Genomic DNA, 72,089 nt, shown 5'->3' with positions numbered 1-72,089 from the left:
GTTAATGATAATGTGTGATATACTTGGAATTTGCTGAGAGAGTAGACGTTAAACCATCTCATTTTACACACACACACACACACACACACACAGTTAAGTATGTGATGGATGTGTTATTTAATCTATAGTCAAATCATCCCATTGTTTACTTTAAATAGATAAAATTTTATTTGTCAATTATAGCTCAATAAAACTGAAAAATAAAGAAAACTCTATCTGAGTAACATTACCATCCAAAGCAACAAGAGAACACAGGAGACCAGAGATTTTATAAAGTCATAAACCAATAAATGACCATGGGGCTTCAGAGTAAAAGAAAAATGATCTTTATAGATACTTTTGAATAGCAAAGATTGGGATACATTTTGTCACCAAATAAAAGCTTTTTAGCTAGTTGATATCTTTGGAATATCTTACATAACAGAAAGAGTCAATTAAAATTATTATTACTGAAATATCTCTTGGTTAGCCAATTGAAGACACACTGAATCTAAAAATTTTCACCATATACACCCTGCCAACAAAATAACAACAACAACAAAAAATTATTCTAACTTCCAAGTTAGCTTACCATTTCTTCTTCTTGGTTTTCTGCTTCCATCCACAAGTTTTAGTTAAGTTCTCAATAAGTTAATAATCTTAGTACATTTACTCCTCTATAGAAATGCAGCCACTAAAAGAAAAATTTTTGTTTGCTTTATTTTTGTTTTTGGTGGTTTGGAAACATCTATGAGATATATATAGGGATTCAGTTACTAGATTCAGTCACTAGTCACTAGTCATTAGATGGTAAGCTAATACATCGAAGCTAACTCCAAGTTCCATTAAAAATATATCTAACTTTGAAGAACGTGGTATATTAGGATGGAAGAGTTGCTTCTATGACTAATTTAAAATTCTCTTTACTTGCTTCCCAAAGAATATTTTAAAGTCCTAACTATTTATATAACATTTCTTTGGTTAGTGCTTCCCATGGTAGTTCTTCAAGGGATGTCTAATTAAAGTCTTAATGATCATAAACTGAAAGAAATCCTTACAATGGAAAATTCAAATTAAACAGAGTAACACTCTTGCCTTAAGATGTGAGCTAATATAGGGGTGCCTGGATGGCTCAGTCCGTTGAGCATCTGGCTTTGGCTCAGGTCAGGATCTCGCGGTTTGTGAGTTTGAGACCCACGTCAGGCTCTGTGCTGACAGCTCAGAGCCCGGAGCCTAGAGCCTGTTTCAGATTCTGCATCTCCCTCTCTCTGCCCCTTTCCCACTCATGCTCTGTCTCTCTTTGTCTCTCAAAAATGAATAAACATTTTTTAAAAATTAAAAAAAAAAAGACGCGCTAACAACTGAGATGTTTTTCTCTGTTTCTTAGGTTTGAATTGTTGCCACTCTTAGTTGTTTTCATTGATGTAGTCATTAATTTATCTAACTGTTTTTGAAGGAAAAATAACACTGTGGCAAAGTCATTGAACCCAGCTGATAGACCATTCCATACTGTGAATGCATATCTCCTCAAGTACCTGAACAAATATTGTATGAAGTAGAATTGAAAATAATTTTCTCATTTGTAGTTTTCCACTGTCTTTTCTTATTGGGCATTTTAACATTAATTTCGTGCTTCCCTTTTCTTTGCCCAGGACTTCTCTGTCTGTCTCTCTCTGTCTCTCATAAAATAATCACAATTACCATTTATACATTGACAGAACCGAATTCACTTAAATATCTACCTGTTATTATATTGTATCCATCTGAGTCCTTAAGCCTTTTTTTTTCTGGTAGGATCAATTGTCATACTTAAGGTATTTTCTCTGCATATTGTTGGAAATAAAATTTTAAGTCTACCTTTAACCCATTGTTATAATTCGCTCTACTTAATTGTTACTCTACAGTTTAAATCAAAGATTTTTATCTGATATTTCTAAATTTCCTTTCATCACCTAAATTATGTACAAAATTTGGGGTTGTGGTCACATAGTATGGGCCCATCACTTTCATGGGGTTTTAAAAGTTTTTAGTTGGTTGACCTTTTATCAATATCTTATATAACAGGCAGGGACAACTAACAAAATTATAAACTGAAATGGCCTTTGATTAGCCAAATGATCACATACTGAATCTAGAAATTTTCATCATACACACTTACCCAAAAAAAAACCCCACAAATTATTTTTCTAACATACACATTGGCTCTGTTTCCTCCTATTGATGTTTTCCCTTTAAAAAGTGGAAAACCACAGGTTAGTATGCAGCAAATATTGCTATCAATGATAGTGAGTTCTTAAGAAATTACTGAGGATATGGATAATGAAGAAAATAAATAAAAGGAAACAGAAATATTTACTTAATTTTGCTGAGAACTTTTTAATGATTTATATACTACCATAAAAGTTCATTTTGGGGGTCCATGTATGAGCTATTAACGGTTGCCACATTTTAAAAATATATGACAATCTCATGGACGATGTTATTTCTTCCATTGGAACTCAAACCATTAAATCCATTATCCATTTTTGTTTCCTTGTCAATGCAATCGGTCTCTTTGCTTTGCCCCTATTAATGCCACATTGAAAAATTGAATCTGTTCCTTAAGTTAGTCTCTAACCTCTTTTATTATTTGAAAGAGAGTTTAGTGCTTGGGAACTTGCTCAGGGAAATAGAATTCCCTTCCTAAAATTTTCCACAGCACAAACATCAGTATTGCAAGCATGTTCACCAGTGAGCCCCTGGCCTGCTTTTGAAGAATTGCTGAACAAAATGACTGAGGTCAATATGGGGCCTCTCAGAGGCTCAACTAACTCATATGTTACAGGTGACAATGATCCCCTCAGACTAAGAGAAAAGCCACTGCTTTCCAAAGTCCATTGTATGTGGGGGGTATAGTAATGGCAGGGGGCAGGCGGAGATTGTTTGTCTGGTTTATGTGCTTTCTGGACCTAAAGAGAAAAAGCAAATTCAATGCCAGTTTCAGATACCTTAAAAGCACATTCCTTTTCTAGTCCAAGCTCAATTCTGGGTTTTTGTATTATTTTATGACTTGACAAAATTATTGATGATTATTAAATATACTTTATATATATTGGATTAGCTAGAATAATTTGAGTGCTCAGCATTGAACATGTACTGTGCATGAGGTCATCTAAAACCCAAATCAAGGGTTTTTTTTCTCAGATGTATGGGGAAAAAGATAAGACTAGCAAATTTCAGCCATCTGAGCTGCCCTGAATTCTGATACCTGCCTTCTGGCCTCCTCAACTCAGTGAGACCACTTCCGTCTGCTTCAGAGTCCTCTCCCTACATCATGGTCTACAGGGGTTGGCTGATTTCTCCACGCAAAGAGCCGAGGTAATTGTAGGAATTACATGACGTTTTTTCTTTCTAAGGCATCACAAGCCAGCACTTTCAGCTCTTCAGTGTCTAAAACAGCAGTTGCATTTACTTTGTCCAATTGTCTCTCTTTTTATTTTATTTATTTATTTTTTATTTTTTTACAGTTAGGAGAACAAATCCATTCTCAATGACTTCCTCAGGACATGGAACAGAAATCCCTACATCCATTTTTGAATTATAAACTCTTCAATTGCTGAGTAGCCCACATATAAAAAAAAAAGTGCACAAATCGTAAACACATAGACTAATTTCAATAAAAGAAACATCCATGTATATAACACTCAGATTAAAAATAAAACATCACCAATAGCCCAAAGCCTTCTGCATGTCCCTTTTCAACCACAATAACCACTCTTCTGACTTCTAATAGCATTTACTCGACATTATGTTTTTGTGATTAACTGTGTTGTTGCATGTGGTTCACTTATCTTATTGTTGCAGAGTATTGTGGTCTGTTCCATATACATACCACAATTGGGCAATCTCTAGTTCGAAGCTATTACTGGTGGTGCTATTACCATTCTTGAAGAGCTTGTTTTAAGAACATATGCACATACCCTGTTAGGTATCTACCTAGAAATTAAATTGTTGGGACATAAGGCATTTGTTCATTTAACAGAAGTATATACGGAAAAATAATTGTCTCTCTCCTCTTTTTCATTCTTTTCCTTCCCCTCTTACTTCTCTTTTGAGTGGTACTGCATTGATATATAGTAGTATGGGAATAAGTGAAGTCTTAACACTTTTGGGTCTTCCAATCTTCACGCTGGTGTCTCTTTCTTTTCTACTTTTTCTCACAAATATGTTTAGTACTGATTATATAGGTCTTGCATATTTTTTTTATTTTTTTCTTAATTAAACTTTGGTAGTCCTGTAAATGAAATGTTTGTTTTATTTCCCAACTGTTACTTGATATTATACAGGAATTTTTTTGTTTATTTTTATACTGATATCTGATGACATTTATTTTTAGTTCTAGTAATTTCAGCAATTTCTATGTATGCAATCAAGACATCTGTAAATAATGACTGTCTTCTTTCTTTGAGTCTTTATGTCGTTTTTTTCTCTTTCTTACTTTAATGCATTGGATTTAACTTCCAGTACAATTTTGAATATAAGTGGCAAGAGTGGATATTTTTGACTAGATCCTCAAGAGGAAAACAATGGGTATTTTATTATAGTTTTCAGATTTGAGGAAGTTCCACTCTATTTTTCTGAGAGTTTTGAAATTAATTTTACCAGTTTTTCTCTGTATCTCTTGAGATTATCAGATGAGTTTCCTCCTTTATTCTGTTAATGTGCTGAATTACATTTATTAAATGGTAAAACAACCATTCCTTCCTGGAATAAACTGCTCTTCATCATGATATATTACCTTTTGATATATTGCGGGAGTTTATTTGATATCATTTTGTCAAGGGTTTTTGCATCCGTGTTCATGAAAACTATATGTCTGTCAGCTTTTTTTTTTTTCTTTCTTTCTTTTTTTTTTTTTTTTACTTAAATGGTCCTTTTCAAAATTAGGTCTCAGGATTATTCTGCCTTCATAAGGAAGCTGGGAAGCATTTTGTTATTATTCATTTTCTTAAAGTTTTGCACAAAGTCAGTCATATTTCTACTTTAAATGCTTAACAGAATTTGCCACTGAAGCCACCTGGGCCTGGGAGAAGTCTTCACATTAAGAATTCAATCGTTTTGATAAATATATGGTTACTTAAATCTTATAGTTCTTATGACTATTACATATATTTTTAAAAGAAACATTCATTTCTTATAAATTTTTTATATTACCATAAAATGTTAATGCTTTTTGCATATTTTAATGTATGAAGAACTTATATTGATAACTATTTGTTCTTTCCTTATGTTGGTAATTGGTGTTTTCTTTTTTTTGTTGTTGATTATTCTCTAGGGGTTTATCAATTTCATAAATTTTTTCAAGAATAACTTTTTACATATATTATTTTTCTTGAATATTTGTCTCCTCTTATTTCATTTATTTTTCTTCTTCCAATATTTGTTATTTTTTCTAATAATTTTGGGTTTAATTTATCTTATGTTTCTAGCTTCTTAAAGAGCAAGTGTACATCTTTGATGTTTTTCAACATTTGTTTTATAAAACAAGTATGAAAACTATACATTTTCTTCTAAGCACTGTTTTAGCTACATTCCACAAGTTTGGACATGTTAAGCTTTATCAAATTTCAGCAGAAATGTTTTCTAATTTTCCTTGTGATTTCTTCTTTGACCCAAGGGTTACAGAAGCATGCTGCTTAACTTTAAATATTTGTGACTTCCTAGATATGCTAATTTTATTGGTTTCTAATTTAATTTTGTTGGAGTCAGAAATCATATTCTATATGATTTCAGAAATTTGAAAATTATCAAGACATATTTATGGTACCACATATTTTTTATCTTTGTGAATGGTCCATCTGGTTTGGAAGAGTACCTAATCTGGTTATTAGGTGTAATACATCTCAATTAAATAAAATTGGATCATAATTTTGTTTACATCTTCTATATCCTCACTCATTTTTGTCTATTTCTCATTTTGTCTCTATAAATTACTAAAAGATGAGTCTAAAACTTCTCTAACTTTGGCTGTGAATTTGTCCATTTCCCTCTTTGGTTATCAATTTATTTCTAGTTTTTAGCTCTATTATTACATAATGCAGAGTTATGATCATTACATTCTTAATGAATTGAGTCTGTTAATATTACAAAATGTCCCTTATATTAACATAGTCAATAATTTTGTTATTGAATTGTTTAAGAATATTTCCATCTTTGGGGCCCCTGGGTGACTCAGTTGTTTGAGTACCCCATTCTTGATTTTAGCTCAGATCATGATCTCACAGTTTGTGAGATTGAGCCCCACATCCAGCTCAGCACTGACAGCGTGGCATCTGCTTAAGATTCTTGCTCTTTCTCTCTCTGTCTCTGTCTCCCTCTTTGCCCGTCCCCTGCTCTCTCTCTCTCTCAAAATAAGCAAACATTTTTTAAGAAAGAATATTTCTGCCCTTTATTTTTAGTACATCTGTGGCTTTATATTTAAAATATAAACAACATATAGCTGAATCTTGCTCTATATCCAGTCTGAGTATCTCTGACTTTAAATGTTTAGTTAATTTATATTTAAGGCTATTATTGATGGGTTTGTGTTTAAGTTTACTGTCTTGTATTTGTTTCTTTATTTATCCCTATGTTCTTTTCCCCTCTTTTTCTCATTTCTGCTTTACTATAAGTCAATTTAGCATTTTTAAGGATTCCATTTTCATCTCTATCATTTTACTTATAGGTCTTTGTAGCACTTTCTTTTGGTTGCTCTAGAGATAAAAAGTACTGGCTGTGTACAATTCCTCTGAAGCTGAATGCCTGTCTTTCAGTTAGTTAATGCAACAAATATTTGTCCATGTAAGCTACCTTCTCTGTAACTCTACTAGAACAATGATGACTAAATTAGACATGGTTTGTTGCCTCATATAGCTTACATTCTAAATGGGAGAGGGGGGAAAGCAGGGAAGACAAATGAACAAATAATAAAATAATTGTTCATGGAGATACATTTTTGAAAGCACTCATTATTCTGATGATAGGGAAGATAACTCAGAGGACAGAGTCAAGGAGAATCTCTCTGAAGAGGTGACATAGGGGCACCTGGGTGGCTGAGGTGGTTGAGTGTCTGACTATTGATTTCGACTCAGGTCATGATCACAGTTTGTGAGATGGAGTTCTGTGTAGGGCTCTGTGCTGACAGTGTGGAGCCTGCTTGGAATTCTCTCTCTCCCTCTCTCTCTGCTCCCCCACTTGCTCTCTCTAGCTCTCTCTCAAAATGAATAAATAAATATTTTTAAAAATTGAAGAGGTGACTCAGAGCTGACACAGGAACTATTAATAATATGTTAACCATGTGAAGAGTATTCTGAATAAAGAAAACAGCATGGTCCAAAGCCCTAAATATCACTAATCAAGTGTCCAAGTTTATAATTTGTTGAGGTGTTTTTCTGTGCCAAAAACGACTCTTTCTAAGCTATTTTAAACAAACCAAAATATCTTCACTTGCATGAGTTACAATTACATTTATTAAAATGTAACTGTAAAAAATATAACTGTAACTAATTGTCTTCCTTTTTATACTTATTGCTACTGAAATTTCGTGACTTTTTAGCTGCTCAAATGCACAAGTTGAAGAACTAATTTTGCAATTTTTCAGGTGGTTTCCTAGGGGAGGCTGTTCTTTGTATCTGACCTTATCTGGGAGTCAGGAGACAGACTGTCTTGGCCCCAGAGTGAATTGCTGTGAATACTTGGCCAGATCTCAAAATCCACTCTGAGCTTTCTGTAATTATGGAAAATTCTCAGCCTATAGGAATTAACTTAGAGTGATTCTCATTTATAGCTCGCTTGCAATTGCACCTGTGTAATTATTTATGGCACATAGGGCACCAAGAGCACAGACTATGTCACTCAGACTGTCTGGATCTTAAAGATTGCCACATAAAATTTGAACTCTTGGGGTGTGTACTTGGGGTCATTCTGGCTACCTGGTTCAGGTGCACCATTAATTCCTGGATGAGAATCAACCACTTCCTTGCGTGTCTATCATTTCCTTTTCAGCCAGGAGATTCTTATATAATAGAAATATGTATTAAAGTAGGTATCATGTATCCCTTTTAAATTATTGTTTATAAAGTCAAAAAGCATTTTGTTATACAATATACAAGCAATTGTTCAATAATTATGTTTCAACTCGTGTTTATAAAATGTTGGTCAGTAAGTTCTTGGCTAGTTTATGTAATTCCTTATTGCAATGCTTTACCACAATGTGAAAATAGCATTGTCATATTAGAGTACCATATAAAAAAAGGAATATGCGATATGTTTAAGAACTCCTTGTATATATTCAAGCTATGATAAATACTAGATTACGTGGATCACTTTTAACCTGAGAATTTATTTAACTGGTTAAAAAAATGGATTTATTGGAGCTCCTGAGTGGCTCAGCTAGTTAAGTGTCCTTCTCATGATTTTGGTTCAGGTCATGATCTCATGGTTCACGTGCTGATGGAGTGGAGCTTGCTTGAGACTTTCTCTCTCTCCCTCTCTCTCTTCCTCTCTCTCTGCCCCTCCCCAACTCTTGCACACACTCTCTTTCTCTAAATAAATAAATAAATTAGTATTTTTTAAAAAGGATTTATTCAGTTAAGCTCTTGAAATTCACATTACAGCATTATTAAGATGATTTATCATAAATAGTATGAAAAATAACTTCATTATTTTCCAAGACGATATTTTTAAAGTGAAATTTCTCCAAAATATGTTCTAAGAAACTATGGGAAGGGATATGTAGATGCTAAAATATACTTAAGAAAATATTTAATACTTGCATTGGATCATGATTTTGAACTAATCATTACAATATTCATAATCAGAAATCATTGATTTTTTTTAATCTGTGCTCTCAGACCTTGTGTATACCTTTAATAATACTTGCTAGTATTATTTTTTACTGTTTACTAAGCCTCAGATCCCATGATAAGCACATTTCATAAACTTTCTCAATTCATCCTGATCATAGCCTACCTGATGTTAATAGTACAATTACTCTTTTGTTGGTATTTGTCTTGTTTTATTTTGTTTAAAGACGAGTAAATTGATACTCAGAAAGGACTTGCAAATAATTTTACAGATATTACACACTAGAATCTAGGCTAAGCCTAAATTCTTCTTCATCTCTATGGTAGACTGCATCCTAACACTTACTGCTTTCTCTGCTATAAGTATTAATAACTTGTCAATCTTCCTCACTAAATTTCAAACCCCTTGAGAACAGAAATGTATTTCCTTCATTTTTGTTATTCTGACTAAATTCAGCTTAGTAAATTAATTCATTCCTTGAACCCGGTATGTCCAAAATAAATATTTGTGAGATATTAAAATGCTTATATGAAAATTCCCTTTAATCTCATTTTTATTCAAGAATTATCATGATATGTTTTACTGTAAAAGTATTTCCTGTACATTGATAAAGATCTATTGCAATTCCATAGCATAAACACTTTAATTATGCTGCAGAAATACTGTCATGTTGGGTGTCTTGTGATGCTGTTAGAGGTCATTTCAGATTTTCCTTTTTTAGACCAAGCAATCCAACTCTAGATTAAGATCAGTGTTTTTCTAAACACACACCACTACATGTTTTGATTTGTGTTTCTGATCTTATTTATCTGCCAGATAACTGCTCATTAGATCCTTACATTTATATTTAAATTGAATTATTATACAGTGCAAGGGCACCAATGACTTATAAATAAAATAATCAATAATATAACCTAATTTCATTTCTCTCCTTTACTGTCATTATCTTAGGGTGAATGGGCTTTACATGTTTTTCTAACTTATCAGTGTGTTAACTCCACATCATTCTGCAGCTTTAAAAAAAAATAAACAAGCAATATTGTAACTATCTACTAACCTTCCTGTACCACTAATGTCTAGTATAAGCAGGTAAATGGCTTGTGTAAATTACAATTTAGACTGAATGAGCACAAACTCCCAGTGTATTATTTAAAAAAACCTTTTGTGTTTTGGGGCACCTGGGTGACCCAGTTAAGTGTCTGACTTTAGCTCGGATCATGATCTCACGGTTTGTGAGTTCAAGCCCCACACTGAGCTCTTTGCAGACAGCTTGGAGCCTGGGGCCTGCTTCAGATTCTGTGTCTGCCCCTCCCAGGCTCATGATCTGCCTCTCAATAATAAACGTTAAAAACAAAAAAACAAAAAAACAAAAAAACTTTTGTGTCTTGATGCTGTTTTTTGTCCTATAAAATAAGTTTTGTGAGGCAAAAGTTCTTTTTAACAAAGTTTTTGTTATAAAATATGAAAAATAAGTTGTTGAAATCTGTGCTAAAAACATATCTGGGTGAATATTAGGGGAGGAGCCAAGATAGCAGAACAGCATGGAAGTTTTTTGTGTGTCTCGTGTGCATGAAATACAGCCAGACCGACACTAAACCATCCTACACACCTAGAAAACTGACTGGAGGATTAACACAACAATCTGCACAACCTGAACCACAGAATTCAGCATGTATGCGGCGCAGAGAACTGAACTTGGGGAGCAAGAAGCCGCGAAAGGTAGAGAACCGCTTTTGAGGGCGGGGAGAGGACAGAGACTGGGGAGGGGGGGAGAATATGGGAAAAGCACCCCTCCCCAAAAGCAGCTGGAGAGAAGGTGGAAAATTGGGAACAGCCACAGGGACTAAACTAAAAAGGGAGAAAGGAGAAAGGAGAGAGTTTAAATTCCATTAAGACTGTAAACAAAGGGAGAACAAAGGCTGCAACTCCGCAGCTCCATACCTGGGTGCTCTGGTGGGAAGGGCGAATCCTCAGGAGCAGAGTGGGGTCCGGGAGGTTCTCGGGCCACACGGGGAAAAGCGGTTCCACTGCTGGAAGGACATTTGGTAGAGACTATTGAAGCCACCAGGCCCAGCAGACCCCAGAAAACAGCCACATTCGCTGGTGCTGGGGCAAGGTTGTTAAGGGTGAAGCCTGGTGCCAGATGTGTGTTCTGATTTTCCATAATCCCTGAAATGCTGCTGCTACACTGTCTCGCAAACTTTTTCTAGGGCGGCTGGCACCTGGCCGCAGTCTCAGGGCGCTGGCAGCAGCAGGCTCCAGCAAGTGTTCCTGGGTGCAGCTGACATTCGGCCATTGCTCAGTGAGACCCTCCCACACAGGGGCAGAACGGGTCAAAGTCGCAGTCCTTCGGAAGTAAGGAGCCAGGGAAAACAGGCGCATCAGAGACAAAACTTGGGAGAGAGGTATTGCCTGGGGCCTGGTCACGGAGAATGAAAAAGCGGGGAGTGGAGGAGAGCTGAAGACAGAGGACGGGTGCACGACTGCTGATCCGGAAGAACAGATTGGGAAGCTGGCTGGCGCCATTTTCAACAATCCCGCGCATGCGCAAACGCACCTGCCAGCCCCGCAACAATCCACCCCAGTAGGCTAGCAACGCCATCTAGTGGAGAGCGGAGTTATTACACTGAGCTCCGCCCAACTGGGCCAACTTCCCTCTTTAAGAACACAAGTCTCACTGCCCGCTTAATTTATGGACTATAAAGAGCTACATAGACTGACTTCTAGGGGAAAACAGAGTAATTTCAGTCCTATGTCAATCTGTTAGTAGGTTCATCTATTCAACTTTCTTTCTTTCTTTTTTTTTTTTTTCTCTTTTGGGCTTCTTTTTCTTGAATAAAGAAAGAGAAAAAATTCATTTTTATTTTCAATTTTTGTTGAAAATATTTTTCTTTAATTCTTACTACTATCTTTTTACTTTTGTGTAAATTTTTTCAAATTCTATTTTACTTCCATCATTTTATTCTAGTCTACTTCAGTGTATTCACCTTTTCAAAATTTCAAACAATTTCTTTCTTATTTTTTCTTTCTTTTTCTTTTTTTCTCTTTTTCGTTTCTTTTCTTTTTCTTGAATGCAGAAAGAGAAAAAATTCATTTTTACTTTCAATTTCTTAAAAATATTTTTATTTAATTTTTTACTATATTTTTGTTTTATGTAAATTTTTTCAAATTCTATTTTACTTGCATCATTTTATTTTATTATACTACAGTGTATTGCCTTTTTCAAATATTCAAGAGATTTCCTTTTATTCTTTCCTTTTTTAATCTTTTTTCTTTTTTAATTCTTTACTTTTTTCTTGAATGCAGAAAAAGAAAAAATTCATATTTATTTTTAATTTTTATTAAAAATATTTTCTTTAATTTTTTTCTACTATATTCTTTACTTTTGTGTATATTTTTTCAAATTATATTTTACCCCCATCATCTCATTTTCATCTACTTCAGTGTATTAATTTTATCAAATTCTCAAACGATTTCCTTTTTTTTCCTCCCCCCGACCCTTTTTCTTCTCTAATCTGTCAAACCACTTTCAACACCCAGACCAAAACACACCTAGGATCTAGCATCATCTATTTGACTTCTGTGTGTGTGTGTGTTTTAATTTTTAATTTTAATAATTTTTAATTTTAATATTTTTTAATTTCAATTTTTCTACCTCATTAATTCCTTTTCTCCCTTCAAAATGACACAACGAAGGAATTAACCCCAAAATAAAGAGCACGAAGAAACAACAGCCAGGGATTTAACCAACACAGATAAAAGCAAGATGTCTGAACCAGAATTTAGAATTACAATAATAAGAATACTAGCTGGAGTCAAAAGTAGATTAGAATTCCTTTCTGCAGAGATAAAAGAAGAAATGCCCAAATGAAATTAAAAATGCTATAACTGAGCTGGAATCACAGATGGATGCAGCAGCAAGGATGGATGAGGCAGAACAGGGAATCAGCGATATAAAGGACAAACTTATAGACAATAATGAAGAAGAAAAAAAGAGGGAGATTAAGGCAAAAGAGCACAATTTAAGAATTAGAGAAATCAGTGACTCATTAAAAAGGAACAACATCAGAATCATAGGGGTCCCAGAAGAGGAAGAGACAGAAATAGGGGCAGAAGGGTTATGTGAGCAAATCATGGCAGAAAACTTTCCTAACCTGGGGAAAGACACAGACATCAAAATCCAGGAAGCACAGAGGACCCCCATCAGATTCAGCAAAAACTGACCATCAACAAGGCATATCATAGTCAAATTCACAAAACACTCAGGCAAGGAGAGAAACATGAAAGCAGCAAGGGAAAAAAAGTCCCTAACATACAAGGGAAGACAGATCAGGTTTGCAGCAGACCTATCCACAGAAACTTGGCAGGCCAGAAAGGAGTGGCAGGATATATTCAGTGTGCTGAATCAGAAAAATATGCAGCCAAGAATTCTTCATCCAGCAAGGCTGTCGTTCAAAATAGAAGGAGAGATAAAAAGTTTCCCAGACAAACAAAAATTAAAGGAGTTTGTGACCACTAAACGAGCCCTGCAAGAAATTTTAAGGGGGACTCTCTGAGGGGAGAAAATATGAAAATATATATATATACATACATATATATAAATACCCAAAGCAACAAAGATTAGAAAGGACCAGAGAACACCACCAGAAACTCCAACTCTACAAGCATCATAATGGCAATAAATTGATATCTTTCAATACTCACTCTAAACATCAATGGACTCAATGCTCCAATCAAAAGACATAGGGTAACAGAATGGATAAGAAAACAAGATCCATCTATATGCTGTTTACAAGAGACCCACTTTAGACCAAAAGATACCTTCAGACTGAAAATAAGGGGATGGAGAACCATCTATCATGCTAGTGGTCAACAAAAGAAAGCCAGAGTAGCCATACATATATCAGACAACTTAGACTTTAAAATAAAGACTGTATCAAGAGATGCAGAAGGGCATTATGCCATAATCAAGGGGTCTATCCACCAAGAAGACCTAACAATTGTAAACATTTATGTGCCAAATGTAGAGCACAAAAAATATATAAATCAATGAATCACCAACATAAAGAAACTCATTGATAGTAATACCATAATAGTAGAAGACTTCAACACCCCACCCACAGCAGTGGACGGATCATCTAATCAAAAAATCAACAAGGAAACAATGGCCTTGAATGACACACTGGACCAGATGGACTTAACAGATATATTCAGAACATTTCATCCTAAAGCAGCAGAATACATTCTTCTCCAGTGCACATGGAACGTTCTCCAGAATAGACCATATGCTGGGACACAAATCAGCCCTAAGTAAGTTCAAAAAGATCCAGATCATACCGTGAATATTTTCAGACCATAACGCTATGAAACTCAAAATCAACCACAAGAAAAAATTTGGAAAGAAAACAAATACTTGGAGACTGAAGAACATCCTACTAAAGAATGAATGGGCTAACCAAGCAGTTAAAGAGGAAATTAAAAAGTATATGGAAGTCAATGAAAATGATAGCACCACAATCCAAAACCTCTGGGACGCAGCAAAGGCAGTCATAAGAGGAAAGTATATAGCAATCCAGGGCTTCCTAAAGAAGAAAGAAAGATCTCAGATACACAACCTAATGTTATGCCTTAAGGAGCTGGAAAAAGAACAGCAAGTAAAATGCAAAACCAGCAGAAGACAGGAAATAATAAAGATTAGAGCAGAAATTAATGCTATCAAAACCAAAAAAACAGTAGAACAGATCAATGAAACCAGAAGCTGGTTCTTTGAAAGTGTTAACAAAATTGAAAAAGCACTAGCCAGTTTGATCAAAAAGAAAAAGGAAAGGACCCAAATAAATAAAGCCAAGAATGAAAGAAGAGATATCACAATCAACACAACAGAAATAAAACCAATAGTAAGAGAATATCATGAGCAATTATATGCCAATAAAGTGGGCAATCTGGAAGAAATGGAAAAATTCCTAGAAACATATACACCACCAAAACTGAAACAGGAGGAAATATAAAATTTGATTACACCCATAACCAGTAAGGAAATAGAATTAGTAATCAAAAATCTGCCAAGAAACAAGAGTCCAGGGCCAGATGGCTTTCCAGGGGAATTCTACCAAGCATTTAAGGAAGAGTTAACACCTATTCTCTTGAAGCTGTTCCAAAAAATAGAAATGGAAGGAAAACTTCCAAACTCTTTCTGTGAAGCCAGCATTATCTTGATTGCAAAACCAGAGACCCCACTAAAAAGGAGACCTATAGATGAATTTCCCTGATGAACATGGATGCAAAAATCCTCAACAAGATATTATCCAACCGGATCCAACAATACATTAAAAAAATTATTCACCATGACCAAGTGGGATTTATACCTGCAATGCAGGGCTGGTTCAGTATCCACAAAGCAATCAATGTGATTCATCACATCAATAAAAGACAGGACAAGAACCACATGATCCTCTCAATAGATGTAGAGAAAGGATTTGACAAAATACAGCGTCATTTCTTGATAAAAACCCTCAAGAAGTAGGGATAGAAGGATCATACCTCAAGATCATAAGAGCCATATATGAAAGACCCAGTATTAATATCATCCTCAATGGGGAAAAACTAACAGCTTTTCCCCCAAGGTCAGGAGCAAGACAGAGATGTCCACTCTTGCCACTGTTATTCAACATAGTATTGGAAGTCTTAGCCTCGGCAATCAGACAACACAAAGAAATAAAAGGCATCCAAAACGGCCAGGAGGAGGTCAAACTTTCACTCTTCACAGATGACATGATACTCTATATGGAAAACCCAAAAGATTCCACCAAAAAATGGCTAAAATTGATTCATGAATTCAGCAAAGTTGCAGGATATAATATCAATGCACAGAAATCAGTTGCATTCCTATACACCAACAATGAACAACAGAAAGAGAAATCAAGGAATTGATCCCATTTACAGTTGCACCAAAAACCGTAAAATACCTAGGAATAAATCTAACCAAAGAGGTGAAAAATCTATACACTGAAAACTATAGAAAGCTTATGAAAGAAATTGAAGAAGACACAAAAAAATGGAAAAAGATTCCATGCTCCTGGATTGGAAGAACAAATATTGTTAAAATGTTGATACTACCCAAAGCAATCTACATATTCAATGCGATCCCTATCAAAGTAACACCAGCATTCTTCACAGAACTAGAACAAATAATCCTAAAATTTGTATGGAAGCATAAGAGACCCTGAATAGCCAAAGCATTCTTGAAAAAGAAAACCAAAGCAGGAGGCATCATAATCCCAGACTTCAAGCTATACTACAAAGCTGTAATCGTCATGACAATATGGTACTGGCACAAGAGCAGACACTCAGATCAATAAAATAGAATAGAGAACCCAGAAATGGACCCACAAACGTATGGCCAACTAATCTTTGACAAAGCACGAAAGAATATCCAATGGAATAAAGACAGTCTCTTCAGCAAGTGGCGCTGAGAAAATTGGACAGCGACCTGCAGAAGAATGAACCTGGATCACTTTCTTACACCATACACAAAAATAAACTCAAAATGGATGAAAGACCTCAATGTAAGACAGGAAGCCATCAAAATCCTTGAGGAGAAAGCAGGCAAAAACTTCTTTGATCTTGGCCGCAGCAACTTCTTACTTAACAAGTCTCTGGAGGCAAGGGAAACAAAAGCAAAAATGAACTCCTGGGACCTCATCAAAATAAAAACTTCTGCACAGTGAAGGAAACCATCAGCAAAACTAAAAGGCAACTGACAGAATGGGAGAAGATATCTGCAAATGACACATCGTATAAAGGGTTAGTATCCAAAATCAATAAAGAACTTATCAAACTCAACACCCAAAAAACAAATAATCCAGTGAAGCAATGGGCAAAAGACATGAATAGACACTTCTCCAAAGAAGACATCCAGATGGCCAACCGACACATGAAAAAATGCTCAACATCACTCATCATCAGGGAAATACAAATCAAAACCATCATGAGATACCACCTTACACCTGTCAGAATGGCTTACATTAACAACTCAGGCAACCACAGATGTTGGCGAGGATGCGGAGAAAGAGGATCTCTTTTGCATTGTTGGTGGCAATGCAAGCTGGTGCAGCCACTCTGGAAAACAGTATGGAGGTTCCTCAAAAACTAAAAATAGAACTACCCTACGACCCAGCAATTGCACTACTAGGCATTTATCCAAGGTATACAGGTATACTGTTTCAAAGGGACACATGCACCCCCATGTTTATAGCAGCACTATCAACAATAGCCAAAGTATGGAAAGAGCCCAAGTGTCCCTCGATGGATGAATGGATAAAGAAGCTGTGGTATATATATATATATATATATATATATATATATATATATATATAATGGAGTATTACTCAGCAATCAAAAAGAATGAAATCTTGCCATTTGCAACTACATGGGTGGAACTGGAGGATATTATGCTAAGTGACTTTAGTCAGTCAGAGAAAGACAAAAATCATATGACTTCACTCATATGAGTACTTTAAAGGACAAAACAGATGAACATAAGGAAAGGGAAACAAAAATAATATAAAAACAGGGAAGGGGACAAAACAGAAGAGACTCATAAATATGGAGAACAAACTGAGGGTTACTGGAGGGGTTGTGGGAGGGGGGATGGTCTAAATGGGTAAGGGGCACTAAGGAATCTACTCCTGAAATCATTTTTGCACTATATGCTAACTAATTTGGATGTAAATTTTAAAAGATTAAAAAAAACATATCTGAGAAAAGATCACAAAATACCACAGACAAGGATTAAGTGATAATGTTTCACTGATAAAAATAATTTGATGGTTTTTTTACTATTTTTACTTTTACAAATTAATATAAACTGTCTTGTAGAAATAGTTACCATTATCTAAAAATAATCCATTGAATAAGAGGTAAATATGCTCTTTTTATCTTCAGTTCATTTCCTTCTTCAGCTTTGCTAACAAGAATTCATAGTTGTGACTATTCTCTTGTCTAATTTAGAAATCACTATTGATCACCTATTAATTGCTGGGAATTCTGTTGAATCTTTGGAATTCAAAATGTACCCAACTGGTACCGGCTCTTCTGGGGTTCATTCTAACTGACAATAAGCAATAATTAAAGCATTGAAATAAATGGTAAAATAGCAGTATAAACAACAAATAATAAAACATGTAAGGAAGTCCTTAATTTTACCTGAGAAAGTTTTAAACATGCTCACAGAAGGGTGAAGGTGATATATTAATGGCATTTTATAAGACACATGGGAGCATGCCAAGAGAGGAAGAAGAAGAGAAGAAGAAGAAGAAGAAGAAGACCCCAGCAGAAAAATAAATAGCCTGTGAAAAAGGCAAAGCTGGAAGTTTGTCATCTGGGACTCCTCTTTTACAAAATCTGTAAGTATAATAATTTTTCTAATGGAATCTCTGGTCTGGCCAGCCGTTTCATTTTCATGGCTATTTCCATACATCTGTAACTCTACTTCATCAACATCCTTGCCTTAATCGGTGCCTTAATTTATCTGAAGATAAATTAAACTTTCAGAAATGCCTCAGAGTTTTCAGCATTTCAGTGTAACCCTTTTCATTAGGTTATTTTTTGTAAATTTGACTTCTGATGATAGTGTAATCGATGCTTCATAAATCTGATTTTCACCAATTTTTTTGATGATGTGGTAAGCCATGTGGTTGATTAATTTCATTTTACAGTTACCTACATTAGCACATAAGTATAAATGAATTCTATAGGTTGTTTTAGGTGGGTTACCTAGGAATCATACTCTGAAGTTAGCCTGTAGCATACTCAGCAGGGAAGACTTTAAGGGTGCATATCCAAGAGGGAAGATGGAAGCCAACTTTGGCAGAAGTTAAACTATGATGCACATTCGGTAGAGATAGTTCTGCCATTAAGCTTGATGTTCAAATGTTAACCCAGTAATTCATTTTTGGAACAAAAAGCCCACTTGAGTATGTTATGTTATCCTTTCATTATAGCACTAACTTTAATTTTCCAGTATTTTGTCGGGACATTTTGCAGTTATATTCATAAAAGTTATTGGCTGGTGGGGCACCTGGGTGGCTCAGTCGGTGAAGCCTCCAACTTTTGCTCAGGTCATGATCTCACATCTTGTGAGTTTGAGCCCCACGTCGGGCTCTGCGGATTCTATGTCTCCTTCTCTCTCTGCCCCTCCTCCCACTTGTGCTCTGTCTCTCTCTCTCTCAAAAATAAATAAACATTAAAAATAATATTTTTAAAAAGTTGTTGGCTTGTACATTTCTTTGTACTTGCTCCATTTTCTTCAATCAAAATTTCATCTAATTTATTTATCACTTCAGAGCACTAGTAGCTGGATTTATTACAAATTATATATTTTTTCTATTTCTTAAGTTATATGTTTTTACTTTCTTATTTATATATTATTTTCTACAGCATTATGTTTATTTCTTGCTGTTTTTGTAATTAAAAAATGTTTTTAAGTTTATTTATGTTGAAGGAGAGAGAGACAGAGCAATGCACAAGTGGGGGAGGGACAGAGAGAGAGGGAAAGAGAGAATCCCAAGCAGGCTCCACACTGACAGCACAGAGCCAGGCATGGAGCTCAATCTCATGAACTTTGAAATCACGACCTGGATCAAAATTAAGAGTGGGATGCTTAATTGACTGAGATACCCAGAGCCCCTGTAGTTTTTAAATAATACAGTTAGTATATTTTGTTTTTGTGAACTTTATTAAGATATACTTTATATACAGTAAAATACACACATTTAAATGTAAAGCATACAAATATGACCATCACCAAAATAGATATGCAAAGGTATCATTCCCCCACCTCCCACCCACAAATTCCCTCCTGCCTCTTTGAAATCAGATTCAAGCCTTGGCAATAATTGATTTGCAGTCTCTCACTATAGACTAGTTTCCTTTTTTTTTTTTTTTTTTTTTAATTGACAGTATATACTTTTGTGTCAAAAAACTTCACAGGTCCTTATTTAACACATATTTTCTTTCCTTTTTTATGTTTATTTATTTATTTTTAGTGGTGGGGAGAGGCAGAGAGAGAGAGAGAGGGAGAGAGAGAGAATCCCAAGCAGGCTCCATGCTCAGTGTGGAGCCTGATACAGGGTTAGATCCCACACCCCTGGGATCCCCTGGGATCATGAGTTGAGCTGAAAACAAGAGTCTGATGCTTAACTGACTGTGCCACCCAGGTGCCCCTTGACACAAATTTTCATTTCTTTTGGCTCCTACTGGTAATTGTGTGTTTAACCCCCATAAGAACATGAACATTCTTTTCAAAGCAACTACACCATCGGACATACCAAATATCAAGTATGGAAGTTCTATTGTGTCTGCTTCCAAATGATAGTAATGTATATTCGTATATATTTGGTACCAAACTTGGTACTCTCATCCTAATCCAATATACAGACATCTCTTCTTACTTCCTTTTAAGGATGATGTTTCTGCTCCAACTTGACTCATTTCCATTTAGCAGAGGGATCTGTTCCAAAAAATCAAATTGGATCATGTTCCACTCTACTTAAAACCATTTGGTGAATCACATGGATATAGTTAAACTAAAACCTAAAATACCATGGTCCATTAGGAACCCTGTCATCTGCCTCCTGTCACCTTCATACCCTCAGGTTTTGGCCCTAACTGTTTTGTTCACTGAGTTTTACTTACAGTCTTCTTTCAGTTTTTTTCTGAGAGCTCTTTCCTGATCTAGAAGTAAATTCATCTAGGAAACTCTCAGAACATCTAGTTCTTGGACTAGAAAGTAATCATTGGTTATCTTTAATTATTTGTATGATTATGGCTTAATGTTTTTCTGCCTCAAAATTCCATTAGAAACTTGAGAGCTCCAATGTCTATAAATTTTTGCCAAAGTGTAGAGGTTTAATATATACATATTGGATAATGCATAAATGTCACTTACTAGATTGCTTTGTAAAGATTTATGTACTAAAGAATTATGTAATGAATTATGTAATAAAAACAGATGAATTTGTATTCTAATCTAAAAGTAATTATATGGTACTAGGTGATGTTTTTAACTTATAAAAGTTGATGAGATATCTGAGTTTTGTCATATATCTCTCATATTATTTTTGTTATGTTTCTTTGATAATTTTTTTTCTTTTTATTAATTTTTTTTGAGAGAGAGAGAGAGAGAGACAGAGCATGAGTGGGAGAGGAGCATAGAGAGAAAGAGGGAGACACAGAAACCAAAGCAGGCTCCAGGCTCTGAGCTGTCAGCATAGAGCCTGATGCAGGGCTCGAGTTCAGGAACCGCGAGATCACGACCTGAGCTGAAGTCAGATGCTTAACCAACTGAACCACCCAGGTACCCCGATAATTTCTTTTTTAAAAAAACTACTTGTTCACCAGACTGCTCAATTTTTCTTATTCTTTTTTTTAAATAGTGTATTTTATGAATCTTATTTTTGTTCTATTGATGGTTATCTATAAATTAATTTTTAATTGCATTTATTTTATGAAATATCAAGAGGAAATACACACACACACACACATATAGTTGTACCTTGTTATTTGCTACCTATGTAAAATTAGAGTCCTGGTATAGTTTCTTCTTCCCTCTCACCTGTCCCTGGACCCTCTTCGAAGCACTTACTTTTTGTCTTATAGGGCAAACTTTGCATTTTCTAAATGATTATTTTTCCAGATAAGGGATCAAACTGGATACAAGATAGAGCACTGGCTACTTTTGAAAGATGGTCACAGCAGGAAAGGTTACAGATTTCTTCAGTAACTGCTAATTTTCAGAGTTTCCGTGTCTGAGTAGGTAGATAGAATTGTCTTTGTCCTTCATCCTATCCAGTTGCATCCTATCCACCCAAGGCATTACCTCTACTTAGATAAGTCTATGTATATCAAAACCTCAGTTATCTGTGTCTATAAGGAGACTCTTGGGGGGTTGGCAGGTGGGGGGAAACATGGTAGGGAGGAAGTTCACTACTGAATTGAGTATGTTCTTTCACGAGATTATTAGAGTACTCTGAAGTCAGGATCTATCTCTTCTGTAGCTGAATCCGACTCTCCTAATTTGGAAATTGTTGTGGCCCCGACCCTCCTTCACTGATCAAGCCATCTGCCTCAAGGGAAATCAGGTGAATCACATAGTGAGTCTTCCACAGTGGGTCACCGCTGTAGCTCCTTACGTCCTTTGATTTGACGTTCATTGACTATCACATGCTCTTATCTTGGTCTTAGCCTCTTGTGTTACAACTTTGATATTTGTTTTTAAAAAGAGAAAGAGAGGTTGAGTGCACACACAAGCTGGGGAGGGTCCGAGGAAGCAGGGAAGAAGCAGAGAGAGAGAGAGAGAGAGAGAGAGAGAGAGAATCCTAAGCAGGCTCCATGCTCAGCGCGGAGCCCAATTCAGGGCTTGCTCCCAAGACCCTGGGATCATGACCTGAGCTGAAATCAAGAGTCGCACACTCAACCAACTGAGCCACCCCGGTGGCCCTGAAGATTTTGAGGGCTCTATTTGTGGAATTTCATATCACTTTCACAGCAGCACCATTATATTCATGGTTAATCATGGACAAGTCTGCATTTCTTTTACTCTGATGTCATCTGCCTTATATTTTGCAGAAAAAATTTTTTAATTTAGTTTAAAATTTAAAATTTAATTTCAGGAGATGTATAGATGGTTCTTATTTTTTAAAAAGTCTTTCTCTGGGCAGTTCAGTGAAATCTTGGAAGGAAGGAAGTGACATAAAAAGATCAGCTCAAATGCCCAGGTTGAAATGGATGTCAAATTTCACTTGACTATAGAGTAAATTAGCCTTATTACTAATATATGCAATGTTTTATCTTTATTCTAGGTTGCAATCTTCCTGTGGCCTAGAGCAAGAATTCTTCTTTCTCTATTAAATTAGAGTATATTTCTTGTATTCTCCACAAAGATATAAAAATTACATGCTTTCATATTTTAAAACATGGTACGCAATTAAATATGAACACAGGACAACGGCAATTAAAACATCTAGGTTAAAAATGTATTGCCAGAGTATATGGATACAACGTTTAAGCCAAGCTAGCTCATTTATTTTAATCACTATCACAAAACTTTAAAGAATAACTACATCATAAAGCTCAAATGTGAGGATTCTCCCTTCAATCAGTAGCCAATTCTATGATTATTTGGAGATGTGCTAATTAATTTTGCTCTGGCCTCTAAAGACCAGTATTAGTGAACTATATATGAATTTAATTAAATGTCCATATAAAATATATTATCCATATCTCTAAAAGTACAAAATCATTTTAAACAATAATGAAGCACCCTACTTCAGTTTTTTTTCTCAATTTTTATTTAGAAAGTTCAGTGAAACAACATATCACAGTTTAGAAATATCTTAATCTCACTATAATTTACACTTAAAAATTTAGTAAGTTTTGATTTTCAACAATAAAATTTATAAAAATAATTTTACATTTATAAAATGAATCATTATTTCACAATAAATTATTCATATTTACCACCTGAAAAAGTTTTGTGCTATATAAAAGCAATAAGTTTCATTATCAATATTTTGAAAATATGCTGAAAACTTCAGTTCCTCTTTGTCCAGCATTTTTGGCAGTTAAGTATACAAAAATATTATATTAAAAATTCCCTGACCATAGTTATTAAAACAAAATCGTTAGCAATAATTTCTAAAACAAAGCTGTTTAGTAAATATATGCAGATAAGTTAAAGGGTTCACTAAAAATGAAATTTTTTAATATCTACTAAAAGAACAGCACAACAAGTAAAACAGAAACCTACAAAAGTATTTGTTATTTATAAAGATCAAAAGCATTCTTATACATGAAATTGAGACGCTAGAGTAAATTTCCAAAAAATAAGAGTGAAGTAAACTTTCCTCTTCCCTCACTCACTCTCAAAGATATATTTTACAGTTTTCAGGTACCAGCTACTGAAGGAATTTTGATTTTATTAAATCCATTATAGCTTCCAATTAACCATTTTTCTACACTCACTTAATAAGTTAGTTAATATTAACAGAACCTTTTTTATTCGTAGGGTAAATGGGGGGTTATGAAATCTTAGAAATTTTGAGAGATTCTGTAAAAATCAGTTAATTTAGTCTCTTACAAGTTGGGACACTATTTTTTGTATCACTCATAATTACTCAGTGATATTTCCTTGCTTCTGTGTGCGTGTGTGTGTGTGTGTGTGTGTGTGATAAAGAAAGAGAGTGAGAGAGATCACTATTTCTTGAGGTGGCCCATCATGCATTGTTTCAAATACACTTCAGCTTTAGATGATATCAAATAGGGCTCCAATGAACTGTACTCCTCAGTCCACTGGATTTTTGAAAATCCGCTGAGCCAGTGATTTGCATTTGTGTTTTCATCATAACCTATCTGGTATGTCTTTTATTTCCTTTAATTTGTTTTAAGGTTTTGTTTTGTGTTTTTGTCTTGTTTTTTTGTTTTTTGTTTTGGGGGGAAGACATTAAAGCGACAACAGTGGTTTCTTATTCATGCTGCAACAAATTTACACTCATTGATTACATGTAAATATGTGTTACAGGTAACAAGATGGGCAGGATTCAGTCATCACATCAACTGCATATATTTAAAAACCATAGTAAGAAGCTCACATTTTTCATTCCACACCAGATTTATTCTCCTTAGAGTCAAGCAGATCTGGGCATCAATGTGGCTGTCCTGCTCTTCAGGTTTACAAACTTCAGTTATGTACTTCAACCCTCCAAGCAATAGGTTTCTTCATTTATAAGTGAAAGACAATCATACCTCTCTTACGGGGTTGCCGTGAGGATTGAGACACTGTGTGTGTGACAATGGCCATTTTGTCTCCCAATATCAGCCTCCCAGAGTGGTGCCGTTTTAGTTGGCACAAGGCTTATCACCCAAAGACTGCTCTTGCAGGGTCCCTGGGAACTAGAGGCAGGCATATGCTAAAATTCAAGTCAATGGGTGACTATCAGATTGTTTTAGGAGAGAGAAGGCAGGGTTTCTCTTGGTCGAGCCACTGTGTTAAGGGTTTCCTTTTTTACCATTTATCCTGTATCTTGATTGGTAAAACAAACATGTTTTATGTTAAAATACGTCTTCAAATATAGGCAGGATTACAAGGAATAGCCAGTCAGCCTTGGAATGGCTATAATTTTCTAAGCTTAAGATAGAGGTGTATTTAACTGTGTGCCAAAAAGATGCTTCTAAGCCACTGGATATCCACAAGTGATTCTTCAAATAAATATTTCCTATTTTATAACAACTGCTTTATTTTTCTAACTTGCAAGTTTGAAATTGATTAAAAAAAAAATGGTTCATTTTACACTGATCTGGAATTGCTGATCTACCTACCATTCTTAGTCACAAAAGAACACTCAGTTCTGCATCACATCACAGTGAAGCAATTATTTACAGATTTAAATTAATATCGAGACAACAAATGAAAGTAGTACGTAAGATTCAGCTGGTTCCAGAGCAGTGCAAGGGAAGTTGGAAAAATATACTATACAAACATATTGAAACTCAGATATACATTATTTGCATCTGAAAGTTTTAAACAATAGCAACAACAAACAAAATGAGCATATAAACAAGAAAAGAGGATACCATCTTACAACAGCACCATGAAGAAGCCTTGGCTAAGAGTTTGCCAAAAGTACTATCCTGAGTTATTTTAAGACCAACAAGTTTTCACATTTACGCAGTGCCATTCAGGAGTAAACATATTCTCACAATTGCTTTTGTTTGGAGAGAGGCTGGTGTGAAATCACTGAAGCTTGGTTTGCCGCTATTTTGTACTGTTCTTGTCCAGAGCCTTGTGGTGGGGAAGGGAGTGGGGTCTCAGGAGTTGCTAAAAAAGAATCAGAGAATTGTATGTGATGGTGACAGTCACCCTGGCCCGGCCTAGTAAGCCCTGCATGACACCCATATGCATTATTCCATTTTGGAGATATTATCATATATATGAAGATCATATATAAAGTATGATTATCTAATCCGTTATGAGCTCACTGAGGTGCTATTGGAGTTGCACGGCCCTCTTCCCTCCCAGATAGCATCCAAACAGAATAGAGATGCTTAAACTTCTTCACAGTCACTCAACAGTCACTTACTGTCTTTCTTAATAGCATTTATGAGCATTCGATTCTCTCACAAACCCAGCAGAAAAAAAGTTAATGAAGAGTATGAACAGAATGCCAGGTTGTTGTTGTTGTTTTTCAAGTCTTTGAAAACAACTGTACAATTTTTACAATGAAAAATGCACATAAAATATATTTGGTTTGGATTCCACTGACTCAAACATAATAGACGATATAAAAAGTTAAGACATTTTGCAAGTGCTTTGAAACCTATATCGGAATTAAAAACATCTGAAAAATACTGGCATTTTGCTTCAAAATTATTCTATTACAGTTGAGCTCACCCATCCCTTCCTCATCAAAGAGCAAGCCCAAGTAATTGAAAAAAGAAGTTACAGTGTGAATACTTCATTGTCTAGAATAGTATTTCCTCCTATTGCAAACTTTTACTATATTATAAAATAATCTGGGAGCTATCTTAGATTTTTAATTTTTTAAAACTTGAAATATTTTAATATTCACATTGATTTTAATTCCATATTTAACAGAACGAATAGAAAATGTTTGATAATCAGCCTGAGGCACTGCAAACTGTATAGACTTTTTTTTCTAAGTAGCTTTTAAAAATTGATACAAAAATAAGAACACTTCCTTTTTGCCTGATCTTTCACATATTGACTTTATATTATTAAATATGGTTGGAAACAACATATTTACATACAGTTTAATTAACAAAAGAATAACCATATTTGCTTTAAAAATTTTTTTCTGGATATTTGGGATGAATCTAAGACTGCCAGGACATGCTCTAAAAGGCCAGGAAAATACACATGAACTTAAATTTATTTTGTGTGTATGTGTAATGTTTTGTTTTGCATAAAATATAAACTATTCCAAATAGGTGCTAACAGAGGAAGTTTTTCCTTTACAAATGGATTCTCATAAATATTATGTTGAAAGAGGTAAAATAAAAATGAGAAATGTGATGTGATTTTAAACAGATTAGGGTCAGCAAATATGCTTTTAAAAATACTAGAAAACTAACATTTAAAAAGTACAAGATTCAACCACCAGCAGAATTGTTAAACATTCTTGCCAGCCAATGCCTATAATGTTTAATATGTTGTTAAAGTGTTTTGTTTTCTGGGTTTATGAATAACTAATCCCTAAGAGAGATGATGTTGGACTTGCCCTGTCTGCTCTTGACTATGAAAGGAATATGGTAACATTTGCTTTGCAAGGATGGTCCCAAATTGATGTCTTTCAAACACATTTCAAGTTCTGTTTCCATAATTTGAGTTATGTTTTAACAATTTTATTTCTGCCTGTATCATGTAGTCAAAGAACTTTGTGTTTCAGACACTATTTACACATAGGTTTACCAGGGGCTGTATCTAAAAGGCAACAGGGATAATACCCATTTCTGTGGCCTCCACTTTCCCTACACCACTAGGTAGCAGTCAGGTGGTACTCACTAAATTGTCACATTTGTTTGAACATTTCCATGAAACCACACTGTAATTAGTTACTGAGGGCTACTGTAAATTCAGTAGTTAATACAGACACACATAATAATTATATCACAATAACTCAAGGAATCTCAGTGAGTTAGCTGGTTTAGTGTTAAGAGGAGATAGATCAAAGGTAAATGTGGGAATACTAAGTATAAACTCAGAAACGATCCTAGGTATTTTGTCAAATACGGATTTTTATCTCTGGAGTAGCTTATGAAAAATAGAATTTTTGTTAAATCTGCAATATTATCATATTAACTTTGCTACTAACCCCTACCATTTATGTAATCATTTTAGTTCCAAAGTGTTTTCCCAGTGGCCCTCACTTTGCACAAATCTGACATGCATGGATTTCAGTTATTACAGCTTGGATAAATAGCACCAGTCTGGCAAAAACATGGCTCAAATTTCATTTAGCATGGTAACTCACAATTAACTGTGAGTAACTGCATAAATACAAACTTCACTGCTAACTCTTCGGTCTACATGAATCACCTCAGTAACAGATGTGTATTGCGATCAGTAACCAATCACATCACATCTTTAAGTCTGTCTGGGATGTCACTGAACATATTTTATTCAGTTCATGTACTGACAACTAAGTGGGTAGTTGTGTTGCCTCCTCACCTCCTAGTGATAAATTCTCATGACATTTTTCAAAAAAATGGACAATTAAAACAGAATTGGCAAAAAAATAAAATAAAATAAAAGAAGCAAAAAGTGACAATGCAGGAAGTGAATGGAACATGGATGGAGCTGCAGAAGAAATAGTTCCCCTGGGAATGCAGACACTGCTGCTCTTTGAGTCTCTAAATCTGCATTCTGTGAAATCTTGCTGTTTGCAATAACGTGGATGGAGCTAGAGTGTGTTATGCTAAGTGAAATAAGCCAATCAGAGAAAGACAAATACCATATGATTTCATTCATATGTGGAGTTTACGAAACAAAACAGATGAACATATAACATGGGAAGGTGGGGGGAAGAGAAGAGAGGGAAACAAATCACAGGAGACTCTTAAGGATAGAGAACAAATTGAGGGTTGACGGGGGGGTGGGGAGATGGCTAGAAGGGTGATGGGTACTAAAAAGGGCACTTGTGATGAGCACTGGATTTTGTGTGTAAGTGAGGAATTACTGAATTCTACTCCTGAAACCAATACTGCACTGTATGTTAACTGAAATTTAAATTAAAACAAAAAAATAAATCTGCATTCTGGGTCTTAGTGAAGGTAAAGTGATGGACATTAGTGAAAAAACTTCATATTAAATAATTTCTCAGAGATATTTCAGACATGGAAATTGCAAAGGGTAAAATCTTGGAAGCTGATCCAAACTTCCCAAAAGAGTAAAATTCATCAAGGCATAGAAAAGATGCTCACTTCCACTTGCAATTTAGAACAGAGGAAAGCAGGATGCACTGTTGAAACTATACTTCATAATTTTTTTACAGATTTTTAAAAAATGTTTTTTTATTTATTCTGAGAGAGAGAGGGGACACAAAAGGGGAGGGGCAGAGAGAGAGGGAGAGGGAGAATCCCAAGCAGGCTTCACGCTGTCAGCACAGAGCCTGACGTGGGGCTCAAGAGTCAGACGCTTAACCAACTGAGCCATCCAGGCACTCCTTCTTGATAATTTTTTAACAAACAAACAAACAAACAAACAAACACGCGAATTCTCATTGTATCTAATGCTTACATTACAGTGTCTTAAATAGATATTAGGATTATTATTATTCAGCTTCACTATAGAGTTACAACCTGTAGTTAGGAGAGTTCTTAATGTTTCAGCACTTTTATTTATTCATTTTTAAATGTTTATTTTAAGATAGAGAAAGGGAGAAAGCATGAGCACTCACACACACACACACACACACACACACACACACGTGAGAACAGGGTAGGGACAGAGAGAGAGAGGGAGAGAGAGGATCCCAAGCAGGCTCCGTGCTGTCAGTGCAGAGTCCAACATGGGGCTTGATCTCACAAACCATGAGATCGTGACCTGAGCTGAAACCAAGAGTCTGATGCTTAACCAACTGAGCCACCCAGCCACCCCGGCAAACATTTTTAAAGGTCACGATCAACTATAATTTTCCTATTGATTATTAAGATTTCCTTGCACGCTTCCGGCTTGCACAGTCCTTTTCACAGCCCTGCACTACCAGGCCAAACCAGGACTGCCTGTACATTCTGTTTTATGCACTCACATCCAATTTTAGGGAGCACACCCATGATCCCTAGGAGAACAAAGACTTCCTGAATATCACAATCTCCCACAGTGGAGTCCTACAGAGGAAACTGCGCCTAAATTCTGCTATTGCTGGGTACTGATAGATTCTTTCCCCAAATTCCACTTTTTCTTAATTAAGTTTAAAAAATATTATGGTTGGCAAAATACTTACAGATCTGGTCTGTATGAACCAGTGTTGACATGGGACCTAAAAGTATAGTTTGTCCAGTTAATGGATCTTGAGACAAATGTGGGTGCACCGGATGATGGAGATGGCTGGCGTCATTGGAAGCACCTACAGAAGATAAAAAGATGCTTGCGTTAGTGACATTTAATCAGCGACAGCAAGTTTACCTTGCAACACATGCTTTGATTGACAGCTGGAATATTGCTATTTTTGCAAAGTGCTTTTTGGGATTTCAAAAATAAATTAATAGAACTGCTGCCATATTAAGGACAATGTCAGCTTTCACTGTGCATTGGCTAGATTAATGTTGTATCATGTTATGTTGTATATTAATAATGGACCTTGTGTGCTGTTTCCTGGAATCATTAGGTTTGCTGCCTGTTGTTAAGGCAATTCCAAGAATCACTTACCTCAAGTTTATAGTATTTGGGATCACACTAATAGCATAAACAACTTTTATTTCAGAAAGATGTCATTAGAAACACATTAAGCACCAGAAAACTAAAACTAAAATAAAATAAAATAAAGTGATTTTACAAGGAAATTTAATTTAGATCAGAACACAAAATAAATGATTTCTTAACTTATTCCTGACATTTATTGCAGCAATGAAATCTCATTTTTCCTTTCTCATTGTGTTATGTCAATTAATTATTTCAGGAGCAAAGTGTTTAGTTTTAAGGTATTTACTAGAAATATTTTTAGGTTCTGTTGCAATGCTGGTATCCTTGAGCTTTGAAAGGAGTCATGGCATAGAAAAATATAATACACCCCTAGGAGTCCTAAAAATAGAAAATCCATTTCTATTCACCATATTTGAAAGGATAGAAACTGAGGCAAGAAGAACTGTGTGGGACAAAGATGGCAGAGACTAGTAAGAATGAGGATTTCAATATGTTCAAGTATTTTTTGTCTCCATCAAATGGGTTTTGCAGACTTTCTAAATGTTAAAAAAAAAAATGAATCCACTATGTCACAGACAAAAAATAAATAGATTCTGCTCCAGAAACCAATACTACCTATGTATGCTAACTAACTTGAATTCAAATGAATAAAATAAAATTAAAAAACTTGGAAGAAGATAAACAAACAAACAGGTCAACCTATTACAGACTGCAATGCTAATAAATAATAAATTCTTAAATGTACTCACCACCCAGTAACATCTCCTGAAGTAAGTTGTCAATTTTAACCATCCCAAAAAGTTTAACGAATTGTATTTGCTCAATCATTTGCCAGGTGATGCTCTGCAGCGTGGGCAGGAGCAAGAGCAGCTCTCCAAACCTCCCCCGGGAGTCATATTGCCTGTCATTGATGTAGTCCTCCAAACTGAGCTGCACTTGGAACCGCATGTTCTTAATCTTTACCGGGTCGCTTAGCCCTTTTGCATCTAAGAAAGGAAGAAAAGGGGCAATCTAAGAGATCGCATCTTGCTAGAGTGTGAGAGAAAATATTCCAATATTAAATAATGGTTAATTTTCATTTTAATTGTTGTTTAATGGAAATCTGAAAACAAACCTGGATCAAAAAATACAATTGCCTTCAAACAAGCATATTCATTGTCATCAATCTGAATTTCTTGAAATGGTCGTACCAACTCGTCTAGAACCCGGTTGGCCACGCGGCTGATCTCAATTTCACTGCTGTTGCGGTGAATTACGTAGTTGTTTCCTAGGAGGAAAAAAAAAAAAAGATCAGCACACCCCAACAAAAGATTGTCGGATATGATTTAAGTTTTCACAAATAAATATTTTAAACGGTTCTTCCCTTGAAGGAATAGGAATAGTACTTTCTTTCAGTAGTGGAATGGAAGAATATATATTGTTAAAATGTCAATACTGCAAAGCTCTCTACACATTCAATGCAATCCCAATCAAATTGTACCAGCATTCTTCTTGAAGCTAGAACAAGCAATCCTAAAATTTGTATGGAACCACAAAAGACCCCGAATAGCCAAAGTAATTTTGACGAAGAAGACCAAAGCTGGAGGCATCACAATCCCAGACTTTAGCCTCTACTACAAAGCTGTAATCATCAAAACAGCATGGTATTGGCACAAAAACAGACACATAGACCAATGGAATAGAATAGAAACCCCAGAATTGGACCCACAAAAGTATGGCCAACTAATCTTTGACAAAGCAGGAAGGAATATCCAATGGAAAAAAAGACAGTCTCTTTAACAAATGGTGCTGGGAGAACTGGACAGCAACATGCAGAAGGATGAAACTAGACCACTTTCTTACACCATTCACAAAAATAAACTCAAAATGGATAAAGGACCTGAATGTGAGACAGGAAATCATCAAAACCCTAGAGAAGAAAGCAGGAAAAAACCTCTCTGACCTCAGCCACAGCAATTTCTTACTTGACACATCGCCAAAGGCAAGGGAATTAAAAGCAAAAATGAACTATTGGGACCTCATCAAGATGAAAAGCTTCTGCACTGCCAAGGAAACAATGAAGAAAACTAAAAGGCAACCTACGGAATGGGGAAAGATAGTTGCAAATGACATATCAGGCAAAGGGCCAGTATCCAAAATCTATAAAGAACCCACAAAACTCCACACCCAAAAAACAAATAATCCAGTGAAGAAATGGGCAGAAGACATGAATAGACACTTCTCTAAAGAAGACATCCAGATGGCCAACAGGCACATGGAAAGATGCTCAACGTCGCTCCTCATCAGAGAAATACAAATCAAAACCATACTCAGATACCACCTCACACCAGTCAGAGTGGCTAAAACGAACAAATCAGGAGACTTATAGATGCTGGAGAGGATGTGGAGAAACGGGAACCCTCTTGCACTGTTGGTGGGAATGCAAATTGGTGCAGCCGCTCTGGAAAACAGTGTGGAGGTTCCTCAAAAAATTAAAAATAGATCTACCCTATGACCCAGCAACAGCACTGCTAGGAATTTACCCAGGGGATACAGGAGTGCTGATGCATAGGGGCACTTGTACCCCAATGTTTATAACAGCACTTTCAACAATAGCCAAATTATGGAAAGAGACTAAATATCCATCGACTGATGAATGGAAAAAGAAATTGTGGTTTATATACACAGTGGAATACTGCGTGGCAATGAGAAAGAATGAAATATGGCCTTTTGCAGCAACGTGGATGGAACTGGAGAGTGTTATGCTAAGTGAAATAAGTCATACAGAGAAAGATAGATACCATATGTTTTCACACTTATGTGGATCCTGTGAAACTTAACAGAAGACCATGGGGGAGGGGAAGGAAAAAAAAAAAGAGGTTAGAGTGGGAGAGAGCCAAAGCATAAGAGACTCTTAAAAACTGAGAACAATCTGAGGGTTGATGGGGGGTGGGAGGGAGGGGATGGTGGGTGATGGGTATTGAGGAGGGCACCTGTTGGGATGAGCACTGGGTGTTGTATGGAAACCAGTTTGACCATAAATTTCATATTAAAAAAAAAAAAGAAAGAAAAACTTAAGAACACGTCAAGGATCAATGACATTGATAATATGATCACATGCATTTTAACAGACTCAGTCACTAGTGATAACACGAAAGTGCAGACTAATAACAAGCTAATAATTGACAGGAGAGAAACAAAATATAATGATTACCCTTCCACTATGTCAGTTATCTATTAGTGTCTTAATCATTAATGAGCGTAACACAAAACCTAAAGAAACTTTCTTGCTTACAGTGGATAAAAAGAGGACTCCTTTAGTGGTCTAGGTATATGTAGGTGTAACAACTTTTGAAACACAACTTTAACAGGCCTAAGTAGATGAATTCAAGAAAGTTTAGAAATTGAACAGAGACTAGACTCCCTAATCCCTGAGGACGCTCCAATTTAGAATGTCTCTGGCTGTAAGTGACAAATAGTATAGCTACGAAAATATTAGAAACTAGAAGTTATTAGAGCTCCTAAGATAACAGCTAAATTGTTATTTTCTGATTTTATAAGAAGTCAATATTCTGAATTCTTTCATTGCAGGCAAAGACAATCTTCAGTGTAACAACATGTAAAAAGATCTAAAAAAATACAGTCTTGCTCTTATGAAAAGTTAGTTTACCTAATTATTCAGGGTAAAACAATTTAGAAATAGGTAGCAAATACATTTGAGTTTTTAAGTATACTGTATTCAATCTATAATGAGAGCAGTATTATAGCAGTCTTATAAATGCAGGAGAGTGTTTAATAGAATCTAAGAGCATTGTCTCTGCAGTCACATTATGTGGTTTAGAATCCTGGCTCTATCCCTTACTAGCTTTGTGACCTTAAGTTAACTTTCTCTGCCTGCATTTCTTCACCTGCAGAATAAAAGTACGTACCTATCCCTTAGGGTTATCATGAGGATTAAATGAGATAGCATGTATTTATATGTAAAGCACTTAAAGAATGCATCTTGCATAGTAAGTCCTCAATAGATATTAGCTATATCTATTATATTAGCTATATCATATTATATGTGAAAAATATATCATATTTTATTTATTCCTATTTTGGGTTAAAATATCTAACACAAAGACATAATGAGCAATCTAGTCATCATTTCACACAGCCAGACAGAAGTGGAGATAATAATCATTACAGCCATCTCAACTCTCTCAACAGGAAAACTAATTTTAAAAGGTAAGTAAGGTGGGTGGATGGAAGCAATTGCTTAAGGAAGACAAAAGCTTCCCCTTGTGTCTTCTTCCCCCATTCAACCTGCCATCCTACTTTGTCGCTTCCAGCACTACTACTTAACTATCAGGATTTTCAGACATAGTCACCAAATAATTTTTTTTACTTGGGATTTTGCATCATATCATAGGCAATGAGATCATAGGAAATAGACATGTTCCTTGGAAGTGTATAAAACAAGTTACAAGTATTAAGCAGCCACTGAAGGAGTTGAAACAACACTGAGACTCCAATAAAGTGGTCACATAAATCAGCAGTTATTTGTCCTGACAGGATTTAAAGATACTTCATTATTATGTTTATTGAGCAACATTTCTCTTTTATTTTTAAATCTTTTCCCCCCAGTTTTATTGAGAAATAATTGACATACATCACTGTATAAGTTTAAGAAGGACAGCATGACGGTTTGATTTACATATATTGTGAGATGATTACCATGGTAGTTTCAATTAATGTCCATCTTCTCATGGATACAACGAAAACAGAAGGAAAAAAATCCCCTTGTAATGAAAATGCTTAGAATTTACACTCTTAACAATGTCCACACATATTATACTGCAAGCGTTAGCTCTAGTCATCATGTTGTACATCATATCCATAGTATTTATTTGACTTGTAACTGGAAGTTTGTACCTTTTTTTTTTTAATTTTTTTTTAATGTTTTATTTATTTTTGAGACAGAGAGAGACAGAGCATGAACGGGGGAGGGGCAGAGAGAGAGGGAGACACAGAATCTGAGGCAGGCTCCAGGCTCTGAGCCATCAGCCCAGAGCCCGACGCGCGGCTCAAACTCACGGACCGCGAGATCGTGACCTGAGCTGAAGTCCGACGCTTAACTGACTGAGCCACCCAGGCGCGCCAAGGAAGTTTGTACCTTTTGACCACCATCTCCAACTTATATTTTAAAAAATTTTTAATGTTTATTTATTTATGAGAGAGAGAGTCAAGGTGTGAGAGAGGAAGGGGAAGAGAGAGAGGGAGACACAAAATCTGAAGCCGGCTCCAGGCTCTGAGCTGTCAGCACAGAGCCCGATGTGGGGCTTGAACTCTCAGACCACAAGATCATGACCTGAGCCAAAGTCAGATGCTTACCAACTGACTCAACCAGGTGCCCTCTCCAACTCTTATTTTTAAATGTTAATGCACCCGAAACATCGCAATGCCTTCTGAACTTCGCTGCAATGAAGTCAAGGAAACATAGGGTCTTGAATGAGGATACAATTAATTAAATCCAATTTGTGAAATGAGAGTACCATTTGACAGTGTCTTGAATGCTTGCTACATACAGAATAGATCCTGTGTAAGGATGAAGCATGCATAATTTCTTCTTAAATTAAAAAAAAAAAAACTTACCCAAAAGCAAAATATCTTTATACACCATGGATCTCTTTGTCGCTCCAAGCAGTAAATGTTCCCCTGCGTGAGCTCTCAACAGTGCCACCTTAATGAAAAATTTCAAGTTTAACAATTAATTATAAAATATAATGATTAAAAGATGGTATAATATGTATCTGATTAATTCAGTGCTCTTTAAGCCTGGGACCTTTTTTTTTTGGTTTTAATAAACTATAATATTCATAGATGCTTGCCATCATTAAGCCTTCTATTTTTCTATTTCAGCATGTCAATAGAGTTTTACTTTTCATAATTTCTAAAGCTTAGAAATTATGAAACAAACAAACAAAATAGATCTGGAGTGAAATAGAATCAAACAGAGTTCAAATGCTGCCTGGTCATACCTGTTGAATAAGTTAACCAGTATGTTTGGGACTCAATTGTTTTCATCTGTCAAATGGCGGTAGTGATAAAAATCTCAAAGGTAGTCATGAGGACCAAATAAGAAAACATATGTAAAAAACACTCTATTATTACACATAATAGGCTGAATCAACAAAAGCAAAGCAAGGACTTGTGGCAAACTAAGAAGAGGATGGATAACCTCATTGCTGACACTTTGTAGACTGAGGCTAATTGCACTAAGCTTTCAACTGAGCTTTATGCATAGGCTCAACTGTCTACTTGCCATCACCTCTAGGAAGACTAGGAAGCATTCCAAATATAAAACATCAAAGTAATGTTTCTCCAATATCTTCATCATCTTACTAAATGGTCTGCTCATCCAAAATGCTTGTTCATGTCAGAACCCAAAGCCCATTTTGATTCCTTTCTAGTTGTACAGCAAATCCAGGTACTGCTTCTCCATAGCTACCACCCCAGCCTGAGCCTTTGCCATTCTTCATCTTGCCTGCCACAATGCGCTCCACAGAGCTAATAGGTTGATTCTTGCTTCCCTTCTGGTTCCTCCTTCCTAAATCCTTCTTGACAGAGCTTCCCAGATAACTTTTGTGTAACAATAGTCACTTACTATCATCCCTCTCCTGAAAACTCCTCACTGGTTTCTAATTGCCTTTACAATAAAACCCAAAGTCGTTAACAATGGCCTCCCAGGTAACAGCACAATGGTTTGTCCTCCCCCGCTCCTTCCTCTCCCCCCTCCGCCTCCCCCCCCAACTTCTCTGATCTCAGCTTATGATATCCCTTGTTCTCTTGTTCTCTTTTCTCTGCACTCATTATTTCAACTTGCCTCAGAGCCTTTGAACATGCTGTTCCTATCCCTGGAATGTCTTGTCCTCAGATGTTGGTATGTTTGGTCCCTTGTCATTCAGGTCTCAAGAAAAGTCACTGATCCCCAATTTTAAGTATGTCTTGCCATTCCAACACAGTCATTCTACAACTCACCCCATTCCATTTTATAGAACTTATCCCCACCTAGAATTAACTTACTCATAATCTGTATCTTTTTTATTGTCTGTCTCTCCCAAATAGAGTGCAGACTTTATGAGAATCATGATGAGTCTGTATTTTTACTGCCAGATCGTCACAGACCCTAAAATGGAACTGTAGTCCCAATAAATATTCGTTTGATGAATTTTCTGAGTGAATTTAACTGATCTAGGATCGGTTTTAAAAATTGTTAAGTGGAGATAATAACATTTATGTCAGAGGTCCTGAGGGGATTCAATAAAATAATGTAATATTTAATGCAACTGAAAGCTACTTCTCTAATGCCTTAACCACACTGGACATTTGCCTGTCCAAGGCTAGTAATGTTATATTGTTAGTATTCAAGCGTCATTTAGCAAATAAAAACCATTTCTGACAGGTTACTAGATTTTAATTTTTCAATTTTTAAATCATTGCCTTCACACATAAGTCAGCAACTTTTAAAGAGGAGTGATAATAAAAATATAAAACTGATAAATAACATAACCTACTTATATGGCTTGGGGTGAGACACGTATGTTTTAGCAATTTAGCATTATTCACTCTGAAATAACCTTCTGAGCTTAGCTATCTTTATGACATGTCAATAACCATGACTCATACCAGGAAGGCAGTTACAGAACATTTTAAGAATGATTTCAGAATTCATAGTACTTTTTATTTTTTTATTTTTTGGTCACCAGGATTTCTCCTGTCCTAGAAATATAACTTCTGATTTCCTATGATCACTTTTTGTTCTGGTTGTATAAATATTTTTCCCTTCTCTGATTTTTAAACAATCAAAATGCACCTTTCCCTTTAATTGTTTGTTTTTGTATATCAGTGATAAAGAACATGGCCAGAGGGTGTAAAAATATACACTGGGCATAATACATATCATGGTTTACTCAGTGTGGGGAATTAAAAATTTTCAAATTATATGCATCTACAAAATATTATAAACTATTTAAATGGAGGCATTAAAAATGAATCTGAAGCTAATAATCTAATTTTCACAGACTAGGAAATTAAAATTCTTAACTATTCATTAAAATGTCTTAATGTATATATGACAAAACACCAAAATATATGTATTATGAAAAGTTTATTGTGTCCGAAATACTATTGAAATCTGTAGACTTCAGAGCATGACTCTAGAGATGCTTTTGCCGAACCCATATTTTTATACAGTAAATGCTAGGATAGAATTGACAACATGAAAGGCAAAATTTTATGTTAATTGCATAGAGTTCCTACCAAGACACCAACACAACCTGTGAGGTTTCTGTCTAGGAGTGGCCTGGTATTTCCATGGAATTTTATATGGCGCCTTCCAAGATACACCAAGACACGAGAGTATACCTTTTCCCTCCCAGACATTTGTCTCACAATGGCCATTACTTGCTATCCTGTTTTTCTTCTTCACTTAAGCTTTTTCAACTCCAAGAGGGAAGATCAGTGTCTTCCTCAACTTCACCCAATTAATAAATTTGCAAGACCCCTAACACAGAAGTTAAACAGTTGTGCCTCTTAATAGAACAAGGTGACTGGACAAGAAAGCCAGTCTTTCCCTCACAAGATAATTTAACTTGTCAACTATGGTAAACCTATTTTAAATATAATTTAAAAAACACATAAACTGGGCAAAGTTCAAAAATCATTTCTGAAAGCATTCGTAAAATCTTTAACTTATACCTGGTCATCCAGCGGTAACTCACAGAAGGCGGGGATATATTTAGCCCATTCCACCAAGACTAAGAGCTGCTGCTTCATAGATTCGCAGACATCACTGATACTTGCAATTTTCTTAACATTTATGTCAGTGCTTGCTCCAGGGCTTGAGACTGAGATCTGGCATTAAGAAGATTACATTAACTTATCATTTCAAATAACACCTGAGTACCATTTCTCTTTTTTCTATGATTCCAATAAGTAAACACCTTTGAAGTGGACACTATCATTGCCACAGTATCTTGAAAAATATGAAACATTTTAAAATTGAGAAAAAAAAATACCAACCAGTACAAGTTAAATTGAAAACATTCACTGCACAGTACCATGGCTCTGGGAGCAGTGCCTTCTTTTAGTGGCAAACCCATAAAATAAGTTACTCAACTTTCAGGGAGTTTCCTAATTCAAAATGACTATACAGGAAGATATGCAGTATTCACCTGAAATACACTCTGCGATTTTATTTTTAATTAAAAAATGATATTTCCACTAAGAAAGCCCACCTTTAACTTTCAAAAATATCCGAAGAAAACGTTTCCAGTGGATACAGTTTACCAAACTGAGGAGAAAAGATTTAGACGAGAAGCCAGAAAGCCCAACAACATAAAATTAAGAAACCAACTTTTGACTCAGCAACATTGAAAAGCTTAACATGGAATGAAAAAGTTTTCAAACTATATATAATTTTGAACTATATAAAATATAAGTGGCTTCAAAATGCTTTTTTACTAAAGAAAATCTCTTTCTAAAAGTCCTTATAAACTTAATTTTTGAATATGTGTCTGTGTGGTATACATGTCTTTCTATGTGTATGTTTATTTCCTCACAGCTTCCCTTTAAGCCATTTCATAAATGCTCTATATGACTATCAAGTAATCTTCAAATACTGATGATAATGGTGATGTTAGCCTCATCATACTACTCTCATGCTATTAAAAACGAAAGTAGTTGCACTGACTCGTTATAGGACCTGATTAATAGTTAGCTATTTCATAATTTCCTTTACAATAGAAAAATACCATTAACTTTTCTAATGCAGCAATGCCAAAATGAACTGTCTTCAAAAGGTTTCTTCATCTTAATTTTAAACGATTTATTTTTATGTATATAACTAATGACAGACATTTTTTAAACTTTGGAACTGATATTCTCATTCTAGAAGTTTAAAATAATAAACTCTTTCTCCATTGGCTTCTGAATTCTGGCTCTTCTCTTAAATACTTGTTTCCAAAGCTGATGCCAAGATGAGTTCTTGAGTCCAGAAACCATTTTCAAGGAAGCAAGCTCTGATGATAGGTCTCAACCAAACTCCCAAAAAGCCATAGTAACCAATTTTACAGATTTAATCAGTGAAACAAGACAGTGCCCCCAGAACACCGTGCTCCTCATTCAGAATTTTAAATCAACCTCATAAGCTAACTTTTATTTAACAATAGTGCACTGAAATGCATTTCGGTTTTTTGTATTTTTTCTGTTTAAAAACAGGAAGTTGTCCAGGGAAAGTCAAAATTAAGTCAACAGTCCACCTAATACTTTCAAAGTAAAACTGCAACTGATTTAAGTAGTGAGCACATGTAAAGGAACGTAGATTATTTTAGAATTATGCAGAAACAGACATTTGATTCTTTTAAACAGGATTGAGTACCGGTGTGCATTGCATACCTGGCGAGACCGAATTTCTGCCTGTGCCAGTGTGTTAATGGAGGGGATGTTGCTGCCATCAAATGTGCTCCTTCTGGTGCTTATTCGATCACGTTCATTTTGCACAGCTAGGGAAGAAAATCACAGTATTCACTGGTCAGTTCTCTTCAGTCCACGTCAGGACATACAGTTTAAAGATTAAAAAATAGTAATAAAAAATAAAAATGGATATTTCTTAAAGACCGGGGAAGGGGTTAAGACAGAGGGGGAAGTATGACTGAAAATATGTTTCATTCTGTACTGCTTTTAAAAAAGTAGAAAGCCAGGCCTGTCAATAGAGCTCATAAAATCCTGCCTTTTGAAACTTCATGGTTGCATGCGTGTCACAAAGTGTTGGGTCAGCCAGTTCAGCCACGCTGTATAACAGGATGACTTTCCATTCTCTCAAAGTTAATAAAACCATAAGATAAGTAGATGAAGAGTATCGCCATAAGATTGACCAAGTCAGAGAGTGAGTGTATCCACTGTTAGAAGATATGAGTCATAGATTTTGAAACTTCCATATTCGTTTTTTTTTCCTTAAACACTAGCCAAAATGGAAATTAAATTTATTTAGTGAAGGTGAATTTAAGCTTGCAATCTTATAATCTCTTGCGAAACCATGTCCTTGGGACAGTTTACTAACATTAATAAAGCGAAAGTTGCAGCAAGGGGTCTCTCCCGAGAAGAATGAGGTTTTGAACATCAGCATTTTGGAAAGATGAAGACTTCTTAAGTATTATACAAAAAGCTTCTAAGAGAGAGCCAAATTCCTTATTGAAAACTACATTTTAAACATAAGGAAGAGTGAACAAGGGAGTATTACCTTGTATACCTGTCATACAAAGAATAATACAAGTCAAATATCAAACTTAGTGTTTAAAACTTAGGAGATAAATTTATCTTCTGTTAACCAAAAAGAACAAAAACAAGGCCTATAGTCCTTAAATCTTTTTAGATCAATATTCTACTCTGTATTGCTGGAGAGATAAGACATTAAACTATTAGAATTTTTTATGCAATTATTCTCCTTAATACTAAAGAGATTCATCAGTTCCTATGCCAAAATCTACTATCTACCCAAACGTACTATTAACCACCAACTCATTAATTTGGAAGAGAATATACTGGACTTTTGCCTTTAAGAGTGAGTAGTGTTTAAGTTGGAGTGAATCATTAATATTTTATTTTAAAATCATATTTACTGGTAGCTTACTCCTTTTTTTTTCCCACAGAAATTGTCATTGATTTGTAGCCCAGACTGACTCATGTGGAAATGCATATGTGGAGATAAAAAATTAAAATGTAAGCTATGATTTTATGAATCTCATTTACATGATCAACCCTTGGAAACATGCCAAAAGAAATTCTGAACATTTGTAATCTTCTTACTGCTATCATTTTTGACATAAAACCATGTTTATATATGTTTCCATCTAACTAACTTTGATATTATGCTATTACTGTAAATAAGAGAAATATATCTACTTTGAAACCCAAAAGTTACTTCCTAGTCTATTTAGGAAAAAAACAACAACAATGCATTATTCTATGAGCAATAGAAGACATGATTTAACTATTTTTGAAAGTAATTTTATTTCAAAACCTGTACACTCTTAAAGGAAATACAGGATGGAGACTTGTTTATACTTTTGTAGGAGTAATGCTGGGGTTCATGTAGAAATAGGTGAAGTTGACTGACAGAGTATATAATTAATCCCATAAACTACTGAATATGCCATTAGAAATAAGTCATTTTGTAATGACAAAGTGCTTCTCCCTTAGTTCTGTAAACTTTATTTTGCCTTTTATTTTGAGATTAACAGTCTGAATGAAACTAATGGAATTTTTTGTCTCTTTAAAATATTGTGACAAAGAAAAAATGAGTTATGTTCAAGATAGGTATACTTCTGCAGTGTATTAACCTGATTTAATTTTTATGGCTTGTAAAATAGTTCTGAAAAATATTTCTTTGTCTATGATAGGCATAAGCCTGTGACAAAACTGAATAAGCATAAAATCTTGCAGAGGCTCATCCCAACAAATCCCCCAGATTTGTTTCTGAATTAACCATATTTAGGAGGCGTGCCTGGGTGGCTCAGTCGGTTAAGCATTGGACTCTTGATCTCTGCTCAAGTCTATCTCACAGTTGGTGAGTTCAAGGCCCATGTTGGGCTCTGTGCTAAGGGAGGCTGCTTGGGGATTCTCTCTCTTTCCCTCTCCCTCTGCCACTCCCCCATTTGTGCTTGCTCTCGCTGTCTCTCTCTTCTCGAAATAAATAAATAAACATAAAAAATAAATAACCATATTTAGAATGTAGGATAGTATAATCAGATTATTTACTATGTTTGAAATGCAATTAATGCACACTAAAATAGCGTATCTACTCCATTGTCTCTGTTCCTCAATAGAATGTAAGCTCCCTGAGAGGAAGGACTCTTTTTTTCTGTTATGTTCACCGCTGCAGCCTTAACGCCATGAACAATTTTTAGAAAGAAGTGCTCAATAAATATTTCTTAAATAAACAAATGAATGAGCAAAAAGCTCATGTTTAGTCAATGTTGATGAAATGAATATATTCAGTTGCTATTGACAATAAATATGTGTTTAAAAATACATTTGTAACTTCAACCTATTAATCAATTTTGACATTTATCTTTGGAACGTGGTATTGGAATATTATTTAGATGATAATTTTGTTTCCAGGGATAAGACAGTAATAGAGATAATAGTTTCTAGAATCAGACAGTCATCAGAGACTAGGTGTCAGTGTTCTTGGGTAAATTCTTACACTCAAGGAATTATAGATTCTTCATTTAGGCAATTCAGAACACAGGTGAAAAGGTTATTGTGATTAAATTAAGATGTATATTTTTTAACACTTTTGCTTAAATAATTGTCATTATTATACTATATATTATTACCTTCTTTTTTCATTCCTGCTCTAAAACACTTTCTTAATCGACAATATCTACATTGATTCCTTTTGTCCTTGTCAACAACACATTGCCGACTGAACCTGTAACATCAAACAAAGAAAGATTAGCTTGCAGACAACTATTTATTTATTCAAAAAACACACAAATGAACAGATAAATAAAACTTGAATAAGTATGGTCAAGTGTGGCCCAAAAGGAATGTATAAGAACAATTACCTGCTACATTTCCAGTCAGTGATCAGCATGTGCATGGAAATGCCCATCAGCTGATGAACAGATCAATAAAATGTGGAAATAAAGGCCTCACCTCTCATGCAGTCTTTACAGTAAAATAAAACCGAATGATATCTCACTTCTCCCCGGTATACATTATCACTTCAATCATGAGTCATGAAAGCCAAATCTGGTTTAAAAATCTTTGACATGTGAATTCTAATTGCTTATTACTAAATGGTTTCAGTGTAATGGAGAATATATCAGGACTTCATTCCTCTGCTCCTTTCATGCTTTGCTCTCTTTAAATATTTTCCTATTAATTTTAAATGTGCCTCACATGCAATTGAAATTGCTCTAACTGCTCAGTTACATAACCAGAGGCACAGCATCGAGCGTAGTCTCTGTATAATTGGGTACTACCTCACACTCACTAAAATGGCTATAATCAGGGGGAAAAAAACGAAAAAACAGACAATAACAAGTGTTGATGAAGATGTGGGGAAAACTGGAGCCCTCATACTTTGCTTTTTTTTTTAACACATTGCTTTTTGTAATATAAAATGATGGAGCTGCTTGGGAAGAAAGTTGGGTAGTTTTTTGAGAAAAGTTAAACGTTAGAGTTACTCTATGACCCAGCAATTACACTCCTGGGTATATACACAAAAGAATGAAAGCATATGTTCACACAAAAACTTGTACATAAATGTCCACACCACCATTATTCATAATAGCCAAAGTGCAGGGACAGACCAAATGCCCATCAGCTGATGAACAGATCAATGAAATGTGGTACACAGACAGGATGCCTGTTATTGTTTGGCAATAAACAGGAATGGAGGACTGATATATGTTATGACACAGATGAACTTTGAAAACACTATGCTAAGAGAAAGAAGTCAGACACAAAGGCTACATATTATACCCAGGCATACCTGAGACAGACTGCTGTTTCATACCACCACAATAAAGCAAGTATCATAATAAAGTGAGTCAAATGAAATTTCTTGCTTTCCCAGTTCATATAAGAGTTATGTTTACACTATACTGTAGTCTTGTAAAGTGTGCCACAGCATTGTCTAAAATAGCGATGTAGTACCTTAATTAAAAATACTTTATTGCTGAGGCGCCTTGGTGGCTCAGTAGGTTAGGCGACTGATTCTTGATTTCAGCCAAGGTTGTGATCTCATGATCCCTGAGATTGAGCCCCGGATCGGGCTCTGCACTGACAGTGTGGAGCCTGCTTGGGACTCTCTCTTTCCCTCTCTCTCTGCCCCTCTCCCACTCGCACTCTCTCTTCCTCTCAAATAAATAAACCTAAAAAAAAAATACTTTATTGATAAACACTGCTAAGCATTATCTGAACTTTCAATGAGTTGTAATCACTGATCACCATAACAAATGTAATAATCATGAAAAAGTTTGAAATGTTGTGAAGAATTACCCAAATGCGACACACAGACACAAAGTTGGGAAAATGGTGCCAACAGACTTACTCAACACAGGGTTGCCACAAACCTTCGATTTGTAAAAAACACAATATCTGTGTAGCACAATACAGTGAGGTGTGTCTGTAATTTAATTTATATCAAATGTCCAGAAAAGGCAAATCTATACAAATAGAAAGTGGATTAGTAGTTGCCTATCATTGGAGGGGAGGGAGTTAGGGAAATGGGGGGGGGTGACTGTTGAAGGGTATATTGTCTCTTTGCATGGTGACAAAAAGTGTTCTAAGTTGGTTGAAGTGATGGTTACACAACTCTGGGAACATACTCAAAACTGTGTTGTACACTTAAAAAAAGAGAAAAATACAGTCTCTGGAATTAGATGTGAGCTTGATTCTCAGGTCCATCATTCACTCTCTTTTTTTTCTTTAAGTTTATTTATTTATTTTGAGAGAGAGACAGAGATAGTGAGTGGAAGAGGGACAGAGAAAGAGGGAGAGAGAATCCCAAGCAGGCTCTGTGCTGTCAGTGTAGAGACCGACTCGGGGCTCGAACTCACAAACAGTGAGATCATGACCTGAGCTGAACCAAGAGTCGGACGCTCAACCGACTGAACCACCCATGTGCACCCACCATTCGCTCTTGGTAGGACTTGGGGATATTATTTAACATTCCCAAATTAATTTACAGTTGTCCAATAAGAAGGAGCTGCAGTAAAAAATTATTGTGAGAAGGTATTTTTAAGGCTTTGGGGCAAATATCAATCATATAGTAAAATAATAACGTTTTCTAATAATAACAAAATGATAAAATAATAACAAAATTCTATCATAAAATTGCCCACATGTATTGATATATTACTGATTATTTGTGGCTGAGTATTAATGACGGGAATAAAGAACTATTTTGTGATCAATAAAAGAAGATATTGCTTCTGAAAATGATGGGTAGCTACTTTACACCGAATGAATATAAAGCCTACTATAAATGAATTGAGTCAGAAGAGAGATATTTTCAGAGTGAGAAGAAAAGAATTGTTCACTTGGGAATGCATGGCTGAGGAGGCTTCAGGAGAGGGAACTGGATTAGCAATAAATACAAGAGGAAAACACACCCAATTAACATTAGTGAAAAAATTGAATAAACATTTTTATTAAACACCTGTACAAGATCCTGGTGTAGGCAGTTTAAAAAAAGGAATATTACCTGTCTCCTCTATTCAGGGAAACTAGAGTCTAACAGAGTATACATACAAATTTGCAAACAGCCATAATAAAACAAAACAAAACAAAACAAAAAAAAAAAACAACCATAATGTGAGAAGTATTGAAACAGTAATTTAAAGTGCTTTGGGAGGGGAGTGCCTGAATGGTTCAGTCGGTTAAGCATCTGATTCTTGATCTACCTCAAGTCTTGACCTCAGGGTTGTGAGTTCAAGCCCATATTGGGCTCCATGCTGGACGTGGAGCCTAATTAAAAAACAAAACAAAACAGGGGTGCCTGGGTGGCTCAGTCAGTTAAGCCTCTGACTTCGGCTCAGGTCATGATCTTGCAGTTTGTAAGCATGAGCCCCGCGTTGGGCTCTGTGCTGACAGCTCAGAGCCTGGAGCCTGCTTCAGATTCTGTTTTTCTCTCTCTGCCCCTCCCTCGTTCACACTCTCTCTCTCTCAAAATAAATAAACATTTACACACACACACACACACACACACCCATATATATATACAAAACAAAACAAAAACAAAGTGCTTTGGGAGGGAAAGCCCAACTTTAATGTAAGGAAGAGTTAAGAGTGGAAATGAAATTTGCACATCTGAGGAAATGGATAAATTTGAGACCAGCAAAATCTGAGCTTAAGAAACCTTCATGGTCCTACACTTCCATCATTATAATAATAACTATTTTCCAAATGGAAAATCATAGCATTTGCTTAATGCCAAAATATGTAAAGAAGGCTAAGTTGGCAGCAATACTCATGTTGGGAAGGTGGGAGGACTTAAACTCTATATGTGGTGGGAATATTTCTTTAAATTCCAAAAGTTGCTACAGGAACACTCCTTTCTCACTTTTCCCATCCAATAAGGAAGGGAATCTTGGAAGCCCGTGGTGTTGATGTTCTTTGATTCCTACAAGTCTGTTGGATCACACCATTTTTCATATGTATGTATTACATCTTTAACAGAACACATGACTCAAAATATATTGTAATTTTGATTATAATACGTGTAATTTTGTATTTATTTTAGCTGTTAATTTTGTAAAAGCACTCAATATTTAATGTAATCAGAGAAAAACATTTTAATGAAGGAAATTTACTTGGTCTACGTTTTACCTCTAGAGTTTTGAAATATATAAAAGTAAGAGTCATCTAACTATGTATATATTTTTGTTTATCAAGAAGATTTTAAAGTAGGGTATTCACATTTTTTAAACCAACTTTAAGCCCTCCTGGAAAAATTACTGGAGAATACTAGTTAGCTATTCAGAGAGTTATTAACTTTTTCCAGATCCCTAGAAATCAGGTTGCACCATATTGTCAGAGAGTTAATTTTTTCCTAAAGGTCTAATTTTTCCTAAAGTAACATAGCTTTTCTATATAAGCTTTTCATCAACAGAGCAAGCATTGATATTTTTCTCTTACCGTCAGCCATTCTTTAATAGTTCACATTTAAGAGACCTAATCTGCACTCAAGAACTGTCATTCTTGGGGTGCCTGCATGGCTTAGTGGGTTAACCACGGCAGACGTCAGCCCAGGTCATGATCTCACAGTTTGTGAGTTTGAGCCCCACATTAGGCTCTGTGCTGACAGCTCAGAGCCTGGAGCTTGCTTCAGAGTCTGTGTCTCCCTTTCTCTCTCGCCACCCCTCCCCAGTTTGTGCTCTCTCTTTCTCTCTCAAGAATAAATAATAAACATTAAAAAAAAAAAAGAACTGTCATCCTGAACACTCAAGGTGGAACATCTAACCCTAACTTGTACTATGATGTTAACTAGATATTATTTTTTTAAAGGCCTACTAGAAATACGTGACATATACAGTACAGTTAAATATGTTTTAGACAAAACATTAAATTCAATGGCAAAACTGTGGCATGACAAATATATTTAAAATTTTGGGACTGAAAATTTCATTTCATTCACTGACATCAACAAACTACCAAAATCATCTGCACTTTTATAATTTTGTTTTAAAAGACTCAGGCTGTGAGATGTTGAAAATAAAATTATTACGCAGAAAAATACACAGATTGGGAATCCATTTAAATATAGATTTAAATATGTCTATTGGTATGTGAACATGTGGTAAAACAATAAAGAAACACAAAGAAAAGCCAAACAGCAAATTTCAGACAGTAGTCACCTCTGGGAGAGAGGAGAGAAAGAGAAAGTGATAGGGGAGGTAGGTTCACTAGATGCTTCAACTATATTGATCTAGGTTGGGTAGTAAGTATGTGGGTTTTTTTTAATACATTTGTGTCTAAAATGTTTCATAAAAAAGATCCACGCTGTAGGAACACATCCTGCATAGGCACCCACATATCCTCTTTTCTTAATGAATTCTTAAAAAAATTTTTTTTAATGTTTTGTTTATTTTTGAGACAGAAAGAGAGAGAGACAGAGTAGGAGCAGGGGAGGCGCAGAGAGAGAGGGAGACGCAGAATCCGAAGCAGGCTCCAGGCTCCGAGCTGTCAGCACAGAGCCTGACACGGAGCTCGAACTCACAGACCGCGAGATCATGACCTGAGCCGAAGTCGGACGCTTAACCAACTGAGTCACCCAGGCGCCCCAAGAATTCTTTTTTTTTTTTAAATGTTCATTTATTTTTGTGGGAGAGAGAGAGCATGGGAGCATGCACGTGCATGAATGGGGGAGGGGCAGAGAGAGGGAGAGAGAGGATCTGAGGCTGGCTCTGTGCTGACAGCAGAGATCCCAACGCAGGGCTGGAATTCATGAACCATGAGATCATGACGGTGAAATCAAGAGTCAGAAGCTTAACAACTGAGCCACTCAGGTGCCCCCACATATTACTCTTAATGTAGCTTACAGATTTTGTTTGTAGAGTTACAGAAGTATGAAAGGACTCATCTTCTTCCCTTACTTCTTGCACACCATTTTGAAACGCCTCTAAAGATAACTTTCTTAAAAGGAGCATCTCAAGTACCTGCAGGAATAAACATGACTCTTGCGTATGCTGCGTCTGAAGAAGCCCTTGCACCCATCACAGCTTGATGCTCCATAATGCTTTCCTGTCGCTCTGTCCCCACATATAGCACATAGACAGTTGACACCATTGTCTGTGGTATTCATACTTGTTGTCTCTGGAGCAGAGCTCTCTGTTGAAGAAAAAGCAGAGTAGCCTTCAAGTTAATACTAAGTATTTCTTTGTTTAAGTTACCCTACTAATGATTCACAGGCTCAAAACAGTCCATTCCTTGGCTTCTTGGAGTGCACCAGGGGTCCCCTTTTAACTGCTGACCACTTCTGCCAGTCTCCATTCCAGTTTCCCTTCTCATATTTCTGAACATTAAGCTTTGGAATACCAGAGGTCTCAGTCCCCCCAAATATACTCTTTCCCAAGGAAAGCTCATCCAGTCACATGATGTCAAATATGTGTACGATGAAAAATCCCCAGATTTTATCTCTAGCCTTGATGCCTTCTGTGAGTATCAGTCTGAAATGCCCAAATACCTATTTAACAACTTCACTTTGAAGTTTAATAGGAATTGCAAATTAATGTATCAAAAAGAGAACTCTTTATTTTTCCCCTGAACTTGTTCTTTTTCAGTCTTCCTTATGTCAGTTAATGGTACCCAGTACTTGGGATCAATGACATGGTAGTCTTCATTGGATTCTCTCCTTCATTGTTCGTATCCAATCTAATAGTAAGTCCATGTTTGGAACACATATCAAATCCACGACTTTTCGTCCTTTCACCAAGGCAAGTCGTAAGCGATCGACTATCATCCTTCACTTGGATTACTGCAATAGCCTCTTATCTAATTTTTCTATTTCCACCCTTGCTCCCTCCTCTACTGTTTATTACCCCAAAGTGCTCTTGGAATGAGAAATTCGCCTCCTATTAGCCTTCTGCACCCAACCCTCAGAAACAGAATAAAGTTTATACATCATGTAAAGCCCTGCATGGTAAAGCCCCCTCCCACCTCTCTGATCCCATTACTTGGTACTACTTTTCATCCTGTTTGCTGTTCTCCAACAATGTTGCCTTTTTTACTCCCTTGAAGCCTGTTTCCATCTCAGTCTTTACATTTGCTGTTCCTTCTGCCGCCAAGAAACGTTCTTCCCCAAGGATGTCTGTGAGCTGCTCCAATGTCACACTTTTTTGTGAAATAGTCTCTGAACACCCATCTAAAAGAGTTAGCTCTAATCCGCCCCTCAAGTAGAATCTAGAACCATGCTTATTTTTTTAAATAGCTGCTTCATTTTTTAAAACTATATTACGTATGGGTCTGTTCATTTATCGCCCCTCTTTAACTACAGAATATAAACTTCATGATGTTAGAGAATGCAGATCTGTTGTAGGCACACACCCCCGTCTTCCAGCTCTCAGAACTGTGCCTGGTGTAAAGTGAACATTTAATGCATAGTTTTGAAGGAAAAGACTTAAAAACCTCCACATAAGTGTTTTCATTTAAGTATTTCTTAAATAAATCAACATAAAATTGTATGAAAATATCAACATGGTAACAGCTCATCATATTTTGAATATAACAAAAGGCAAAATTAAAGGTTGTGACATCCGATTATATTCTGTGAAAATACATATATTCTACTTACTGATACTTTTGAGTAGAAAGATATTACCATATATAATTTCACCAAGTTAAGAAAAACTGATACTTTTGAGTAGAAAGACATTACCATATATAATTTCACCAAGTTAAAAAAACCAAGTTAAGAAAATGGGAATAGGTTTAAGGGTTAATCATGTGACATTACAGAGTTTAAATCTAGGAACTTTTCTTTTGGTAACATAAATAAAAGAGAAATTAGGAATATGGCAGCTAGAAGTATCAGGATTGATTATATTCTAGGAAGCTTTTGGAAGTAGGAAAAAATTCAACTCTTGTTTCCAGTTTAATGCTATACTTAATATATTGTTAACAACATTATTCTAAAACACACAACATAGACAACACTTGGAAAAGTCAGTAGTGTTAAGTATTTAGGGTAAACCTGCCCTTACTATTTAGTAATCTACAGTCTTTTAAAAAAAATCATGATTAATCTGACAAACACATTATTAAATGTCTCTAATCAAATCTAAACATAAGGAAGAAAAATAGTGACTTCCTAAGATTTGAACCTAAGATTACATGTTCTTTTTAATTCTCTTTGTGCTAAAATTTCAGAATTCCTTTTCTGGTGGTTTAAAAAAAAATCTTCCCACTAATAAGCTATTGTTTATTTAAATATAGCAAGAATAGCAGTTGTAAACTTGAGGAGCATAGCAGAACATTACCATATCCTGAGTACAAGATACATTCTCAATCCTGAAGTACACACACACACACACACACACACCCCTTTCAAAGTATACATAATTACCGGATTTTAGTAGTTCTAACAATTACAGCTAATCTTGGACAAGATTTTTACTTGAATTAAAGTCTAAATACAAAGTCAACAGTAAACTGTTGTATTTATTATTCAAATCCGCGAACTCTAGACAATTCATGCCTTCTTTAAAGTTAAAATGTTACAGTAGATAAATACCAAGGGCTCCGTGAGGCTAAACATTAGCCTGTCAAGTAGTAAGGTTATAATATAAGCCTTTATTTCCTTTCATATTGTGTTCGGTGTTAAAACTTGATAGTCATTTTAAATGCAGTTTCTCATCAGTAGTCACTGAGAACTGGAATGACAGGGGGAGGCAGCCAGTAAAGCCTCCCGCCTTCCGTATGTCATTTTAAATACTGCATAGAAAATGTACTTCACAGCCAATCTGCCAATATTACCTACTGCTGTGATTTACAGTAAATAAAGTAATGCTGAAACTGTTCTTTTTACTCTGACAGGCCCATGACAGAATTCTGAGGTCACTTTATTACACATAGCTTGACTCTTTAAAAGCCTCCACATAAAATAGCCGTAGCATTCTTAATTTAAATTTTGTGATGAAATGCAAAAGCTCAGATTTGTGGTCTTAAAAAACAAGCTCCGAATTCTTCAGCAAGAAAACTCAGAGCTACCTCCTGAGCGGTAGCTCACTTTTAACCCTCCCGTTATACCTACTTTTCTCTATACCTACAAGCAGATGAGAACTCACCGTTTGAATTATATAGAATCTGCATAGTTTCAAACTCCAAGGTTGTATACGTTGGGTCCAAAACTTCACTGTAATTTGCCATGTCCATGTCCAGTATTGGTTCCGATACCCTCATCATTGACTGAGGAACACACATACAAGTGGCGCCACAGGCCAGCGTGTGTGATGGCTGTTGGGCTTTCAATCTGTGAGTGATAATCCAAAGTTAACTGTAACTGAGTGACTTATGCGCTGCCGTGGGAGGAGCTGTAAAACTGTAAACTCCTCAGCAGGCCATATTCTGCTCATTTCTTTCTCTTTTATGGCATACGAAAGCAATTCCTTGTGATAATCTTGGAATGCTTCGTGGAATCACCTTATCTGAAGGGCTTAGTGGACTAACATGATTTCCTAAATTGATTCCCAGTAGACAATAAATGATGTCATTAAGTAGTTAAAAATAGAAAAGAGAATCTCTCAGTCTTCAACAATTTATAACAGGATTTATCCCAGGTAAGGGGCTGAAATCACCTACCACGGATTCTAAAAGATGGGACTTTACTGTGTCAAGACTGTAAGTTAACACTTAACGTAAGCTCTTAATTTCAATTTTTCTTACTGTACAATAGAGCTAACTGTGTTTATGTTGTAATTTGAAGTGACAGGGATTTATGATATGCTCAGTAGCAGCCTGGGCATTACCCTAATATGGTTTAACATATCCTCCTTAACTATCTACTTATGAATCTGTGTCCTTTGAATGTTTGTAAACTGCCCAAGGACAGAACTAGTAAAGTTGCTAGTATATTGTGGGCATTCTGTGACTAAGAGCTACATGATTAAGGTATCATTTCTTCTGACTTCTGACAGCTATTACATTCTAAGCCTTACACGGAAATAAACCTATCCTTAACGTGTGCGTCTACACATTCCCATCATCCACCTTCTAATATCTAGCATCCACATGGCACACTATAACTTTTGCAAGCACATGTGACAAGGAGCATTTAGAATTCAGGGAACATTTAGAAGATACTAGCCAATGATTATATTTTACTTCTGAGAATACGTCTATTGATTTTATCTTCCAAGAAAGAATTCCAGCCACACTTACATTATAAACACAGAATCTCATTTCCTACATTTGTTAAAGATTCCTGCAAAGTAATATTTCTTATTCAATTTCTTAATACAATAAACCTTGTGAATAGTGCATCTTAAAAATTATTATCTTTTCCTCTGGGAAGGCTGGCCTCTTAAACTCGAAACTATGTGAAGCATTTGTTGATGAAAACAACAGAGTCACGTTAGCAACCAAATTCATTAAATCAAACAGCAATCACTGGAATTGTCTACTTGCCTTCATATTCTGTAGCACTCTTAATTGTGAGGATGATATCTGAGGGATACATTTAAGTGACTGATTCTCTTTAGTAAGAGCTATTGGTAGTTATTCAGTTTTTGGAGAAGTGGACAGCAAGCGAATCCCGTGGTTTTCATTCTCATGAGGCAGTTCCCATTGTGGTGAAGTGACACAGACATGTTTCCTATGTCAACCAAAGCAGTGAACTGTGCATAGCCCACCATCTTTCCCATCTACGTAGTAACTAAACAATGATGAGGAATGTCACCCGTGAAAGTGTACCGACAGAAGGAAAAGAAGAAAAGAAGAAGGTAGAGAGTTATTCATATATAAGATTCAAATCACTGAAAGAAATGTGACTACAGCTCAGGAAAACAATACTATCATAATTTATTGTTCTACTCCATCTTGTGCCTAGGGGTGCCGTCGCTATTGGATCAGTGCTATTTCCTCAAAGGGGAAAGGAGCTACCCATTCATCTCAGCACAGATCCTCAAGTAGTCACTAGCAATTAATCAGAGCTAGCTTTCAAGATGAAACCTGTTTCTCATCCATGTTATTGTAAATCATTTTCTTCATTTTATAGAGTAAAAACTTGAGAATTTCCAGAAAATATAGCAGCAAATAGCAAGCATATCTCCTCAAATGGGCAGTTTGTCTTCCTAATGATATTCAGATGTGGAAACACCCACAGAGTCCAGTCAGCCTCAGTCTGGTAAAGGACAGACTCTCTTTAGGTTTTTTTTTTTTTGTTTGTTTTTTTTGTTTTGTTATTCTCAAAGAAATCACAAAGTACAGTAGAAGTCTTCTTTTCTTCAATGCGAGGATTGGTAACTGGATGAGCAAATAAAATAATTAAAACAGAATTGTGAAAATGGTGTATCCATACTTAATAGCATATTTGACTTGAATATGCAAATTGCTCTTTTCAACACATTTTTAAAATGTTTATTTATTTTGAGAGAGAGAGAAAGAGCGTGCAAACAGGGGAGGGGCAGAGAGAAAGAATCCTAAGCAGGCTCTGAGCTGTCAGTGGAGATAATGTGAGGTCATAAGATCATGACCTGAGCCAAAATCAACACTTGTACACTTAACTGACTGAGCCACCCAAGCTCCCCTAAATTGCTAGTGTTTTGTTGGAAAACCAAGAGTTTTCGTCTGAATAAGAACCCACTGCTTGTGATTCTTTATTAATTTTTTGCTTGTATAAATCTCATACACTGTCTTTGATGTCTAGTTTTTGTCTTAATGGAGGAAAAAAGTCAAAGCTATATGTAAACACTAAGTGCAGAAGCCTTTTAGAATTTTATACTTTTTCAAAATATTTTATATGTTTTAATCAACTTGCTTTTATCCACTTCCAAAGTATTTCCCTAGGTTTTTATTGGGGAAAAAAATCTCTTTTTAATACTCATGTTTCATCAGATTATGCAATGTTTAACTAAAGCATGATGAAATAATAAGCATAAATGATATAACCATGCTATGTAACACATACAGTTGACCTTTGATAACTATATATAGTTGGTGAGATGGTCAGGGAACATTGCAACACTCTTCACAACAGCCAAGGTGGAGACAATAGAAATGTCCATTACTGGATGGATGGATAAAGAAAGTATGCTATACAATAAAATACCATTCAGCCTCAAAAAGGAATAAACTATTGATGCATACTACACCAAGGATACACCTTAAGAACATTATGCTAGGTAAAATAAACCAGTCACAGAAAGGCAGGGACTACATGATTACACTAATATAAGAAATCTAGAGTCAAACTCATAGAGTCAAAAAAATGAATGGTGGTTGCCAGGGACCAGGGAAGGGAGAAATGGGGAGTTGATAATAAAAGAGTATAAAATTCCAGCTAAGCAAGATGAATAAACTATAGATAATCTGCTGTACAACATTGCGACTGTCAATAACATTGTACACTTAACAATTTGTTAAAAGAGTAGATCTCATGTTAAGTGTTCTTAGTAAAATAAAATAAAACAGATTTATGAAAAAAATCTAAACTACATCATGGGAAAAAGATCAACCTTATTAGCAATTAGAAAAATGTAAGATAAAACAATGCTATTAAAACAAACAAAAAAAGTGTCTACTACTTAAGGAAGTTAGCCCATCCTAGAAACTAATTAGTGTGTTCCACAAAGGAAGTTGAAAACCTGAGTTAACTCAGGGAGTTGGCTAAATGGAGATTAAAGTTTTTCTCGTATTGATTTTAACATGAGATAACTTGTTAAGTAATTTCTATTCCTCCTTATGACCAATCCCTTTTCTCTACTTCTGAAATTAATTAGGCTAAATTCAGAATATTTTTATTTGCTTTAAGAAGAATAGGGAAGGACAATCAGATGGATGAGAAAGAAAAGAAAAAAAAAGAAAAAGAAGAAAGTGTCACAGAGAAACATTTAGTCATGGTTACTTTTAGAGTTTTAATTATGCATCACAATCTAAGGAAGTATCACATTCTTTAGTATTTCTTGTGTTTTCCACTCAATAGTGATTGTGGAATTTTCATAATTCAGTAAATGTGATATTTGGAAACACATCCATGGCATAATTGAACAAAATAAAACATAATTTAATTGTATAAACTTTAGATACATAAAACAGTTATGGTATTTGTATATTTTCACATTAAAATTCATTTATTTTCAGGAAAAGGACAAATGGACATCACACAGGGAGTCTTTCATTCTTGTTTCCCCAAGCCCTTCTTATGGGTAACATTCATTAAGGCTACATTAGATTAAAAGCTTAAATCGTTATTAAAAAACTATATTAATTTTATGTCTAGGTGACATAGAAACAATTATCCTACATAAATGGGTTTAGTAACCCTATATTCAGCATAAATTTATGAGTACTTTCAAGCTTACTTTTAAAGGTTTAATTGGGGAAAACATCAAATATTCATGCTAATTCCTAAGGCAGTAATTTAGAGTAAGTAGCATACATTTTCTAAAGTAGAAATATATTAACTTAATCTAGGCCTAAAAATATAAATATATATGGTAAACTATGACCTACTGAAAATCTCTCTTAACAGAGGTCACTTTGTAGTAACGTTCTGTAAGCTGAGCAAAATGTTACTGTTCTTTAGTGCGATATCATGGTTTGTAGGCAAAGATGGATCTTCTTAGTCCTGGTCAAGGTAAATACCCCAGACAGAAAGAGAGTATTACTTGTAGCTAAAAGGTCGATTTTAAAAAGCACAACTAATGTTCTTGAGAAAGGTTTCTCTCTTAGCAATGGTTTTCTAAACTGACATATGAAATATGGTATTTAAATTTCTTTAGAGCAACATAACGAGATGAAAACTACAGGGTGTTTAAAGGAGTGTTATGCTAAGTGAAATAAGTCACACAGAGAAAGACAGATACCATATGTTTTCACTCTTATGTGGATCCTGAGAAACTTAACAGAAGACCATGGGGCAGGGGAAGGAAAAAAAAAAAACAGAGAGGGAGGGAGCCAAACCATAAAAGACTCTTAAAAACTGAGAATAAACTGAGGGTTGATGGGGGGTGGGAGGGAGGGGTGGGTGGGTGATAGGCATTGAGGAGGGCACCTGTTGGGATGAGCACTGGGTGTTATATGGAAACCAGTTTGACAATAAATTTCATATTAAAAAAAAAAGAAGAAGACATCAACTCAATTCACTATTGACTCAAGATACTAGTAGAAACATTTCTATCTTATCTGGAAGACTATTAAGCCTGTTAAATTGTTCTATACTTCATATTTGATTTAGTCATCCCTTCATAGCATGATTTAAACTAGAACACAGCTAATAAAAATCAAGGTTATTTTCATAAAAGAATTTTCATGAAAATGATTTTGATTTTTATTCGCCTGTGTTCTAGTTTACATTCCATAAAACAATCTTCATGAGAATAATTTGGGATGTTAATATCAATATTAAAACAATTTATCTTAAAGTCAGAGTTAATAAAATTTGTTCTGTGATCATATTTCTTTGAGGTTACTTTTCATTACCAAAAATACTATATTAATCCCCAAAGCACATTAGTAGTCCCTCTTGTTTCCATATTCCACCTTCTCAAGTAGGAAGATTACACAAATGCGATCACAAACGTGAATAACCATCCACATCAGCTCAGTGTGGTTTTCAGTGGAAGGACACCATTATTAAATGGAGGATCTGCCCAGGAAAATGACTTATTAAGCTACTTTTCACATCTCAAAAATCACTTCATTAAAAAAATCATTATTTTCCTTGCCGCCACTGTCTTGACCTGTGATTGCTCTTTTGAAATAGAAATTTTGTGTCTTCTCTCTACTTTAGTGACAAAAAACAAGCGTTAAAAAATTAAAACAAACAAAATAGACATTTGAATCTTCAAAGCAAGCTGTTATCACCGACATGCAAAGAAAGAAGTTTGGAATTGACTGTAATGATGGGATTCTATTTTCAAAGAGCTTCATAAGTTCTCTCTTAAAGTCCGGATTAGATACCATTTTTATATAAGCAAAAGCTTTTTGTCTTTTTTGGCCTTGTTTTTTTTCTTTCTTCTTAGATCTAGCTGACAACCATGCAATGAGCAGCAGAGCCAAATAACTCATTTAATCAAAGCCACTCCCAACATTAAAAAATGCCTATTATTATTATTTTTGAAGCACACTTCTATCTTAAAATTGCCAAAAAAATTTAAAATTTAAACTGAACTTCTATAGATTTTGTTTACATATTTTTATAAATCTCTCTTTAATTACCCATGGCTCAATTTCTGTTGCTTTTTTAAAAATGTTTTATTTATTTTTGAGAGTGAGAGAGAGACAGAACATGAGCAGGGGAAGGGCGGAGAGAGAGAGAGGGAGACAGAATCCAAAGCAGGCTCCAGGCTCTGAGCTGTCAGCACAGAACCCAATGCAGGGCCTGAACTCATGAACCATGTGATCATGACCTGAACCCGGAAGATCATGACCTGAGCTGAAGTCGGACGCTTAACCAACTGGGCCACCCAGGCGCCCCAAATTTCTGCTGCTTTTTAATTCATGACTGCAGCCCAAGGAAACAATTGTAAATCCTTATTTTAGATCCATCTTGTATCTGATCAATGAAAATAGCTCACATCACTACTAAAAGATGCCATTTGATAGTAAAATCTAAACACATTGCACAAAGATACACAACACCTTATGAAATAGCTGACTTAGGTTAAAAATATGTTACTACTCTTTATAATATTAACAATTACCTCAGCTATTCATATTTTTTCCTCTAAACTATTCTCTCAACTGTTCATATTTTCTCACTAAAACATCAGCTTATGATTTAAAAGTAGTTACACAAATAAATGTAAAACCCCAACTAAAGAAGAGTGGAAGCTGTATTAGAATGAAATCAGTTACTGTTAGGATAGACAAAGGGGCACTGCACATCTGAGACCTAAATGTAACCAAGAAAACACTCTGAGTAACAGCGTAGAGGTGATAGGAGAAATCTGCATATATTAAACCTAGCTTCAAGGTCAGTTGCCTTGTGATTCAAAACAGACTCTCCTTTTCAAAAGATAAGGAGCTGATTAGTACTAAATTATTAACTGGAATATAGATTATACTGGCAAGGAAAATAAAAAAAGCCAGGGTATAAGGAACGTTAGGATTCGATAGTCACTACTTCTGCATTTCCTTTTTACAATGGGTATTATCATTGTTGCCACTGCAAACTCAGCAAAGTTGGTCAGAATATTTAAGATTGTGGTAGCATTCTGATACCAAAGTTGCTGTATTATGCAAAATGAAGGGAAGGAAGTTATCAGTTTGGGCCAGTACCTATTTCAAATATGTTCTGAAGAGGTATAATGTTAAATAAAAATAGCAGCAGTTTTAGTATGCTGACTGCACAGTTAGACTTGAACATTTTGAACAAATGTATTGTGATCGTAAACTTTAGCATCTGGGAACCAAATCTATCCATCCACCCACCCATACACACATACACACTTAAGAGTTACTGTTTCTTCATGTAAAAGATGTAGTAACAGACTATCCCCACAGTCATAGAGTCAAGAACTCAAACTTCCTCCTTAAAGCTTTTTTTATCTACATGGAAAAACAACATATCAATGTGATATTTTATGTAGATAAAACTAAACAACATTTGCATCTCCATTTAGTAAAGGTAGGTATATGATTGACTCATTTGAAATGTTAAATATTTCACTTCCTTTTATATAGATTTTTTTTGAAAAAAGCAATTGTTTTTTTGAAAATACCATAATGAAGTGTTTCTTTTAGAATAAAAATACAGAACAAAATTAAAGTGATATTAATAGCAAACAAATATTAACTTAACTTGAACTACACATCGTAAGTAAGGTCATGGCTTTTGGCAATGTGTTAAGTTTCAAAGTTAACACAAGTTACTATCACTCTCAAGTAAGTAATTTGTAATTGTTTAATATTTAACCTATACATTAGGCTAGTGATTCACAAAATCTGCTGAAAATTAGAATCATCTGGAAAACTTTTAAAGACCTCAAGGCCCTAGTTGCATCATATTCTAATTTAATTAGAATGTCTGGGAGTGGAATCAGGTGTCAGTCTTTTAAGCAATTTGTAGGTGATTCCCATGTGCCACAAAGTCTGAAAGTTCCTGAAGGCATAGACCTTATATTCTTTATTCATTACTGTATCTCCAGGGCCTAGAATATTGTCTGCCACATGGTGAACACTCTCCAAATACTTACTGAATATATGAATAAAATAAAGATGCAAATAATTAACTTTGACACAGGTCAGCATTCATATTGAACATATAAGTACATTTTGTAGGTCAAGCACTTTTGTAATCACTGAGTAATTTCATATGAGCCAATAGAGAAAGTCCCTACTCTCATGAAACTTCTTATCAAGTAATAATACTAACTATTATTATAATAAATAATAATTACATATTTTTTCATAAAGAGATCATTAAACCATTGTCTTTCCAGTGGATCCACAAAACTGGAATGAAAAATATAATTAGTATTTTATACATTTAGACCTTGAAATGGCTAACTTACTGGTTTGCAGGTAAATACAAATAGATATAAGTAAACCCTCTTATTCAGTGACTCCCCACTGACTGTCTTAATTTACATTGTTGTTTATCCTTAGGTATTTCAGAGGGACAATGCTGCAAAAACTGAATTGGCAAATAGAACCTTTGCTCCTAGGGGAAATGGGGCTAAATTCCTGTGAGCTTCTGGTCACAATTTTATCAACCAATCAATTTGCAACCTCGCTTTATGTGAGTTTCTGTCCAAAGATCACTTATGTAATATATATATGTGTGTGTGTGTGTGTGTGTGTGTGTGTGTGTATACATATATATATCCCTTATGTAATATATATACACATATATATATCCCTTATGTAATATATATATGTATATATATGTATATATTGTTGATCCAGTAACACTGAACTCACAGCCAAAAGCATTGTAACTCATGCTTGAACAAAGCTCATCTAAAATGTACTTTCGCTGCAAGACACATCACAGCCTTCTTGCAATTTGTAATACTAGACAGTACTTCAGTAGTACATTTGGGGATCATTTTAAATAGCCAAACCACCAACAAAAAGCACAAACATGAGAAAAGCGTGGCATGAAAGATGTGAAAAGGATACTTTTTGGTACGAGAGCGGAAACAAGAAGGCAGAGCATTGCCTTGTATGATCTCAACTGAGAACCCGCTTCTGGAGCAATTCAAACTTTTCACCAGTCAGCAGACCCACAAATGACTGCGAATGTACCTTGAGTATTGATTTTGAGGTCAGAAATAAATTTTAGCAAATAGGCTTATCTGCAAGCATGGAACCCACAAATGATGAAGATCCGCTATATATACAGATATGCAATTATTACTGAGGTTTTCAATATGCAGCAAAAAGAAAACTATTCATTGGTTGTGTAACATATTAATTATATATTGAAATAAAACTTCCTGAGATTTGCAAAGTCCTTTGTAGTCTTTAAATTAAATATTTAAAAAGTTATGTTTCTGTTACTAGTATTTGGGTTTCAAATGTAAAGAAAAATTTTACATATATATATGTATATATATATATATATATATTTTCCCTTTGAAGTTTGTCCATTTTTGTTGATCCAACCTCCTAATATTTATTTCTTATTTATCTTATTTATTTATTATTTATTTATTTATTTATTTATTTATTTATTTTTCAGAGAGAGAGAGTGAGATCATGCACATGTACATGCTGAGGAGGGGCTTAGGGAGAGAGAGAATCTTAAGGAGGTCCACACCCAGCGTGGAGCCCATCTTGAAGCTTGATCTCATGATCATGAGATCATGATCTGAGCCAAAATCAAGAGTCAGACGCTTAACTGACAGATATACAGACCCCCTATAAGTCATTTTATTTGATATAAGAAACCGAACAGTAACTTTTCAATTCGAAGCCCCTAAAATTAAAAACTGTATTTCTAAATTTATAATAAAAAAAATCAGCCAGTAACATCACTGTGATGTTAGGTTATGAAAGTAAATGGAAAGTTTGTTCAGGCAAGCACTGTTACAGTCGCATTAATTAGGGTAACTTAATTTTTCAGTGATAAATATTCACCATGATAGCAGAAATAATGTTCTTCCTACTGTTCTCCTTTTAGCTGTGGTTAAAAAAGAAAAGAAAAGAAAATGAAAAGAACAACTTAGGTTAGAAATACGGGCCTCTGGAAAAGTTTAAGCCGTGAATATGTACTATTTAAATACATATTTATATCAGAATACTAGGAGCAAAAATTGTTTTGCTTAAGTGTTAAGAGCACATCATAATAATTTTTATGGTATTACTACTATATTTTAAAGTGATTAAAAGTTAATAGAATAATTTCACTAGTATAGTCTCTTTCAAGTAGAAAAAACTATTTAGTAAACTATATACTAAAAAACTATATAGTAAAACTATACAGTATCTGATATATTTTTCACAGAGCTGAAGCTTAAACAGTTTTGAGGGGACTCTTGAAGAGAAATTAAATTTCTAGAAACACACTGCCAAGGCCCTGACAGGGTCCAGAAGGGGCTCATACAACAGATGTGCCTTGAAATTGAAGTTTCATTAGCTTCCCTTGAAATCTAACCCTGACTTACTAAATACAACTGAAAAAGAGGCAACTCCTTCTTTTTCTCTTCCTCATAATACTCATTTTTTTTTTCCGTTTGCTGCTATTTTATTTTGGAGTCTCATGCATTTAAAATTACCATCACTATTTAGAAATATGATTCTAAATTTTTATTGCAATGATTCCTCCATTTTAAAATATGATTTTAGATCTCAATTTTTTTTAACTAAGAGCTACACCCAATGTGGGACTTGAACTCATGACCCTCAGACCAAGAGTCACATGCTTTACCAACTGAGCCAGACAGATGTCCCTGCATCTTTAACTTTTTAATTAATCTTTTCACCCTAGAATGTTTTTCTGTCACATAGAGTAAAACTTTTCCATAGTATTATAAGTGGGGACCAAAAACTTCAATCTGGTACTATGAGGTCAATAAAATTACCCAGGTGAGCCTCGTTGGCTTAGAGGTGAAATGTCAGGTGCCTTAATCCAAGTCTTTCCAGGTTTCAGAGGTAGTTTGGACATGATAACATCTGAGCATCAAGGCTGAAATATTAATGGAGAAGATTTTGGATATTGTCATTGGTTAGAATGACACCAAGAATACTAGAATGGTCAAAAACATTATCTCCAAACTCTCAATATTATGAAATAGGTCATTGCATATTATATACATATATATATATATATATATATACATACACACAAAGACTTTTATATATAAAATGGAACTCATTTACCCACAGAAAAGAAAAAGCTTTCTTTTCTGATTTTCCTAACTTTATCTTGGTGAAATTGTTCTTCTAGTAATAAACACATACACACACACACACACACACACACACACACACACACACACACACATTTAACAATGACAGCAAATTCAGCCCACTTTAATCTTACTGATTCAATGACCAAGTCAGATTTATCCTAAATAACACATTTTTCATTTATCCGTACCTATTCATCCCCACAGTCTTCCTAATTCAAGATGGAATCACTTCCTGTGTGAACTATTGCAACAGCCTCCCAATCTTTTCACTTGCTCCTTCCTCTCCCTCATCCATTTCATCATGTGTATTCTATTCTGTATACAGGCTACTATTCCTAAGATACATATTTTATGTTACTGTTCTGATAAAAAAATGTAATGACTCCAACAACTTAAAAAGCATATGGTATGGACATAAATACATAAAGTAGGTTTTCAAGACTACTTATGATACAACCCTAAATGATGAAATATTTCTCAAGACAATCATTTTAATCAGACAGACTGATCTTGTAATTTCTTGAGTCATTGCTCCTTACTGAGGAAGATGAGGTTGAATATGTAATTACAGAATGTTTTGAAATGGTGACTGAAGTTTCCTTTACTTGTCTCCAAATTTACAGCAATTCTTTCCAGAGTTATAATCTTACCTATTCATATTCCTTATTGTGCCTAGCACAATACTATGCATATGTGTAGCATAAATTTTTATTTAGTAAATATATTAATAGGAAGTCAACCCACATGAAATGTGTGTATGCTATAGGTCTCTAAAAGGTGCTCATATCTCTATGTTCAAATTCTAATCTGTGGATTCATGGGAGTGTATAGTTGCAAAACGTTATCAAGCTGTACATTTATGTATCTGTATTATACTTCAATAAAGAGTATAAAAATTAATCTGCTGTAAGATTGTATCTTAAGGAAGTGTTACTATTTCTAGCAGTTTAAGGTAGCCCATATAAAGTATCTTCTATTAAATGTCTTCATTATACAGCACACAGCAGCCCATTAGGAATATTCTTAGAAAAGTAACAGTTATTGACAGTCTCATGAAAATTACAGACAAGCAAATACATAGTTATTTTTTCTGGTCAGTTATAATCAATTAATTTTGTTAATGAAATGTAACCTTTTTACTAAGCTCAATAGTCTAATCAGTATTACGGATTTTAGAGAAGTTTTTAAAAATCCATTGAATCTCTTTCCCGTAAAAAAATCTTCAGGGGTACCTGGGTGGCTCAGTTGGTTAAGCCTCTGACTTTGGGTCAGGTCATGATCTACAGTTTGTGGGCGTGAGCCCCCCATCGGGGTCTCTGCTATCAGCAGAGACTGCTTCGGATTCTCTGCCCCGCCCCCGCCCCCGCCCCTACGCCGCTCATGCCTGCGTGAGCGCTCTCACTCTCTCTCTCAAAAATAAACATTTTACAAAAACTTCAATAATTCGCTAATTCCTCATATACTACTAGTTTCTTATATACTGCTATTGTATATACCAGCTTCCCCATTAATGTACTCAAAGAAGATTCACACAGATAATTTTCCACTTCTTCATTTATTGCTCATCACTGGGGTCCAAAATATTAGGATAATTAATTTATTATATATCTAGCAGTGGGATCAATGTGTTTTGCTTATGTAATTGAGGGAAGAAGAAAATGAATTTTTTTTTCTATAGGAAGAAGTGATTGCAGCAATGGGACTTAGGGGCTACTTAGCCTATCAGAGAATGATGGAGGTATAATGTTCAAATCCTTGATTCTAGAAGGCTGAATTAGCATCTAGGAAAAGCAGGAGGGAGAAGAAATTCATCATCCTGGATTCAAGGAGGTTACCATTCCTTTGCATCTTTGACAGAAAGCTGGAATTCAAAACAAGTCTTTACAGTTCCAAAGGCTTTCCTTTTTTATGCCCTCTGTTTCATGGTATGCTTCAATTCACCTGTCTACCTATTTAAAGGTAAATAACCAAACTCCTTGAAAGTATTTCTGTTCTATAGGCATGGCGTAATTACACATCTATATTAACTTATATGAAATATTACTCCTGAAATACCACTTCACTAAAGCTTAGGTGGCATATTAGGATATAGCAGGGGTTCCCATGAGTGGTGATTTTCCCTGCCCAGGGAAAATGTGAAGATGTCTGGGGACATTTTTTGGTTATGACAACTGAGGGGAATAGTGATACTGATACCTAGTTGGTATAGGCCAGAGATGCTGCAAACATCTTACAGTGACAGAGCGATGGCTCAGGGCAAAGAATACCAGGCCAAATGTCCATAATGCTGAGGTTAGGAAACTTTGACCTACACCTGAGTTATGTGTCCTCACTTAAAATTCAAAAATTTTATTTTATTTTATTTTATTTTATTTTATTTTATTTTATTTTATTTTATTTTATTTTATTTTATTGTTTTATTTTATTTTATCGTTTTATTTTATTTTATTTTATTTTATTTTATTTTATTTTATTTTTTTATTATTTTCGAGAAAGCCAGAGAGCACAGGGGAGGGGCAGAGGGAGACAGGGAGAGAATCTTAACCAGGTTCCCCCAAATCAAGAGCTGGATGCTTAACTGACTGAGTGACCCAGACACTCCCAAATTCAAAATATTTTAAATGAGAATCAATAAGAATAATGTATTTAAGCATTCTGAAAATTACAAGAATCAGCCGTGATCATATACTTGAGCCTTTTGGAAATTATAAAGGACTGTTTAATCATTTATTTAAATTTATTATTATGAAATAAAAGTTTATATGAATATATTGTGGTATACTCTAAGCTATATAGTCACAGCCTTTTATACATTATCATAATCCCAGTATCTCCATAGTCAGGCAGTACATTAAAAAGTTTGTTTAATAAATGAATTATTATATTAGCATAACAATTGTAATTCCTGGGCAGAATCTTTTACATAGAAATCTAAAAAAACCACAGCTTTCTTGGTTTTCACTGAAAAAGGACTTTGTTGTCTCCAAAGTTAATTTAATTTTATTTTTTTAGTGTTTATTTATTTTTGAGAGAGAGAAAGCACATGCTAGCGGGGGAGGGAAAGAGAGAGAGGGAGACAGAATCCAAAGCAGGCTCTGTGCTATCAGTGCAAAGCCTGATGTGGGGCTCTAACTCACAAACTGTGAGATCATGACCTAAGGTGAAGTTGGATGCTCAACCAACTGAGCCATCCAGACATCCTCAAAGTCAATTATAATAAAGAAGTACTGGGAAGGGAGACATACAACAGCTAGGAGACAGGGAGTGAACTGTAACTTAATAATAGCTGTCCGACAGGCATTTTATTAATTTTTAAAAAATTTTTGTTACCGTTAATTTTTGAGAGACAGAGACAGACAGAGCACAGGCAGGGGAGGGGCAGAGAGAGGGAGGGAGACACAGAATCTGAACCAGGCTCTAGGCTCTGAGCTGTCAGCACAGAGCCTGACACGGGGCTCGAACCCAACAACTGTGAGATCATGACCCAAACCGATGTCAGATGCTTAAGCAACTGAGCCACCCAGGTGCCCCAGGAGAATGCGTTTTCTCATCTCTAGAAGAGAGTCTCCATCTGGTCTATTTGTTAAAATATTCTGTGTATTCCTACCACTAGCATCATCATTGTAGCCTTATAATAACATTGTTTAATATCAATCTGGTTAGTCTCCATTCATTTTTGTCCTTTTTTCAAAATTACTACTTCATTCTGTTTATAATGTTATAATGTTAACTTTAGAATCCTTGGGACAAGTTTTACCCAAACCTGTAAATAAATTCAAAAGCTTCTCAATTCTTTACACATTTTAGATTTCCTACCCCAATACCGGGTAATTCCATTTACTACTTTTTATGTTTTCTTTTAAAGCACATAAGTATCAAATCATCTTAAACTTGACATCTCTGTTCACAATTATTTCCAAACACTATGTATTTTGAAAACATATTACTAAATTTTAATGGAATTAGTTAACACTTTTTGAACCGGTTTTGAAACTTTATTATAAAAAATAGTTTTATTAAAAAGATTTGTAAAAAAATGCTTATTTTCCTTGCATCTTTAGTTATGAAACTTAGAAGACTGACTTATAAAAAAAAAACAAAGCAAATTTTACAATGTATGTAAATTAAAATTTAAAAGTTGATCCTTCCCCTTCCCAATTTCACTCCCCAGTTACAGAAGTATTAGAGACAAAGATTTTAATAAAATGGGTAGAAAGGCAAGTAGATGGGCTATAAATAAAAATAGGTAATTATTTCGATAGATAAGCTTTATATAAATAAATAACATGTGACATGAACACTCACTGACATACACAACATGCACACACACATGTAGAATTTTTTACACATATAAGCTTTTCATATGCTTATAGAAATTTTCAGCCCAATAGAACTGCAATGTTCAACTATTGAGACATGAATATCCACATTGATACATAGAGATCTATGTCATTTTTAATCACTGAATAAAATTACTTTTCCCAAAAGGATATTTCAGTGGTTCCCACCTAAACTTTTGTGTGGATTTGTACCCATCAAAAAAAAATGGCAGAATTGGAAGGGGAAAATAATCCTTACAAGATTACCTCTTGATATTTTAAAGGAGGAGAAAAGTAGAATTTGGGAAAAGCCAGTGCGTAATAAGAAGCATATTCAGAAAATATTTAGGAACTATACTTAAGTGTTAGTGAGCCAGTTCAATCACGAAATCTACTAAACTTTGAATTAAAAAGGAGGTCAAAGGAAATGATATTCTAGTAATCAAGATATATGCTACCTTGTAGGAATTAAGGGACATGAGAATGAGGTGGCTTGTTAATTATTTTCTCTGATTAGGTTACCTATTTATCCCCATGTACATTTAAATATTAATCAGAGATCCACTTTAGCACAGTGTTATTCAAAAGGATAAAATGAGGGAAGAGTTCAAGTACATGATAAACAGGCACTTAAAATGGAAGATAAGAGTTCCCTGCTTACTAAACCTAGTATTTAATAACTACTAAAGCTGCTCGTAAATTTTATGATAGATTTTATTTTTGCTATCTATAACTTTTATGTTTGCGAAATTAGTATTTGTTTGAACTTTCAAAATCAGATTCTTATATAAAAATCACTAAATCTACTTTCAGACCTATTTAGCTTGTAGACTATACAGTTTGTGATACACTAGATGTGTATGCTGTGGTAGCAAGAAAGGGTACAACAGTCTATAATATACACCTGATCTTGAATTACTTACATAATCATTTTTAAAAGCAGGCTCACATTTTTAGAACGCAGGCACTTCCATTTTCATTAAAAGAGAAATATCATTACTAATTTTAAAAGTACAATTTTACCTCCGAGAATCTCAGACTCTGGGGATATCTTTTCCCAATTAAAAATAAATAATTAAAATGCATCGTGTTAGTTATTACAAACAGGCTGTCAAGGGTCATTCCACTTAAATCATTGAGTAGCAAGCAGAGTTAATTATTCAGAGTCTGTGTATCTACAAAATATTTAAAATGTAACAGAGTTTAATGAATTCATCACATTCTTCTTCAGACGATTTTTAAACTAGCTGAACAAGTGGCAAGAAACCCCAAATATGTTTATTTGCAACTCTTGTATCATGTATTTTTCCCGACTTTTGTATTATGGAGATTAGAGTATAACTCTCTCCAGCATAAGGCACATTTATATTTGTTTATGAGTGACTGGACAGTGAAATTGGCTCAATAAGACTGCAAGACTGCAATTGGCTCAATAAGATGACTGGGTGACTCAGTCAGTTAAGCCTCCAGCTTCGGCTCAGGTCATGAGCTCATGATTTGTGGGTTCGAGCCCCGCATAGGGCTCTCTGCTGCCCACACAGAGCCTGTGTCCTCAGTCCCCACTCTCTCTGCCTCTACCCCACTTGTGAGTGTGCACGTATGTGTTCTCTCTCTCTCTCTCAAAAATAAATAAACATTATAAAAAAAGACTGCAAGATAAAACGATGTTCTTATATATTTTGCCTTAACTTTGTCCTTATTTTACTGAATGAATATAATTTCAATACATTGTGGTTTTTGAGTTCCAAATTTCTGAAACCTTTGCACTACTTATCTTGTGCTGGATTACATAAAGAGAGAAGCCAGCTCATGGTAGATCACGGACAGTCCCAAATTCATTTGGAAATTCCAAAGGTGCATTTGGGAGCAAGAAATGCATAGTATAAATGAATCAGAAAGAGTCAGCAAGCATGGAGTCAGCTAAGACCAATGCTTCATTTGCAGTTGAGGGAAACAAAAAGGTTAAGTGACTTGTCATAGGTTCACTAATAAATTAGTGGAAGAATCGGGATTAGAAATCGGTAACTACATCAAATATTTAGCCGGTAAAATCGGTACACCCCAAAACTAACATACTTTCAGAAAATGTCACCCTACAAAAACAGAGACCTCCTTTGTGAACCCTAATAAACTACTAATAAAATCCTCTGAAAAGTAATTTCTCCGTGATAATCATAATGTTAGGAATTGAGTATATTACAGATTCTGATAAAATTTCTATAATCACCTTCATGAGTAAATGGAACTAAAAATATCTACCCTCCTTTGCACTCATGGACCACCAAATATAATAGGTATAATTCAAAATCACAACATTATAGAGTCAGATAGATAAGACTCAAACTAGTTTGCACAATCCATAATTCACTATATCTCAGGGTTACTTACATGTAAGTAATAAGAGATCATTTAAATTTGTTATAAAAATATCAATAACCTAATTAGTCATCAGGAGAACATAAATATACAATTTAGACAAAAGGAAATGTAAATAGAAAACTAATATATGGGGAAATGTCCAAATTTGGTAATAATCAAAGGACATTCACCTTAAAATATAATTTTATTCCTAGTAAATAGTGTATTTGGTAAATTACATTATATGCTACAGATAACGAGTATGACTCTTACAATGCTGATAACAATGCAAGCCACCTTCTGCTGAACATGTATATATCAAAAACTATTAAAATGCTTATAAACTTTGACCTAATAATGCCAGTTCTAAGAATCTCTTTCTTGAGATTTGATAACCAGAACCGCACTGGTATTTTAAAAGCAGAAACACTGTTGTTTAATATAAACAGTAAAGTTATGTTTTCTTTCCTGATCATGTCCAGAATTTTATTAGATTCAGAATTTGGAGGCAACTTAGGCTCATGTATTCTGAAAATAGTCTACAACGATTCCTAGGTCCTTAGATCACCTGGAACTTTGTGTTTACTGATTTTAAACTAGTTCCTATCCATAGCAAAGGATTATAGTTTGTGATGACATGATTTTCTCATAGGTCCTCATACACTCCTACTGGCACACCCAGAATTGTCAGCACTATGCTGTAATTAACTCCTTTTCTATCCCACTCGAAAATTCACTTCAAAACTCAGGAAAGTAAGACAGTATTTACAGGAACAGTAATAATTCAGTTCTAACAGGAACAATCCTCAAACTTTGATAAAGTATTGTAAGAAACAAATTACTTTGTGGAAGATTAGTTGACCATACATTTGTGGGTCCATTTCTGAGTTTTCCATTCTGTTCCATTGATTTATGTGTCTGTTTTTGTGTCAGTACCATGCTGTCTTGACGGTTACAGCTTTGTAATATAGCTTGAAGTCCGGAATTGTGATCCCCCCAGCTTTGGTTTTCTTTTTCAACATTACTTTGGCTAGTCAGGGTCTTTTCTGGTTTAATACAACTTTTAGGATTGTTTGTTCTAGCTCTGTGAAGATGCTGGTGTTATTTTGCTAGGGACTGCACTGAATATGTAGTTTGCTTTGGTTAGTATTGACATTTTAACAATATTTGTTCTTCTAATCCATGAGTATGTAATGGTTTTCCATTTCTTGTGTCTTTCTTTCAATTTCTTTCATAAGCTTTCTATAGTTATAGTTTCAGATCTTTTACCTCTTTAGTTAGGTTTATGCCTATGTATCTTATGGTGTTTGGTGCAATTGTAAGTGGGATTGATTCCTTGATATCTCTTTCTGCAGCTTCATTATTGGTGTATAGAAATACAACCAATTTCTGTACATTGATTTTGTATCAACTGCAACTTTGCTGAATTCATGGATCAGTTCTAGCAGTTTTTTGGTGGAGTCTTTTGGGTTTTCCCTATAGAGTATCATGTCATCTGAGAAGAGTGAAAGTATCACTTCTTCTTTGCCAATCAGTATGCCTTTTAATCTGTTTAGCTGTCTGATTGCTGAGGCTAGGACTTCCAGTCCTATGTTGAACAACAGTGGTGAGAGTGGACATCCC

At 35.1% G+C, this 72,089-nt stretch overlaps 1 protein-coding gene across 1 annotated transcript; it reads right to left on the bottom strand.

Moving 5' to 3' along the window:
- Positions 1 to 25,535: 25,535 nt before the first annotated feature.
- HNF4G (hepatocyte nuclear factor 4 gamma) lies at positions 25,536 to 52,693 on the bottom strand. The gene is made up of 10 exons (XM_007080347.3): positions 52,558 to 52,693; positions 49,432 to 49,603; positions 43,600 to 43,694; positions 40,658 to 40,764; positions 38,960 to 39,115; positions 35,855 to 35,942; positions 31,353 to 31,505; positions 30,988 to 31,224; positions 29,820 to 29,942; positions 25,536 to 25,675 (listed from the first exon to the last, which is right to left on the bottom strand). The coding sequence occupies exons 1-10, from the start codon at positions 52,691 to 52,693 to the stop codon at positions 25,554 to 25,556; spliced, it is 1,389 nt and encodes a 462-aa protein (XP_007080409.1). The 3' UTR covers positions 25,536 to 25,553.
- Positions 52,694 to 72,089: the final 19,396 nt, after the last annotated feature.

Source organism: Panthera tigris, chromosome F2 (genome assembly GCF_018350195.1).
Source record: "Panthera tigris isolate Pti1 chromosome F2, P.tigris_Pti1_mat1.1, whole genome shotgun sequence".
NCBI classification, from domain to species: domain Eukaryota; kingdom Metazoa; phylum Chordata; class Mammalia; order Carnivora; family Felidae; genus Panthera; species Panthera tigris.
Note: the sequence above shows the minus strand (reverse complement) of the source record. Positions and strands in the feature narration are given on the sequence as shown.

Bases quoted from the DNA above. Each gene is read 5' to 3' on its own strand.
- HNF4G (XM_007080347.3), bottom strand. From the start codon at position 52,693: ATGTGTGTTCCTCAGTCAATGATGAGGGTATCGGAACCAATACTGGAC. The intron at 49,604-52,557 runs GTGAGTTCTCAT...TTTCTTCAACAG, and splicing joins GATTCTATATAATTCAAACG to AGAGCTCTGCTCCAGAGACA. The intron at 40,765-43,599 runs GTAATAATATAT...TTTCTTCCCTAG, and splicing joins AGCAGGAATGAAAAAAGAAG to CTGTGCAAAATGAACGTGAT.